Here is a 72,089-nt window from a genome sequence, read left to right as displayed (position 1 = left end):
AAAGCCTCCATGAAATGTTTATCTTTGGGTCCTTATATGCCCAGGCAAGGCAATCTTGAAAGGTATAGATATATTTGGGACAATTCATTGGGGAGACTAGCATGTTAACAACCTCCCAAAATATCAGAGAGAGCAGTGAATGAATTTAATAAATTTGTATACTTCTTCCCATTTAGAAAGGTAACTTTTGAAACTCCTTTTAGGTCTCACCTTGTTACAAGGGAATCACTTTAAAAGACTGATATATATTAATTTAAGGTCGCCAAGGAATCAGCTATGTAATTCCTAAATGAAAAACTCAAGTCAGCCGTCAGCCTTTTTTGGAGTTTAATTACAATAGGAGCAAGAAAGGAATTAGAGATATATATAGAGAGAGAAAGGGGAGAGAAGGGAATAGGGCTTAAATACCCCTTCTGTTTAGGCTGGGCCAAAAGGCCCAAGCCCTTAGATAGCTGGGGCAAAGAAAAGAGATCAGTCCCTTTCACTCACGTGTCCAAAATGGAGAAACAGTCTCAGAGGCCCCCACCTTCAGCTTCCTTCAGAGCAAGCTTCCTCAGAGACCAGCAACCACACCGACCCAAAAACTCAACAACCACCTCCTCGAGTCTCCAGACCCTCCTATCTTTAAGGACACCATCCAAGTTGCCTCCCCTCAGTCCTCACATCTACCAATCACTCTTCATCAATTTCCCTGTCAATGGAGGCTCTCGCTTAACCCAGGACCGCCCAGAGGTTTCTGGCTTTTGCACATGTCTGTTGAAGGTCATATTTTTCAAATGATTAAATCTTTACTCCTTTGTTACAGCCCTTTCTAAATCCTGTTAACTTGAGTATGGTAGAGATTGGAATAATTAAATTTTGATCTAGGCTGCAGCCCTTACTCAATCCTATTAGGACTGAATAGGGTGGAGATTTATTCCTAGTATCTCCATTGTATCAATTCTAAAATCAATCAAGACTCAAAGAAATTCCTGTTCTATGCTTAAGCATAGGTCAAAGTCCTTTCCATTGTTCAGCAAAGGGTTTCTGTCCTAAAGTAATCTTAAGAAGGGAAGAGAAAGAACCTCCCATGCCAATGGGGTTCCCATTCCAATAGACTGTCAGTAAGAAATTTTCCAAGTATGAAATATCCCAATGGTGAAATTTCCAACATTTATAAGTCTAAGGAATTTTGAGGTTTACAATCCCCCCTGATGATCATTGGGAGACTAGTCTCCCCATTGATCATTTAACATAATCATTTTGTAGTTCTAAATTCACTTCTAACTAAAGATATACACAATATTCAATTTCTAAGAGAAATTAGAATAGTGAGAGAGGAAATAGAAAAGAAAAGAAAGCAAAACCAATGTTTGCTAGGCGCATTGACAGAAAGCCAAATTAGGGGCAGTCCCTTTTGGCATAAATGTTACAATAAATGTTCAATCAAAAGTTCAGTCCAATCAATCACATCCAAAGTTCATTCTTGATCTTCTTGATGAAGTGTAGGTTTTTGGCATCTTTCTGCAAAAGTTCATTCTCTGGATATAAAAGTTTCAAGCTTCTTTCTTGAAGATCTTTTCTTGAACAAAATCAAAATCTTTGAATTTTTTATAAAAGTAAAATCTTAAACAAAAGTCTTGGATTTTTATAAAAATAAAATCTCAAACAAAAAAAAATTCAAAAATTCTTAGATTTTAAATTAAAATACAATCCCCCCTGAAGTAAGTATTAAAAAAAAAATATCAAGTTTAGCTCAGAATGCAATGTTCAGTTATGGGGTTGTATGTGTCAATTATCAAAAGAATAGAAAAAATAATCAAAAACATGAGAAAAACTCAAAATAGACCTTGTATAGGTCCAGTTTAAAGTAATTTCTATCCCACAAGTATGTAGGACAGAATGCAGTAATATTTCACTTAGCCATTTGTAGCCAAGACTACAGGAAGTTGCCATAATATAAGAAGGAAAGAATTAGAATTCTATTTTGATGGGGAAATGTCATTCCCTTGTCTGATTTTTTTTCCTTCAGAGATATAGGGAGCCAGCATGATAGTCAAGCTTTGTACTTGTTTGAGTACTTCGAAAGGAGTGTAGATACAAGGAAGTCCTACGACTTAAACATAAGTTAAGCGTCGCAACCTTGAGTCTCACTTTAATATTTCATGTGTGCTCTATTGGCACTATTGAGGTTTAGTCTGTGCTCCTTGTTTTTATCCCTTTTCCTGGAATCAGACACAAACATTAATCACAGTCCTATAATATTTTATCAATAAATGGCAGGTTCCCATAGTTTAAAGCTTTTAGGCATATATTGATATTATAGCAAGAGTATATATATTAACTTGTATTACTGCAGGGAAAAAAATAATATTAATATTAATTATGTGTACCTTCAGTACAAAAAAATGAGAAAAAAAAATCAAATATTCTGATCAAAAAATAAAAAGAAATAAGAAAAAATAAGGGAAAAAAATCAGTAATTCAATATATTCTTGAAAAAAAAACATCCATTTGTCTATGGATTATTATCTCCAATTCATATGATAAGATAGAGTCACAATTCATATGATAGGATAGAGTCAATCAGTCTCAGCAGAAGATGCTTTCTTCACATGTGAGCAGTGAATCCAAGAGTCTCTTTCTCCAATCTTTATAGATGTTGGAGTAGTTAATAATATTTGGAATGGTCCTTCCCAGGAAGGTTCAGTTGCTCCAGTTCGCTTGAAATTCTTGATATAAACTTTATCTCCTGGGTTCAGGTCATGCAGAGAAAAGTCTAATGGTCCAGCTTGTACTGCAGCTCCAGATTCATGAAGTTCACGTAGTTTGTGCTGTAACTCCTGTATATAGGAAGCAATAGTAATATCTCCCCCTAATAGCGATGTATAAGCCGGGGAGAAAGGCTTAGCCTGTATAGGCGGATGTCCAAAAAGCATCTCAAATGGTGAAATATGTAAGTCTCCTCTAGGCCTGCTTCTAAGATAAAATAGGGCCAGAGGGAGAATTTCAGGCCATTTTAAATGGGTCTCAGTGCATAATTTGCCAATCATAGTCTTAAGTTCTTTATTCATCCTCTCCACTTGGCCTGAGCTCTGGGGGTGATATGGAACATGGAATTTTGGAGTTATCCCCAAGCAAGAATATATTTGATTTAAGACAGAATCGGTAAAATGACTCCCTCTATCGGAGTCAATACGTGCTGGTAGGCCAAAACGAGGAATAATTTCTTTTAAAAGTATCTTTGCAACAAAATCTGCTGTGGCTCGGGTCGTAGGAAATGCTTCCGGCCATCTGGTTAGTTGATCTACAATTACTAGACAAAATTTATAACGTCCAGCTTTTGGCATTGTAATGAAATCTATCTGTAGATGTTCAAAAGGTGTGTAAGCCAGAGGACGTCCCCCAAAGGCTTTTCCACGATATGCATGTTGGTTATATGCCTGGCAAATAGGGCAGGCTGAACATACTTTAGAGGCTACAGTAGTTATACCAGGGGCTATCCATACTCTCTTGACAGAGTCCACGATGCCCTGGGTGCCAAAATGACCATTTTTATGAATAGATTGGCAAATTTGGTTATAGAAACTTCTAGGGAGCAGGGGTTTTCCTTCAGATGACACCCATACTCCATTAATTTGTTTTGCTTTAAATTTTTGTTTCCATTTTTCCACTTCCTTTTCATTATAGGAGAGTGATAAATTTAAATTATCAGTGGTTGTTAATGTTAAAATTAATCCAGGTCCTTCTATGGCTGCTAGTTTTGCAGCGGCATCTGCTCGGTCATTTCCTCTAGAGACAGGGTCAGAGCCACCTGTATGGGCAGAGCAATGAACTACAGCTAGGGCTTTAGGCAGTTTGAGAGCAGAAAGAACTTCATTAATAATTTCTGCATTAGCTATGGATTTTCCAGCTGAGGTTAAAAATCCTCTTTGGAGCCATAGCATCCCGACTGAGTGACAAATGCCGAAAGCATATCTAGAATCTGTATAAATAGTTGCCTTTTTATCCTTGGCAATTATACAAGCTTGTTTTAGAGCTATGAGTTCTGCTCCTTGAGCGCTAATGTTAGAAGGTAGTGAAGCTGACCATTCAGTGGCAAATTCTGAGACTACGGCAGCTCCAGTGTAACGTATGCCATCCCTCATAAAAGAGGAACCATCGGTAAATAAAATCAGATCTGCATTGTCTAAGGGAGTGTCCAAGAGATTATCTCGAGGCTTTTCTGCCATGGACACTAATGTTTCACAGTTATGTAGTGGTTCTCCTGAAGTGGGTAAATCTGGAAGCAAGGTGGCAGGGTTAAGAGTTGAACAGCGTTTCAAGGTAATATTTTCACTATTTAATAAGGTTATTTCATACCTTGTAATTCTCTGATCCGAGAATGCCTGTGTTCTATGTTTTACCAATAATGCTTCAATCTCATGTGGGCACATTATTGTTAATGGACATCCCAATACTAAATCAACGGTTTTTGTTACTAGTAAGGCTGTAGCAGCTACTCCTCTAAGGCATGGTGGTGCTCCTGCTGCTACTGGGTCTAGTTGGGCAGAATAATAAGCAATTGGGCGCTGAGAAGGTCCCAAAGTCTGAGTTAACACACCAGAGGCTACTCCTCTTCGCTCATGCACATATAAAGTAAATGGCTTGTTGTAATCTGGGATGCCTAGAGCAGGGGCAGACATGATAGCCTTTTTCAGATCTGTTAGAGCTGACAAGTGTTCAGGCTCTAATTTGAGGGGTTCAGGAACTGAATCCTTTGTTAATGCTATAAGGGGTTTAGTGATTTCCCCATAGCAAGGAGTCCATTGTCTACAAAACCCTGTTGCTCCTAAAATTGCTCTCAGCTGTTTCTTAGTGGTAGGAGCACTCAATTTTTGAATGTTCTCAATTCGTTTTGGAGAAATATAACGAGCACCCGCAGTCAAGATGAATCCCAAATATTCTACTTTTTGGAGACACCATTGAACTTTATCCTTAGAGATTTTATGTCCTCTTTTGTGCAATTCCAAAAGAAGGTGTTTGCTATCTTCTTGACATGTTTCTGCATCTGTTGAAGCCAAGAGTAGATCATCTACATATTTGATTAATTTGCTATTTTTAAATGTTATATTGTCTGTGTCTTGGCTCAAAATTTGCTCAAATAAGCTCGGACTTTCGACATAACCCTGTGGCAGCCGACACCAGGTATATTGTGAGCCCTTCCAGGTGAAAGCAAAAATATGCCTGGAGTTTTCATGTATTGGTATGGAAAAGAAAGCTGAACACAAGTCTACTACTCTAAAGTATGTAGCTGTGCTAGGAATAGATGAAATAATAGTATGTATGTTAGAAACTACGGAGTGTCTCTTTATAACATGATTATTCACTGCCCTTAGATCCTGTACGAATCTATAGATGTGCTTGCCATCGGGTCCTTTTTTTGGTTTTTTAATTGGCAGGATGGGCGTGTTGTATTCAGATTTGCAAGGGATTATTATTCCCTGTTCTATTAATGAGTTAATAACTGGTGTAATACCCTCAATTGCCTCCTTTGAGAGGGGATACTGAGGGATAGAAGGAGGTGGGCTAGATTTAGTTTTTATCTGCACAGGAACAGCAGATTTAAGTAAGCCTACATCAGAAGAAGATGTGGCCCAAAGGGACTCCGGTATATCTTTAGGTATTTCAAAAATGGAAGGTTCTTTTGCCTCCTGGTTTTCAGAGAGAAGTACAGGGAGTAAATTTAAAGATTCCTCTGGTACTTCTAATGATAATGAGCCATCTGGGGAGCAGGTTATTGTGGCTCTGAGTTTGCATAGAAGGTCCCTCCCCAGCAAATTTAAAGGGGAGTCAGGCATCAAAAGGAAGGAGTGTTGTACCTCCAGGGGTCCTACAGACACCATTCTAGGAGGAAGTCTTTTAACTCTTTGGGTTATTCCTGATACTCCCATTACATTCTCTGAGCCAATAGAATAACATTGTAAATCAGGTGTTCTCTTTAATACAGACCAGGAAGCTCCGGTGTCTAATAGACAATCATAATAGGTGTTACCCACTTTTAAGGTAACATGGGGTTCATTAGTATGGGGAGGGCAGTGGATAGGGACAACGGGTAGTAGGACATCAGGGTCTGGGAAATCAAAGGTTGTATCCTCTGATTCCTGTGCCCCAGCCCCCCCCGGGCACCATCATTGTGTTTGGGATATTCCTTGGGCACCCCCCTGAAGGGCACCTCTCTGAGGGTCATTAGTACCTCGAGTAATTTTTGGACGAGCGCCATTTCTCATATATTGTTGAGTATAATCATTAAAATTTTCTTCAATTTGAGCATTGTCATTAAATTCCCAATTCCTATTTCTATAATTCTGGTTTCTAAAGCTCTTATTTCTATATTCATTATAGTTATTTCCATAGTCATTATTATAATTTCTAGAATTTTGGTTTCTATAACCATTATCATAATTTCTATAGTTATTATTTCTAAAACCATTATTAAAGTGTGTATTCCTTCCAAACATCTTAAGAAAGGTTCTACATTCCATCATTTTGTGGCCCTTCTTCTCACAGAAGTGGCAAGTAATGGATTGATAATTGGATTTCTGGAGAGGGGCAATTGTCGTTGGTTCATTATCATGCCCACTTTCTAATTTAGTTATCCTATCTATTACACATCTCATTTTTTTCTTCATTTCCTCCATGTCATCATTATTCTCTTTCTCCTTTTCTTCGTTTCCCTTAAAAACATATATAGCTGTTTTTCGCAATTCTTCAAGATCCATATCTGACCATCTTGGGCATTGTGTTTTAAAATAATTTTTAATTACTTTGCATGAATTATTTACAAAGATTCTTCTAACTTGTCTTAAACTATTCTCTTTATTTAAGTCCCAATCTAAGTATCTGTCCCCAAACTCGATAATTCTGTCCATAAATCTGGAGGGTGTTTCGTTTTCCTTTTGCTTAATTTTTTCCAGTTCCATCCACTTATCTGTACTGTCCGCACATTCCTTCATGGCTGTGAGGATGGCCTCTCTACAACGGTATAGTTGTAGATAGTCCTCAGGATTATTATAGTCCCATTCGGGATCCTGAGATGGCCAATGTGCTGCATTACGCCCCCGGGTTTTGTTGACATGAGCAATTATTTTATTTTTTTCACGTTCACTTAAAAAAGCCTGTAGTAAGCTCTCAACGTCCTTGTAAGACGGATTATATTGAAAAAATATGTCTCCCATCTTTTTTGTTACTAGAAAAGGATCTTGTTCATATGTGGGGATATTTCGTGTAAATTCATTTATTTCTTGGGGAGTAAACGGTATCCTATGTCTTAAAGTCACCACATCCCCATTTCGTCCTATTTCAGGTACTTCTCTTAGAGGAAACAGGCCTCTAGTTGAATTTTGCACCTGTGGGTCAGTTTGACAAGGACAGGTTTCTCTAGGAGGACAAGATCTCCCTTGCATTGGAATTTGGTTTTCTGTAGGAGAAGGAACATGAGAAGCTGGGATTGCAGGGGAAGGGTTTTGGGGATTAAATTCAGACAAGATTTGCACTGCACGAGAGAAGCAGTCTGTTAACTGGGCTATAGGGAAGGTGTTTTCCATCTCTATTTCAGGGAAGGAAATTTCCTCATTCAAAGGTTCAGAAACAGGTCTGTTTCTGGTAGAGTGGGTGTTTGCCCATTGATCCTGTAAGAAACATTTTAGATCTTCTAATTGGGCTTGCATTTTATCCTCAATTTTTCCTATTTTATCTTCCATATCTCCCATTTTATCCTCAATATTTCCTATTTTATTCTCAATATTTCCTATTTTATCCTCAATTTTTTCTATTGTATCCTCAATTTTTTCTATTGTATCCTCAATTTTTTCTATTTTATCCTCAATATTTTCTATTTTTTCCTCATTTTTTTCTATTTTATCCTCAACATTTTCTATTTTATCCTCAATATTTTCTATTTTATCCTCATTTTGTTTTATTTTATCCTCATTTTGTTTTATTTTATCCTCATTTTGTTTTATTTTATCCTCAATATTTTTTATTTTTTCATCTCTAAATATAGTATTGAGGAGTACAAAAATGACAGTACCTATTAATATAAAAATTTGGAGGTATCCTTCATTCCTCAATGCCCCTACTTCTTCAGCTGCCATATAATTGTCAAAGAATGTAGTACTCATTTTTATATGTATATTTTGTAATTTCACAAAACACGTGGGGAGCAGGGCAAAGCAACAAACTTTCCACAGGGTTTTTTTTTTTTTCTAATCCAGGAAGTTGTTCCTTAAGGGAAAGGATATTTAGAAACAGTTCTTCCAGCCAGGACTTTAGAGTCCTGTTGCTGAGATTTAAAAACAGCTGTTTTCTGTCTATCAGAGTCACACAGCTGGGAAGTATCTGAGGTCCGATTTGAACCCAGGACCTTCTGCCTCTAGGGCTGGCTCTCAATCCGCTGAGCTACCCAGCTGTCCCTTAAGATTAAAGGGAAGAAAAAGAAAAAACTGCTGATTCCAATTTAACTTAAGGAGAAAAGAGAAAAAGTTTTTTATACTCACGTGTTCTAGCAGCTGTGTCTTTAAGCCAAGTTTTTTTTTTTTTTTTTAAAAAAGGACTAAGTGGTGAAACAGTATAGTAAAAAGGCAAGGAAAAAGTTTTATTGAGAGGATTCTTTAGACTCCCGTGTGGTCAGCCACAATGTTACAAGGGAATCACTTTAAAAGACTGATATATATTAATTTAAGGTCGCCAAGGAATCAGCTATGTAATTCCTAAATGAAAAACTCAAGTCAGCCGTCAGCCTTTTTTGGAGTTTAATTACAATAGGAGCAAGAAAGGAATTAGAGATATATATAGAGAGAGAAAGGGGAGAGAAGGGAATAGGGCTTAAATACCCCTTCTGTTTAGGCTGGGCCAAAAGGCCCAAGCCCTTAGATAGCTGGGGCAAAGAAAAGAGATCAGTCCCTTTCACTCACGTGTCCAAAATGGAGAAACAGTCTCAGAGGCCCCCACCTTCAGCTTCCTTCAGAGCAAGCTTCCTCAGAGACCAGCAACCACACCGACCCAAAAACTCAACAACCACCTCCTCGAGTCTCCAGACCCTCCTATCTTTAAGGACACCATCCAAGTTGCCTCCCCTCAGTCCTCACATCTACCAATCACTCTTCATCAATTTCCCTGTCAATGGAGGCTCTCGCTTAACCCAGGACCGCCCAGAGGTTTCTGGCTTTTGCACATGTCTGTTGAAGGTCATATTTTTCAAATGATTAAATCTTTACTCCTTTGTTACAGCCCTTTCTAAATCCTGTTAACTTGAGTATGGTAGAGATTGGAATAATTAAATTTTGATCTAGGCTGCAGCCCTTACTCAATCCTATTAGGACTGAATAGGGTGGAGATTTATTCCTAGTATCTCCATTGTATCAATTCTAAAATCAATCAAGACTCAAAGAAATTCCTGTTCTATGCTTAAGCATAGGTCAAAGTCCTTTCCATTGTTCAGCAAAGGGTTTCTGTCCTAAAGTAATCTTAAGAAGGGAAGAGAAAGAACCTCCCATGCCAATGGGGTTCCCATTCCAATAGACTGTCAGTAAGAAATTTTCCAAGTATGAAATATCCCAATGGTGAAATTTCCAACATTTATAAGTCTAAGGAATTTTGAGGTTTACAACCTCCACTCTTTGGCCAGGAATGCTGAAGCCGCATGACTCCCTGGCATCTTGGAAGACACTTGCCTCTTGTCCCATGTGGCTCCTGGAATTAGGAAAACTGACTTCTAAACCTGATTCAGGTCAAGTCTGTTCCAGGTAGGGAGACTGAGAAAAAGTGATGTCACCAGAGTTATAAAGATCAAGAAGTTTGTGGTCTCTTAGCTAGGAAGTAACAGGAGTGGAGATGGGAGAAGCAGTGAACTCAGATTAGCTAGGCCATGTGATTATGAGCCTTTACTCTTTCCAAACTGCTTTCAATATCTAATAAGTAATCATAATATAGTTTCCAGCGAATTTTAATCCTAACAGGACTAACAGCACTGAATCTATTTTTATATTGTGATTTCTGACTGATAAACTGTCTCATTGCTAGTACTATTATCTTCAAAATTGGCTGTATGTTGTATCGATGGATCTTGGGATTTGAAAGCTAAAATGTTCTGTGTGCATGTGAATTTATAATCCCAGGGTAAACATACAAATAGTTAATTAGGATAGAGTATTTTTCTACCTTGTATAATACTTTGGATTTATAGAATTTTTATATTGTACATAAAGTATTTTGAATATTCGTTTATCACAGTGACCTTTTGAAGGTACTGTTAACTTTGTTTTATACTATCAGGGGTATGCATGCTTAAGACCTGCATGAATATCATTTAACAAAATCTTTGAATGATGACATGTGTTTTAAAAATTAGTCTGGCTATTTGTAGCAATATCCACTTTTTATGATAGTTATTAGTTTTGTTTTCAACAATCTGAAATACAGAGAAATAGTATTTTTTTTTTAACCCTTACTACCTTCCATCTTGGAATCAATACTGTGTAGTGGTTCCAAGGCAGAAGAGTGGTAAGGACTAGGCAATGGGGGTCAAGTGACTTGCCCAGGGTCACACAGCTGGGAAGTGTCTGAGGTGAGATTTGAATCTAGGACCTTCCATCTCTAGACCTAGCTCTAAATCCACTGTGCTACTCAGTTGCCCCCAAAACAGCACTTTTCCTCTTTGTTGGTATTGGTATTTGAGCCTTTTTCAGTAGTTGCAGCATTGTAAAGAAAAAGACTCCTGTTTCCAGGTCAAAGTAAAACCACTCTTCTGCTCTGTGTCACTTCATTTGTTATAATATGTTAATTACAATGAAAAGGTTGAAAACCTCCATAAAATCAAATTCCCATAATGCCATTGATGCCGTTTCCAGGTTCTGAGCACACTGTTGTTCCTGTTCCATTAGAAGAACGACTTTTTGTAGTACATCTGTGATAAGTCATACAGAAGGAGGGTTGCTTTTTGTTATTGTTTCTATTACCTTTTTCAGTAATTAATAAAACTGTATTAGAAAATTTTTTTTTCTTTTAAGTCACATTTTTAGCTTAGTACTTTATACTTCAGTGCCTCTAAGGTCATAAAATTCATGGCCCTTGGGCTCTGGCCATATTCTTTATAATAGCAGCATCAACTAACTTTAAACAAGGAATTATTGTGGTAGGTACAAGATTAGAAAAATAAATTGAGCTATTGTTCGTATACCATTTCATTATTAGTTCATGTCTGAGACTATAAAATTACTTAACATCATTGTTCTGTATTATTATCTTAATGATATTTGACCTGCTTTAAAAAAAAAAAAAACATGTTCCACATAAGTCTAAGGCCCCCAAACTGCGCCCCACCCCCCCACCCCGGCCATTTATTCGACCCCCATCACACTTCCAGAAAGGGCGCCTCTTTCATTGGTGGTCGGTGAGAGGAGCACAGGATGCAGGTTCCTGGAGTACTGTATGTGGCAGCGCCACAAAGCGCAACATCACTCACGTACAGTACTACTTCTGGTGACATAATCCTTTGTGTGGCACCTTGTTCTGAGAGTAATTGAACTAGAAGGAAACACCACACAAAGGATTATGTGGCTGCACAATGGAAGACGGTGATTCCGCACTGTGTATACTGCTGCCCAGTATAGTGGTGACATTGATGGGCCTGTGCAAGGCCCATCACAGCTAGCACTGCAGCCTCCACTATCCCAGGCAGTCGTACACAGATTTGTTCGTAGTCTTTTTAATAGTCCAGCCCTCCAACAATCTGAGGGACAGTGAACTGGCCCCCTGTGTAAAAAGTTTGGGGACCCCTGATCTAGGAGATATATGTAACTTGCAAATTTGAGATGACTTTTAAATTTTTTCAATATTGTTTTAGAAAGAGCAGCCTCTCAAGAAGGATATCGATTCAAATGAGTTCAATTTTTTGTCAATATGATTCTTGCTCTTTGGTATGATAATGTGTTATTATATGCCATTATCTCTCCCTCGAATTATTAGTATGGTGCATATTATATGATGAAAGCAACTTCAAAGTTTTTCTTCCTCAACCATCTATTGTGAATAAATTTAGAAGGCTTTTTAGAACTGAACCTCTTCCCACTTCAACACTGCCCCCTGCACACCCCTCAAAAAAAAAAAATCCTGCAAATACCACTTCTGATTTAATGGAATTGTAGAAGAGAAGGACAGAAGGGAGACACAAGTCAAACTATATCATATTAACTTCATTTTTCAAAGCTCCTGTAATGAAAATACCACAGGAAGATCTTCTACAATGACAGTTTCTATGAGGAGGAATTATATCTGTAGTTTATAAGTATATTCTGAGGGCTAATTTTCACCATGAAAAACTGCACCTGGGACTAAGCTGGGCCCAGAACCTGAGCCTTATTTTGAATAATATAGATAAATAAATACGTTAATAGAGGCCATTCCTGTCAAAAGCTCATTCTCTATCCTGTATAGGAAGAAGACATAGGCTTGACTGTTTTGCCTCTTGTCATTAAGTTACTAAAGAAAACCGGAAAGGTGAGGCTGGCCTTTGGAGAGAAAAATATGTACACTATCTTTCTATCTGAGATTACACCAGGAAAGACCAGTTGTTGAGATTTTTGTTTTTGAGAAAAATTCTCACTATTATAATGTGCCCTGATAACTTTTGATAAAATTATTTTCATATTTGTATTTCCAAAGATAGTTTGTGAGGCATCTACTTTGTTTACCACTACTTTAGAACAGTGTAATCCAAAGACTATATACTGATACATGCCAAGGTCTAGTCTCTATTCTCTAACCTTTGTGTTTACATTGAAAAAGTCAAGTTTTGTTTTTGACTCAATATAATAGTTTGCTTATGATATCATTAATTGCTTTATTAACAATAGCTGAATTCATCTAACTAATTCTAGCAAAGTACTGACATCAAAAAGATCAAAGAATACTCCAGAGTTGGACCTGAAAATTAGAGAAAGAGTGATAACTCTTTCAAGCCCCCTTATTTAGTGGTAAAAGACTATAGCCCACCAAGTCTCCTCTATATTCACTAAAATAATAACTTAAAAAAAAAGAATATATTAACAGGAGAGAGATTTGCACTCAGAGAAAAGTTTTGTAATACCAGTAAAGTCTATATCTCAGCCAGATAAATCATTCCCATCTATCATGGGCTATTTTTAATTTCAAAATTGTGATCCTCCAGGCTCAATTTACTGATAGTTAGAGTGACACAATTCAATTCAATTCCCACTAGAGACATAGTACGTGATATCAACTCAAAAGAAGAAATCCAAAATGGCCAAGCAATCTAAGTTTTAGTATCCTGAGCTGTTATTTACATATGATCCTTGCTATTCATATAACCATTGGATGGGAGAAAGAAGCTAAGAATTTCAGGGGCCATATGTAAACTAATAAAATTCAGAGTCTGTGAAAGTTCACTATTCCAATTAACTTTTAATCAATTCAAATATGTATCTGTTCAAGTCACCAATAACTGTTTCCCCTAATCCAATATCAAAACTGTAATATGCATTCACATCATCTTGAAAATGACCCTCTGTCTCTTTTCTGTTATTAACTACACTTTATTTACTTCTACCATTAGTTTTCTTGAGTTACAAAATGGCATCTGCTGAATTTAGGAAGCCTGAGGATTCAGATGTCAAATATTTACAAGTAGAACCCCAATTGTGACTGTAAAACATTCCTTTCATCTAGCTAAGGGTTCATCTCTAGGATAACATGAAAATTTGCATGGCTTCTTATTTCAACCAAATTACAAAAATCATCCAACTACTAGTTGCAATTCACAGAAAGCAAATATTGGTATAGAGGCCAAAAGGAATTGCATTCTCTCCCAAAAAGGCACATTTCTCTCATAAGATCAGTAAAATATGAACTCGAGTAAATATAGTATTTTGAAACCCCAAATTAGTTTGCCTGGATCCTTTCTACTTATAAAGTGTCAATTTCATATACATCGTAAACACATTCAACAATTAAACTTCTTGGATCGCTTCTGAGCCTTTTGAACAGGTGTAGTAACAATTAAGCTTCTTAGGATAGAAAACAAAATAAATTGATTGAAAAATATCCTTTCCTTCTCCCAGTTATTCTTTTAACCTAAAAATTATAGCCACTCATGAAAAGTTCGGTTAATCGACACTGGGGTTAAAGTTCTAATCTTTCTCAAATATTATATTTGGGTGCTTAACTGCTTTTTACTTAGACAATGAATTAGATAAGATTAGGAAGAATTGCACAATTGTTAACAGTACAATTTGCATTCTCTGATGTATAAAACTCTTTAAAAAAAAAAAGAACTTTGAAAACCACTGAAAATTCACTTATACAGGGGCCACGAAATAGCTATTTACTTGTTGTAAAATACAAGTTTCTGAAAAAAGGCCTGACCTGAATCAATCTTGGGTATGAAATCAGGCTCTTAACATTAATGCCATCTATTAAAACTGTAAAGAGTGAAAAGGCATCTTAACATAGAGCAAGGGAAAAAAAAATCTTACAATTTGGGTTAAAGATAAAACACAAACTAGAAGAACAAAATGTTTTTGCAACTTAAGTAGGTGCTATCATTTATAAATTGAAGTGTTTGTGTTGACACAAAATGGAATAGCACACAAGCTAAAGATTAACAATTATATCCAAGTTGTTCGGGTGCTTTGTCAAAGGCTACACTAAAAATATTTACCCATAAAAGTGCAAAAGAAAAAGGTTACTCTTATCTAAATTACAATCCTTACAATGGTGGCTAAAGGCAACATAATCAAAATGGACCAAATCTGTAACCTGTCATCTAGCTATATACAAGTAGTGTTTATGACACAACTATAATATTGTCACATATTTGATACCACTTGTCTGTAATAATTTTTAAGTATTTAAAAATATACATTGAAGTCACATTATTGTGTAAGGCAAATATTTAAAGGCAATAAATGTAAATTTTATGGTGTTTCATCTATAAAAGTACAACTGATTTACTACTGATTACCTGAAAGCTAGAACAACAAATGGAATTTCTTTAACTAAAACACACATTTTACATTTTTTAAAAAGAAATACAACATGCCCTCTGAGATATATTTACACTCTAATGAGATCAAGATCTTTTTGTTTCCTTTAAAAATTGGTGTAACATTGAAATAAATGTTTTTTCTAGTTTAAGATAAATGCAAAATCAAATAACTAATTTTATATATATGCAAGTCAAAATACTTGCTCTGCTTCTTTCAGGTAATTTTTTGAGACTCCAACTACCATTTTTATAATATAACCATGAGTAAAAACAGGAATATCCTTTCATTACAAAATACAAATGTATTGGTCACAAGTAGGTAGAAAAAAATATGCTGTAATATCTGTTCTCCATTTCAGCTCACAGTATCCATACTGAAGGGTTCTCTAAAATTAAAATAAGGTCACTAATAGAGTAATTGAAGATATGACTTCAGCATTATGAAACAGAAGATATGGGATTAAGAGGGGACCCCATCTGAGTAAGTACTTTATCCAGCCACTGTAGAGGTCCATGAAGATGAATTTCAATCCAGCATGGGGTACTGGTAACATCTTGCCGGTGATATTCAGCTCCCCAGCCCTATAAAGTTTAAAAAATTTTATAATGAGTTCTTTAGACCACAGAGTATTGTTTTGTTGATAGGCAACTTTAACTTTCTGATCTAAGACCATTTCAACTTTGATATATAAAACATACTTTTAAAAAAACATTCTTTAAGAGTGATAAAAATAATCAATTTTGAATTTAAACTAGTGACATTTCATGAACACATAACTGATTTCTTAGGGGGTCAGACTTATGATGACTTCATTTGATGCACAGTACTCTTACTATATCAGCAACTTCTTTGCAACTTATAATCTTAAGAGCTTTACAAGGTATTGTTAAATTAAAGACTAGAATATTAGCCTTAAATAAATTAGTCCAGGTAAATGACTCATTAAAAGATGGCCACTGCCCTTTAAGGAAAATGTTTTCTTGCTAAGTCCCTATCCATTTTTCTTGTGCATACAGAAGTGATGATCCGGGTAAACTGCAAGTGAGTTAAGAGGGCATAAAAAATTAGTAAGCACAATAAAAGCATTTTCCTAGCTATCTATATAGTAAAAGAGTAATAATTCAATCAGCCCTCAGAAAAGGGAAGGCTAAAGAAGAAAGAGTATTTGGTAATGCTTTATCTAACTTTGTCCTCAACATAAATAAACAACCAAATTAATGTGCTTATGTAATTTTACCCATGAAATAACACTTATTGGTAAGGCTTACATATTCATTTTAAAACCTTTAGAATTCTGTCACCCTCAGGAAGCAGCACTTGAAAACACAAAACAATTTTTAAGGCAAAAGCTCATTTTGGAAACATATTAATATTAAAATTACTGACAGCAGGGTTACTTTTTTTCCCATAGAGTTCCCAACCATACATGGTTTCTTCAGTAGTTAAACTCAAGACATTTCTATTTATATTTTATAATCCAGAACATGGCAACAAATTTGGGAATGCTTTCTATTGACATTTCATATTAAGTCATATCAAAAATATATATCATATTTTATCATCATATTAATATATTATATATAAATATGTATTATATAAAATACTAAAAATAACAATGATCTCAATTGAATAATAGAATTTGTCATTTTTTTCCCACAAGGACTTGGAGAAAATCAAATATTGTGCACAATAGCACTAGGTGATCAATCAAATTAAGTCAAAACAGCATCTACTCACCTTTACAAAGCTCATTCGAATTGTACACATTTTGGTGAGTTCATAGACTGCCTCAAATCCATGGTTGACAGACTGTGCCAAAAGCTGAGCAAACTCTTGATTGTTAAAAATCTTTAGGCTGCAGCCACTAGGAATCTTACAGACAGTGGTAGGATGAAAGCCGTGATGAAAGTTGCAGTTTCTACTCTGTACAAATATGCTGCTGTCACTCAGGCATTCAGCATAAACTTCCCCTCCAACATAATAAAGGTGAACCCCTTGTAAAGAAATCCATTAAAAACAAATATTTTAATAAATTTCCATTATAAAGATGATCAATATAAAGTTTTGTTTAGCTTATGTAACATGAGTTGTAGGTAACCACTAGATGGCAATATTTTATTATTTAAATAGCCAGATGGGATCTGTAGTCACATTCAAAGGACAACCATGCCAAGTTTTTTCTACTCTGATATTTTTATTTCTGGTATTTCCTTCTTTTCATCCTCAACTGTCATTTGTCATCTTTTTGGAAAGATGTCAAAGAAGGCCATTAAAATGAGTCCTTAAATAGCAATGTTAGGTGCTATTTCAACTACTTCAAACAGAAATTTAAAGCATTTTGCTATTGCTTTCTTTTTGTCTAATGGAAAAAAATGGTATGCAAGTTCAAAAATTCAAAGAATGATCATATAATTTATTCAAACAAATGGCTTAATTTGTTTTGGGATAGATGTTTGTCAAAATTACTTCATTCCCCAAGGTACATAAGTGATCAAAGGGTATGCTGAATAGAGCAAAGCCGGCAAAACATATAAGAAAGTGCAACATAAAATCCACCAGAGCATTATATCAAGTGGATTCAAATTTTTGTATACCTTGACTACTCTATTTAGACAGGAGAAGAAAATGACAGTGTTTTTTTCCTAATGTCTCTGTGAATAATAGACAGAAATCAAAATCCTTCTCTTAGGAAATCAAATTTTTTTTCCGCAACTGTTCTAATAGTTTAGTGAATGTTCTCTAACATACTTATTGGGTACATAATCATAGTTAATATTTCAAATAAAAGAATTTATTCTCCTTGGTCAAAGAACCCAAATATATATACATATCTGTTTTATCACAACTGGTAAGAGGAAGTCTGCTCAAAATGTAAACAAAAAACTAAAAGGGGCACAGAAAGCCTCAAGGAAGCCTATTTTTGATATTAAATATATACCCCCAACTCTTCTCAGACAAAAGAAAGTTTAAAATCAGTTACCTCAATTCAAAAGCTCTAAATACAAACAAAAGCTTACTGGTAAGGTAAAAATGCAGTTCTTAAATCAGGAAAACTAGGATTAACATTCTACCTGATACTTAACAGCTTTGTGATCATGGGCACTTAACTATTCCAGTCCTCAGTTTCTTTCTTTAAAAAATTCAAGGGATTCAATCCTATTACTTCTACAGTCATTTCTAGCTACAAATGTACAAACTATAAACTATTAAGGAGGCAATTTAGATTTCACATTGAAAGATCTGGTACTGAATCTTGGCTCTGCTGTTTAACTACATGATTATGGGCAAGTTATTTCCACTCTGGATCTCAATTTCTTCCACTGTAAAAAAAAAAAGAAAGAAAGATTTTCACAAGAAAATCGCAAAGTCATAAGTCATGGTATTACCTTTTCCAATATGCCTCCTGGTGTTTTCAATTGTTGAGTTACGATTAACATTTGACAAAAGACCTAAGCAGAATCTACTTTTGTTGTTGGAAGGATCTGTAAATCCATCAACTAAAACACTTGTTGAAGACGCATGAAAAGCTTCTCCAACTCGATTATTTAATTCATAGTACACAATTGAACACCAGTGCTTGGGCTCTTCATAAGCAACAGGCTGGACATCTGTAAAATAAATCAACCATAAGGAAGTAATCAACCTCTCACAATAAAAATTCTGAATTTTTTACTGCAGCTTCAAGAAATAAAAAGGAAACTTAAAAAAACTTTTTTTTGGAAAGGAGACAAGAAAATAAAGAGGAAAGAAATGCTCCACTCTGCACTCTGAATCTATCAGTCCTTTCTCTAGAGGTGGAGAGAGATTTTTTCTCATCAGTCCTTTGGAATAGTTTTGGATCACTGATCAGAGTTGCTAAGTCTTTGCAATATTGCTTTTGATTGTATAAACTGTTCTCTGGATCTGTTCACTTCATATATCAGTTCATATAAATCTTCCTAGGTTTTTCTAACATCATCTCCATCATTTCTTACAGCACAACAGTATTCCATCACTCTAATTCTCTATATAACTTGTCAAGCCATCCCATGATTGATGGGCATCCCTTCAATTTCCAATTCCTTGCATTATAAAAAGAGCTGCAATAAATATTTTTGTTCATGTGTCCTTTTCCTCTTATCCTTTTGGGGTACATGCTTTGTAAGTATTGCTGGGTCAAAGGGTATGCACAGTTTTTATAACTCTCTGGGAATAGTTTCAAATTATTTTCCAGAATGGCTGGACAAGGTCACAATTCCACAAACAGTGCATTAGTGACCCTATTTTCCTACATTCCCTCTATCATTTGTCAATTTAATCAATTTGACAGATTTGAGGTGGTATCTCAGGCTTATTTTAATTTACATTTCTCTAATTATTAGTGACTTGGAGCATTTTTTTTCATATGGCTAGTGATAGCGTGGATTTCTTCCTCTGAAGCATCTGAAAATTCTGTGTTCATGTCCTTTGACCATTTATCAATTGAGGATGAGACTTTTTATTTGATCATATTACACTTCCACTTTTCCCAAGTTTTTGTGAAATGATGAGTTCTTGCCCCAGTAACTGAGATTTTTGGGTTTGTCAATCACTAGATTTGTTTCCTTATATTGTATATCTAATCTACTCCATTTGATTTCCTATCTAGTACCAAACTGTTTTGACAATTACAGTTCTATTATTATAGTTTGAGATTTGGTACTGCTAAGCAATCTTCTTTCACATTTTTCATTGATTCCTTTGATATTCTTGATCCTTTGTTCCTCCAGATGAATTTTGTTATTATTTTTCCTAGCTCTACAAAGTAATTCTTTGGCAGCTGAAAGGTAGGACAATCAGAAAATAAATTTAAGTAATATTGTCATTACACTAATTCCACAGCAATTAATATTTCTCCAATTATTTGGATGTGTCTTTGAGTGAAGAGTGATTTCTAATTATGTTCATATAATTTCTGTTTTTGTCTTGGGAGGTAGACTTCCAAGTATACTATCTGCAGTTAGTTTAAGTGGTATTTCTCTTTCTAGCTCTTTCTGTTGGACTTTGTGGGATATGTACAGAAATGCTAATGAATTTGGGAGTGAGGAGAAATATTTTATAGCTGACAACCTTGCTAAAACTCTTAACTATTTTGACTATTTTAGTTGATACTCTATAGAGTTCTCATTTGCAAAAAGTGATATTGTTTCCTTACTATCCATACTTTCCCCCTCCATTATCTTTCTTGCCATAATTCTATAGATAGCATTCAATGTATACTACTGAATAATAATGTCAATAATAATTATCTTTGCTTCACCCCTGATATTATGGAAAAGGCTTCCTTGTCTCCATTTCAAATAATGTTTGCTCTTCATTTTAGATAAATACTACTTAAAAAGCTCCATTTAATCCTATGCTCTGCTGATTTGTATTTCTTTTTTAAGAACAAGTTTTATATTTTGTCAGAAGAATTTTCTGCATCTCTTTATGTAATCATGATTTTTGTTCTTTTTCTTATTGAAATGGTCTATTATAGTTTTCCTAATAATGAACTAGCTGTGCATTTCTGGTATTTTTCTGCCACAGGTTATGATCTTCATGATATACTGCTGTTATCTCCAAGATTTTTAATTTTTTTACATCAACATCCATTAGGGAAATGGGTCTATAGTTCTCTATATATGCCTTTGCTATCCCTGGTTTAGGTTATCAAAACCATATTTATGACATAGAAGGAATTTGGTAGGACTTGTTGTTTTTTTCCCCAAGTAGTTTATATATAAACATTGGAATTAAATGGTCTTTAGATGTTTGGTAGAATTCGCTTGTAAATCTATCTGGTCGGTCCTGGCTATTTTTTTTTCTTTGAGCCCATTTAAAGTTTCTTTCATTTCCATTTCTAAAACAGTTAAGTACTCTATTCCCTCTTCTGTTAACCTGGACAATTTACATTTTTTTAATAAATATTCTCTATTTCAAAAAGAAAACTTTCAAACATTTTCCCTAATCTAAACATGTTGAAAATTAGCAAAATAAGAATATAATAAAAAGCACTGAATGGAAATGCATGCTAAAGTTCTATAAAATACATAAAACACTAGGAAGAAGCCTCTCATGCCTCTGGAATCCTATGCAAAGATTAAATATAAAAGAAACATATAGGAAACATATATAGTAGAAATGATTGTTTTCTAAATATACGGGCATACATTTTAATAAATGTAACTTCTGCAGAATTACCAACAATTGTATGTTGAGTATCAAACCTAAAGTGGATATTTTGTAAAAATGTCTGCCATTTCCATAATGCCTTTTGACTAAATGTAGTATTTTTCATTCTGACATTTTTCATATTTGAAAATGTTATTTGAGCTACAATTTTCCAGACCTGAGTATCATTAAAACTTTTTATCTTGATGTCAATTTATGCAAATAAATAAAAATTTAAAAGAGACAACTAAAGGCTCAGCAAACACTGGAACAAGCATCTAGGAATACATCGGTGCTAAATTCAGATTCCTCTCTTTGTTCGGCTGGCCCTTTTTCAGGACCCAAAATTTGTCCCACTTAGTTGATAATTCAGATGGTTCATCACAGATACTGTCAATGGGCAGAGACTGTAAGCACTAAGACAAATGGTGTGTCACCAGAGATAGTCCATGTAAGTATATAAATCAGGGCAAACACTGCATCCCAGAGTGTGACAGCCAGTGAGGTCCCTGTTATCCCAGGAGAAACTGGGAAAAGAGGGAATGTAGAAAGAATTCATGTATAACTGAAAAGACAGGAAATACTTTGGGTAGAATGAAGGAAAGCAAACCACTTGATCTTAAAGCCACCAAAGTATGAAGTCTGTAGACTACAAAGAAGAACTTAATCATTATACCAAGAGTAGTTTTCAATCTCTTCTCCTGGTAGGCTGAAAGTTAACATTTTCAAATTTACCATAGAAGAAATAAAATAGTATGAAACATACTAACTATACCCAGACATAACTCTTTAAAACAGTGATACATCACATATGCTAGAAATAACTTGTCTTCTCAGCCTATTTTTTTGAATACAACAAAACATTTAGGAATAACACAAATAAAATAAAGATAAGTTAAATTGAACACTTTTTATCCTCAGAGATGTAACAGACTATGGTTCAGAATAATCAATATTTCACCAAAAACACTTACCAACTTCTTGTTCTGTTTTGTTAAATTTGTCATGAAAGGGTTCTAAGAAGGGCACAGGTAAAAAGCATTATTAAAACATTACAAGATAAAATAAAATCAAGTGGGTTCTACCAGCTGTCAATTTAAAAGGAAAAATGCTAAAATATTCAATCTAATCAGTGTTGTTCCTGATAGGCAGAATAGTTAGAGAGCTGGCTTTAGTCAGGAAACCTGGGTGCATCTCTGATGTCTGACACTTATTAGCTCTCAGTGCCCCCTGGCAACTCTCTAAAACTAAGTTACAAAGCAGGATTTGCATTGGTAGAGGGAGTTTCCTCACCAGGAGTTCACATACAGGGTAAAAAGAACATTAAAGAACTACATGTTTACTTTTACCTCTGTTGGATATATTTGGCATAATTTGAGGAATCATATTATTGCTTGTATCCATAGACTGAGAATTATCTTGACCCATCTGGTCATCAGGAGGCATATAAGCAGGAGGGGGAGTATCAGCTATAAGCAAAGAAAATAAAATTAATGCAGTATTCATGAAGTTTGGGTTTTCCCAAGTGTCAAGAAAGCATATGAAAACTATCCTTAATGAAACATACCTACTCAGTTTATTTTTACAGGGAAATCTTACAAAATGTACAATTTTTAGGCAGAAATATCAGAATTTAAAGGCAATAAAAAAATCACAAATTTTCATGTCTATGGATTCTTAGCATACTTTGCAAGCTTTTCTCTTAATTATTTGTTAATTTATACTTTAGGATCTCAACTTTTAAAAATTAATTTGAAGAAATTGCCCATTGTGAATATAGTGTTGTTTTTTTGTTGTTGTTTTTTTAAACCTTATCTTCCATCTTAGAATCAACACTATGTATTGGTTCTAAGGCAGAAGAGTGATTAAGGGCTAGGCAATGGGGGTTAAGTGACTTGCCCAGGGTCACACAGCTAGGAAGTGTCTTGAGGCCAGATTTGAACTCCAGACCTTCTATCTATGGGCCTGGCTCTCAATCCAGAGCCACTCAGCTGCACTCCTGTGGATATAGTTCTGCACACTAAAATGTTAAAGATGACTATCAAAATTCATTCAACAACCTAATACTTACATTATTCAAATTTGTCTACTAATCTATATACTATTGGTACAATTCCTTCAAGGTTAGACATGTTCATTGCATGAAAGCTGAAGTTCATATATGTTCACTTCTTACCTATAGTAATATATGAATTGTCTTTAAGTAAAAGACCTGTTTTAAAGTTCATCAGTTTAAAGAAAATCAGAATAACGAATTTATTTAATGCCAATGGTATCTTAAACTAAAGCTCATCTGATAAAGAAACTATACAAAATGTTTTCAAACAACACAATCCATTTAGGAATTTACTAAAAATTTTATATTTATATGCAAAATAATTGTATTTTAAATTTAAAACCTGTACGTATCAAATATTTCTAAGACATATTCCTTATAAGCCCAAAAGTCACAGATAATTTGTGGGACAAGCCACTATCCTTTATACCCATCTTCAGTGACAAGATATCTACTTATACCAAACTTATACCTGAGCCACTGTGACCACAGGAGTCAGAGATGGTCATGTCTATAATTTTTTTTACTGATATAATAATGTCTATAATATTTTTTCTTTTTCCAAAATCTTTTTTATTTTTGGGAGGCTATTATGATTAGTATCCCTCTACTACCCTGTCCATAATTCAAATGTATTATTAATCTCCTTCAAGATCTTTATGACAAGAAGTTTCCTTTAAGTGTAGTGACTTGCAGACATACTAACAGCATTTGGTTATCTTAGGTATTCCCATTTGAATAGAGAGTTTATATTCATTTTTACAGTCTAATAATAACACTTCAAAGCAGTTTGAGGAAAAAATACAAGATTCAACCAAATGACACAGGTTGTTTTTTTTTTATTTACTATTTGTATGACTTGGATATGGTGACATTCCTTTTGGTCCTCCATTTCATCATTTAAAATATGAGCTGAAAATGTTTCGGCAAACATAGTTTCATTTTCCACTCTCCTCAGTTTCCCCCTGCCAACCTCTTAGGACAGGACAAGAACTGTGTGACTCTAAGGAACTTTAGGGTTATTACTTTTTCACAGTGGCAATTTTCAGAAAACCATATCCTCTCAATCCATGGACTGAATGTAAGTCAACAAAGAAAAAATTTGATGCAAAAATGAAACCTTTTATTCTCTCAAAATTAAAAATTTTAAAAACAAAAAAACTAAAAATAAAATAAAATAAAATATGAGCTGAGCCTAGGTCATGGATAATCTCTACCATCTTTCTTAATTCAAAATGTTACGTCCTACTTTCCTCTGTTTAATGTTCCTGGTCACATTTCCAATATATGGATCCAAATGATGCTTATTCTTAATTTTAAGGTCACAGTTCTGCCTGGAAATCTTTTCATGATCATATCTATACATTTCCATCACCCGCTTCACCTCAGACTATTAATACTTCTCCATGTCAATAAATAAACTGTATATACCTTAAATTCATTACTTTTTACTAATAGGTATTCAAACATTCAAGATGCTGCTGGCACTAAACATAATCTGATGTTATAGAAAAGAACATTGAGAACATCAAACACCAAACACCTCGGATTAAAACTACATAAAGAAAACAAAACACAAAGCATTAATTATTATTTGTTCTTACTTATCTTGTTGAATCTGTTTAAGTGAAAGTAAAGTAAGATATAAATTTATTACTGAAGAATTCTACTTCTATATTTCAAAATTTTAGCACAGGGGGCAGCTGGGTAACAGTGGATTGAGAGCCAGTCCCAGAGACAGAAGGTCCTGGGTTCAAATTTGACCTCAGACACTTCCTAGCTGTGTGACCCTGGGCAAATCACTTAACCCCCACTGCCTAGCCCTTAACTACTCTTCTGATTTGGAACACAGTGTTGATTCTAAGAAGGAAGGTAAGGTTTTAAAAACAAAAAATTTAGTACAAGTAGAAACCTTACTATAATTACCTGACATCCTAGATATGAGATGATAATATTCATATAGTATTTATCATGTGCCAGGCACTTTGCTAAGCACTTGAAAATAACTATTTCTTTTGATTCTCAATAACTCTGAGGGGTAGCTGCTATTTTTATGATCCTTATTTTACAAATGAAGATATCATGCTTAACTGAACTTTTGGTTTCAATCCTCGCTGCTGAAATCTTATAATACACATTCTTATTCTGCTTTGATAACTGGAGTACATACTAAATATCAGCTTTCTATCTCAATTATTTTGTTGCCCAAAGGCACATCCTTTTAAATATTATTTACCAGGTCAAAGTGTAGACAAGTACTATCCAGCCCTGACTCAAGCAGATGATCAGGGATTTATAGTAAAAAACAAATTGAGTGTATTCTTGTTTGTCATTTCACCTTCTCCTATGAATATACTCAATAATGAATAAACTCAACTATCTAGTATTTCCTAATAGAAATATTTTAGATCAAATATTTTTATGACCATTTTTTAAAGGCACAGTGATTATAATGTTGAATCTATTAAATATACTGATTTATTCCTTATATATTTAAAGAAAAAGCAAGTTGTAAGACATTCATTGTTCCACATTAAATTTTTTTCAATTCTACTTTATATATGGAAATATTCTCTCTCCCTAATATATCCCTACCCTCTGCCCATTCTGAAGTTTGTTAAATTCAGAATAATTTTTTTTAAAGGAAGAACCAAATTTATTTTCTCTGAAATGAAAATAAACCACCTCAGAAATTAAAATTAATTCAATTCCCCTTAGGTCATATAAATATGTACAATGGCAAGTAACTTGCCATTGTAAAGAAATTATTCTATTTGTATTTAGGATTTGAAAAGAACAAATAAAATTAATTCTTACCTGGAAGTTGAAATGGACTTCCTGGCCCAGAGCTGGCAGGAGAGTTGGGGTATGTGCTGTTAGCTGGAGAAGGAGGATAAGGGCTATTTGGTGATAAGGGGAAAGGTGTGTTGTTGGGCTGCTGGAAAGAATCTGGGAAAGTGGCATTCTGTGGCATATGTGGTTCATTGTGGCTTAGATTCCTGAACTGAACTAGAAGGCTGTGTTGTGGATTGAATTCACTATGTCGAGGCACTAATACTGGAGGTAAAACTGGAATAGAAAAACAGACAGCTGTCAAAATTACTATAACAAATACTCAAGCTATTACCACCATGCTAATCAATATTGAAGGTTAAGGATTTAGAAATACTACACATGAAAAAATTGTCTTTTAATTACGTATACCTTAGAGAGTTATTCAAGACTGTGACAGGAGAGGCCTGAGTTAAACCCAGCATCCAAAAATTACTTGCTAAGTGACCATAGCAAGTCCCTTCACCTCACTAAGTCTCAATTTCTCACTTGAAAAATGGGGATGATACTTACCTATAATATCTACCTAATCTAGTTGTCAAAGTCAAATGAGTTACAATAGGTACAGTTCTTTGCAAACTATGAAGGGATCTATATTTCAGCTATTAATAACTGATTCTTCCTAGCTGTCATTTTTAAACTTCTTTTCAAAAATTTGATTTTCTCATCTTATCACTAAAGGCCCTAAATTTAGGAATTTAACAGTATGCTAAATGAAAATGTTAGAAAACAACTAAACTCAATAGAGCAAGCACCAATTTGGAAACTAAAAATACAAGAATAATACTGGACTAATTAACCACTGTATCTCTAGCAAACCCAATGCATTAAATAAAATCAAATGCAATTCTGTCCTAATCCCCTCCCCCCCACACCCACCCCCAGGACTAAAAAGAAAAAGAGATCTAAAACATACCTGGACTTTCCACTCTCTTATAGTGATATGGATTGATACAAACTTCCTTTTGCTTAGAACCAAAGGGAAATTCACAAATATCTAATGGCTTCAGCTCATGATGACTCTGTAAATCAGGCCAACGCCAGACTCGGCAGTAAATAACATGGGGTAGACCTTTTCTGTGAGAAACCTGTAATCGTCCATCTAAAGATCGAGGAATAGTAACACACTTGCTGGGCTGTCCAGGGCTACTCAGTGCTTTTTCTAGTTCTTCCATAGCACCCTTTTTCTTTTTCAACTTTTTTACCAAAGCATCAACTGCTTTTTCTGCCCATTTTTCTTCTTCATCACCTTGTTTCCAGCCCAACAATCGCTTTACAGCTGGACTAGTAAAAGAGAACAAACTGGCCATTGACGTCATTTGATATAAATCTTCAAGAAACTCTTACTACTAAATATCAGTGTATAATTTGAAGCGATTATCACAGATGATAAATGATATACTATCTTTCTACAGAAGAACCAATTAACCAATAATGGGAAAACAATGATTTATATTCATGAAGATTCAGCATTTCCTGCATCAAGTGTATCCTAAAGAAAAAAAAAAAACAGGATAAGCATTGTAAGAACTGTTTTAAAAAAATCTATAAGTACATGTATATGCATTTTTGGTCTTAAAAGCCACACCAGATTCTACTCAAAAGTACATATAATGAGTGAAATATAAACCTTCCTTATAGGGCTACTATAATCTTAAACTGTCCTAAAACTTTTTAATTTCAACAGGACAAAATCCACTGTACATTTTTTAAAAGACAAAGGTGGTCTTTAGATTATATATTACAGCAGATAACATACATTCTAGCAACAATATTTTAATTTTTTAAAATTTGGTATTTTGTTTGGACACAACAGACTCCTTACACATCCAAACACCCTTAACAAAGTACACTATCTGAAAAAAAGAAAATCTAAACAGAAAAAGAGAGGTACTTTGACAGTATAGTAACACTAACCTTAGTATTTGATCAGCTTTGTGGCTTCTCCATGCATATCCCACATTTTAGTATTAGAAAACAGAACTGCTTAACTTTCGTCTCTTCCAAAAAACTGAGAGCACTTTACTATCTGACATAGGCAAAGCTCCAGAAATTCAGTTTTTAAACTATCTATAAATTTAAAACCTCCTATTTTATTCTTTAGCACAATGAAAAAATGTTAAACTACTACAGGGCACTCTGGGAAATATTTAGTGTACAGATTTTTAGATAATGGAACCTTTTAAGCTTGGCTTATGATGCCATTCTGTCCTAATTAAAATGATTCACAATATGCCATTTTCTGTTTAATAACCATCTAGTAAATCATTGACTAGAAACATAAGATTTTTAAAAATCTAAGCACACAAATGCACTATAAAATCCAAGTTTAGAACAGGGACACCAACAGAGAATAAAGGAAAGTCCTGTTTTGTGACAATTATTTATAGTTTAATAATATGTGAATGTCACCCTGTAACTCCTTTGTAAAGGATCTACCACTAACAGACTAGAAATCTTCCTTTATATTGGGATTTCTTATTTTTTTTTTTGTATGTTTCATGGACCCCTTTGTCAACCTGGTGAAATTTATACACTGTCTTCTCAAGAGTGATGCCTTTAGATGAGTAAACTAAAATATATATGGTTACAAAGGTAACTATATTGCAATATCATTAAAAAAATATATTGGTTTAAGAACTCATGCTGTAACAATTTGTAGGTAATACTGAAGTATTCAAGCAGTCTGCTCCTCTCATTCTTGATACATGATTATTAACCCATCTGCTTTTCTGCTGACATCTGAAAGACACTTAACTTTTGAGTTCAAGGACTCCTCCCACATCATAAAAGTGTTACTGCTAGTATACAATAGATGAGAAAAATACAGTGATCAAACACTATTAAGCATTCATTAATTCTGTATGAATCTGTATTTTATAAATTATAAAAAACCAGACTCCATCTACCACAATGAGAATCTGAAGACATAAGGAATTTGGACAATGACAGATATTTTTTCAACTGAACCTAAGACAACTCAATTGGAACAGGACACAGGCAAAAGTCTAATGGCCCAACAGGAGCTTTATTCAACACACTGCACACCTATAGGATCTGGGCCTTAGATAAAAGGCTGGACACAGAAAAAAAAAAAAACAAATATGTGCCTCATTCCCAAGAACAGCGTTGGCAAACGGCTTCAAGATCACGAAGGAAGTGCTTGCATTTCTGGACTGGACAGAGGGATAGGGTATGCAAAAAACTTCCTACCCCCATGCCATGGATTTGCCAACAGGACCCTAGAATCTTGGAATACAATTACTGAGCTGATGTCATATGTATGTGTGTTTGTATACATACATACATATATGTCCAATTCTTCAGGACTATATGTAAGACTTATCTGAAGCCCCAGGTTTTGGGTTTTCAAACTAGGTGCCTGAGTACAGTAGGACAAAGGGAAATGCTAGGACTAGAGCTTTAGATCAAGACAAATGCTTTGGAGTTTAATTATCTTACCTTTTAAAAATCACTGCTTAACCTTGCCATTCCCTCAAGCTGTCATCTTCTCCCATTAACCACCATTCTATACTCCTAGAAAGAATAGTGTATATAGGATTTTTGCCACCCAATTACTTCTCAACGCCCTACTCAGCTGAAATTGTTCTCTTAAGGAGGAATCATGGTATAGTAGAGTGATTGACTAACAGTCACATTGGTTTGAATTCTGGCTTTATTGCTAACCAATTATATGTATTAGTTCAATCTTCATTCAATCTGGGTTTCAGTGTCCTCATCTGTGAGAGAAAGGGGCTAGCCTGAATGGCATCTAAGGTCTCTATTAGCTTCATTCATAGCTGCTGAAATCTTATTACCTTTTCTGAGCATTCACCCTCTTTGAATTACCTCTGTTTTCCAAAAGGAAAGAATTCACTGTTGATTACACTTTTCCCTTGTTCTGGGCATCACTCCTTCTATTGCCTCCACTGTACTGTTTTCTCATGGTTTCCTCCTACTTCTCTGAGCAAACTCTTGGATATCTTCTATTGAATGTCCAAAATGAAGTTCATTTTCCCTGTCTCCAAATTTTTCTATTTATGTTGAAACTACAACCATCTTTCCAGGTTAGATTAGTAATGGGGTATTTTATCCATGAAGATCTAGTACTATCAGGTCATTCCAGCATTGCCAATAAACAAGTTTTATTTCTTTTACCTCAATATCTCTTGAATATTCTTTTTATTTCCACTCACCTAGCTAACTCATTACCCAGCACATACTTCATCAACTTTCATCTGAACTATACTAATAGTCTTCTAATCAGTTTCACAGAATCAAAGAATTGTTGGGACTTATACAGTTGATAGGGACCTCAGCATCCATGCAGTCTAAACTATGCATAACACCCATTATAACATACTCACCAACTTTTCTATCCAACCTTTTCTTAAAGACTATTCAGGAAGGGGAACCTACCACCTGTCAAAGTAGTCCACTTCATTTTGGGATAGGACACTTAGGGAAGCTTTCCTGACATCAAGCCTAAATTGAAACTGGCCTCTTTGCAACTTCTATTCAATTGTTCATGTTTCCTAAAGGAAAGACTTCACCATTATTATTCCCATGTTTAAAATCCTTAATATGACACCTTAGCCTGGCATTTAAAGCCATCCACAGCTTAGTGCCAACCAATGTAGGAAATGTATCCAGCTTTAATTCATAATCTATTTCTTCGTGAAAGCTATGTTCCAGCCTCACTAGATGGCTTTGCAAATTATGTATTTTACTCTCCCATTTCTGTACAACCCTACAAGTAATTCCCATTTTTGAAGTATATTTCTTTTACATCTCTCTCAGCCATTGTTTTCCTGTAGCAAAATACTAGAAACTGAAAAGATAGCCCATTAAGGATGGCTGAACAATTAAGGTATGTGAATGCAGTGGAAAATGATTGTACTAGAAGAAATTATCAAAACTAGGAAAGATTTGTATAGGACTGATACAGAGGGAAGTAAGCAGAAACAAGAGAACAATGAATACAACATCATAAAGGAAAACATCTTTGAAAGGCAACTCTAAAGAACCACTGATGAAACAAGCTTCTTATGTCTTGTCGAAGAGATGAAATAGAAATGTAAAATGATAAGTATTTTCAGGCACAATCTGTAGATCTGTTTTATATCATTAAGCTATCTTGTTACAAGGAAGATAAAAAAAATTGGTAGGGAAAAAGCAGCCAGATTGAAGAGCTAAAAAACACAGAAATGAAGCATGTTTAAATATAAACATGAGATTCTATCAAACTCCTTTTATGACACAAACATGGTACTAATTCCAAAGCCAGGCAGGCCGAAAACAGAGAAAGAAAATTATAGACCAATCTCCCTAATGAATATAGATGCAAAAATCTTAAATAGGATACTAGCAAAAAGATTCCAGCAAGTGATCAGAAGGGTCATCCACCATGATCAAGTAGGATTTATACCAGGGATGCAGGGCTGGTTCAATATTAGGAAAACTATCCACATAATTGACCACATCAACAAGCAAACCAACAAGAACCACATGATTATCTCAATAGATGCAGATAAAGCCTTTGATAAAATACAACACCCATTCCTAATAAAAACACTAGAAAGCATAGGAATAGAAGGGTCGTTCCTAAAAACAATAAACAGTATATATCTAAAGCCATCAACTAATATCATCTGCAATGGGGATAAACTAAATCCATTCCCATTAAGATCAGAAGTGAAACAAGGATGCCCATTATCACCTCTATTATTTGACATTGTATTAGAAACACTACCAGTAGCAATTAAAGAAGAAAAAGAAATTGAAGGCATCAAAATAGGCAATGAGGAGACCAAGTTATCGCTCTTTGCAGATGACATGATGGTCTACTTAAGGAATCCTAGAGATTCAACCAAAAAGGTAATCAAAATAAACAACAACTTTCGGAAAGTTGCAGGATACAAAATAAACCCGCATAAGTCATCAGCATTTCTATATATTTCCAACACAGCTCAGCAGCAAGAACTAGAAAGAGAAATCCCATTCAAAATTACCTTAGACAAAATAAAATACTTAGGAATCTATCTCCCGAGACAAACACAGGATCTATATGAACACAACTACAAAACACTTTCCACACAACTAAAAATAGACTTGAACAACTGAATGAACATTAACTGCTCATGGGTAGGATGAGCCAATATAATAAAAATGAACATCCTACCCAAACTCATCTATCTATTTAGTGCCATACCCATGGAACTTCCAAAAATTTTTTTTACTGATTTAGAAAAAACCATAACAAAGTTCATTTGGAAGAACAAAAAATCAAGGATATCCAGGGAAATAACGAAAAAAAAAAAATACAAAGGAAGGGGGCCTTGTAGTCCCAGATCTCAGACTATATTATAAAGCAGTGGTCATTAAAACAATTTGGTACTAGCTAAGAGACAGAAAGGAGGATCAGTGGAATAGACTGGGGGCAAGCGACCTCAGCAAGACAGTATATGACAAAGCCAAAGATCCCAGCTTTTGGGACAAAAATCCAGTATTTCATAAAAACTGCTGGGAAAATTGGAGGACAGTGTGGGAAAGATTAGGTTTAGATCAACACCTCACACCCTACACCAAGATAAATTCAAAATGGGTGAATGACTTGAACATAAAGAAGGAAACTATAAGAAAATCAGGCGAACACAGAATAGCATACATGTCAGACCTTTGGGAAGGGAAAGACTTCAAAACCAAGCAAGAATTAGAAAGAGTTACAAAATGCAAAATAAATAATCTGGAATACATCAAATTAAAAAGTTTTTGTACAAACAAAACCAATGTAACCAAAATCAGAAGGGTAGCAACAAATTGGGAAACAATCTTCATAAAAACCTCTGACAAAGGTTTAATTACTCAAATTTACAAAGAGCTACAGCAATTGTACAAAAAATCAAGCCATTCTCCAATTGACAAATGGGCAAGGGACATGAACAGGCAGTTCTCAGCCAAAGAAATCAAAACTACTAATAAGCACATGAAAAAGTGCTCTACATCCCTTATAATCAGAGAGATGCAAATCAAAACAACTCTGAGGTATCACCTCACACTTAGCAGATTGGCTAACATGACAGCAAAGGAAAGTAATGAATGCTGGAGGGGATGTGGCAAAGTCGGGACCCTAATTCATTGCTGGTGGAGTTGTGAATTGATTCAGCCATTCTGGAGGGCAATTTGGAACTATGCCCTGCCCTTTGATCCAGCTATAGCACTGCTGGGTTTGTACCCCAAAGAGATAATAAGGAAAAAGACGTACAAGAATATTCATAGCTGCGCTCTTTGTGGTGGCCAAAAATTGGAAAACGAGGGGATGCCCATCAATTGGGGAATGGCTGAACAAATTGTGGTATATGTTGGTGATGGAATACTATTGTGCTAAAAGGAATAATAAAGTAGAGGAATTCCATGGAGACTGGAACAACCTCCAGGAAGTGATGCAGAGTGAAAGGAGCAGAACCAGGAAAACATTGTAGACAGAGACTGATACATTGTCTAGAGATGGGAGAAATGCAAATCAAAACAACTCTGAGGTATCACCTCACACCTAGCAGATAGGTTAACATGACAGCAATGGAAAGTAATGAATGCTGGAGGGGATGTGGCAAAGTCAGGACATTAATTCATTGCGGTTGGAGTTGTGAATTGATCCAACCATTCTGGAGGGCAATTTGGAGCTATGCACTAAAAGACTGCCCTTTGATCCAGCCATAGCCCTGCTGGGTTTATACCCCAAAGAGATAATAAGGAAAAAGATATGTAGAAAAATATTCATAGTTGAGCTTTGTGGTGGCAAAAAATTAGAAAATGAAGGGATGCCCTGCAATTGGGGAATAGCTGAACAAATTGTGGTATATGTTGGTGATGGAATGCCCAAAGGAATAATAAAGTGGAAGAATTCCATGGGGACTGGAACAGCCTCCAGGAATTGATGCAGAACGAGAGCAGCAGAACCAGGAAACCATTGTACACAGCGACTGATACACTGTGGTACAATCGATTGTAATGGACCTCTCCATTAGTGGCAATGCAGTGATCCTGAACAACTCAAGAGGGATTTATGAGAAAGAACACTATCCACATTCAAAGGAAAAACTGCGGGAGTAGAAACACCGAAGAAAAACAACTGCTTGAATACATGGGTCCAGGGAATATGACTGGGGATGTAGACTCTAAATGAATATTCTAATGCAAACATCAATATGGAAATAGGTTCTGATCAAGGACACATGTAATAGCCAATGAAATTGCACATCAGCTGCAGGACTGGTTGGGGTAGGGAAGGGAGGGAAACAATGTGATTCTTGTAAACAAGGAATAATATTCTAACTTGACTAAACAAATTAATTCAAACAAATAATAATTTCAATTCCTTTTCATCCTATGCCTGCTTCTCTTTGGATAATGGGCATTGATTGCCTTCTTTAACTGTACCTCTGACAAGTAGGAAACATCTCAGCTCTCAGAAATTGCTATCTAAAAAATATAATAATAATTGAAAATGGAGATGTTAGAGATGACATAGAGAAGAAAGGGTAGAATGAGATCACATGCACACACACACAGAGGGGTATGCTTTGGCAAAGAGAACGGTCACCTCTTAATGTGAGATATGGGTGTAGAAGAAAGATAGAGACAGAAGGCATCAGGGCTGATCTGATGAGAAAGAAAGAGGGAGCTCTTGGTGAATAGCCTCAATTTTTTTCAATAAAATATAATGTAGGGGTCTCAGCTGAGAGAGTGGGAGAAAGGAAGCCATGAGAGATCTGAGGGAGAAAAAAGGTTTGAAAAAACCTATGTGGTGAGTAGGACTGTGAATTAATTCACCATATATGAGTGACAGGAATAGAATACTCTAAAAATATATATTCCCTATTTTCTCTATAAATAAATATTAGTTTGTATGCCTCTAAAAGTTCTGGAAATGGTAGGGACTTCTAGCTAAGATGGAGATGTTAGATCTCACAAAGAAACCCAATTCTCTCACAACTCCAGCAATGACATAGGGAGAACACCAGATTGAACAATGATCAAAAAGTTCAGATGAATCTGAGTAAACTACTTCATCTGAGTTACCCACCACTTTACACTAAATCAAAGGTCCTAGAGCTCCTCAAAAGTACTCTGCACTCAGAGAATCAGGAATTTATATAAACAAACAGCCTTTAACCTTCTATTCCTACCAAATCTCAAGGAGTTTCAATACTTTTAAGAAAGGGGGGAAAAAAAAGCCTAACTTGTAGGAAGAGAGCATTTGGAATGCTGCTCCTACTCCCCAATTCTATTTATTATTATTAGATGTACTTTATACAGATTTATTAAACTGGATTACAGTAGTTGTCTTTTGTACTTAAAGAACTCAAAAACTACGTCACTGGTGATGTTTTTTGACTTAACACATAAACTAGATTTAAGTAAGACAGAATTGCACAGAGTCATAATCCTCACTCTCCCTTCCAGATTCATCAAAGTTCTGTGTCAAGACAAAAGGATGCAGTGGAAGATTTTGGCTTCTAACTAAGCTCTAAGCACTCCACAGTGCCCACTTCTGACACCTACATGGACATTGAAACAAATTGTTCTCATCTATCTACAGTCCGCAGGCCTGGGGTAGATAACCTCCTACCTCACCAATGGGTTTGAGGCTTGTAGTTACCCTTGATCTAGTTTACCTCACCTACTAAGATAGTTTGCCAGGGTGTGGCCATTGCACTGAGCATACTACAGTAAACTGGATTGTAATATTCTGGTCATTCTTCACTGAATCATAAACTGTCAAAACAAAAGAACCTTGAAGACCTTCTAGTTTGAGCATCTCATATTAAAGACAAGGAAAGTGAGGCCCAAGAGATAGGAAGTGACAATGTCAGGAAATGAAAGGCAAAACTGGTACTCAAAACCACATCTTGATGCCATTCCAGCATTCTTTTCATTGGACAACAACAGTTTGAAAATACAATATTCTTTTTAACACTCAATTACTAAATCCTAATGTGGATTTCTTCTTAAGGCATAACCTAAAAAATGTTTACATATGAAACAAAGCGAATGCTATCTTTGGAGGGAAACAATAACAATCCATAGTTTTACATTATTATTTGCATCAAGGAAACTTTTTCTTAATAAATAAAAGCCAAGTGGCAACTGATAATAATCTTCAGAATTAGCCATATATGTACAAGCAGGACCACTAACATCTCAGAACAGATAAAAGAACCAATAATAACATACAACTGCAAAAGATCAATCTGACTTCTTGATCAGGCAAACATAATGACCTTGATTATCACCATTTTTTCAAAAGCCAATATATACCAATATAAATATATCAATATACCAATATAAAAGATGTTACAAGGAGGGCCAAAAAAGCAAGAAATTGCTCAGGTGGCATTAAGAGAAATACTGGTTTAGAATACAAACTCATTTGTAAAATACTCTTAATGATGGAAAATCATAAGCTATATTGATTTATAAAACGATAAAATGCAGTAGAAGGGAAAAAAACAAGTCTATGAAAAGTTTGCATTAGACCCAAATGAGCCATATCTTTCAAAGAGAATTAAAAGATAACATTGGTAAAAGGACAACAAATTTTTAAAATATTGACAAATTAATTACATTTTTGCATCAGTTGCAATCATTATCTATGATGTGGAAACTAATGTTTGAAATCTAATATTTCTGAACCCAGTGAGTTACAGTAAGCATACACCAAGGAAATCTGATGGGGATGAGAATTTTGAATGAATTTGACATTGCTTTGCAAGATGTTTAAAGAAAAGGTTACCCAAAACAATTGGAAGGAGGGAGAGCAATATATAGAACATGTATTATACAGAATATATAAAATATAGAGAATAATCTATAATTGAACTTACTTTCTCAATTTTATAAAAATCTAAGAACACTCTTCAAGTCAAACATTATATGCCAGGCACTGAGATTATAAAGAAAGGGCAAAAAAAAAGTCAAACTTAAGAGACTTCCTATATAAACTGTTGTGAATCAGGAGCACATGGCAACAGATCTTTCAAGTCAAATTTTTTCTAATAAGTGACAAGTGAGATCTTATATTCTCTAAACTTTTCAGTTAACGTTGTATATGTTACACTTCCATTAAAACTCTTATACACACCCACCAAACCCATGGAACAGTCCACACCTTGATGAGTCTATTTTGCTATACAGGTCTTTAACCACATGTTTAATGCAAAGTGGCTACTCAAAGCCTTTCTAGTGTAGTAAGAACTTCCAGAACTCATACTGTCCTGGTTTTGAGAACCCACAGACACCATTATGTGATAAGGTAGACACATTTTGTGATTATCACCAAAGGGATTTGCGTTGTTGGCAGACTCCACAGACAGTCTGCAGTCAGTGAGCCTCTCAGCTTCACACCCTGGAGCAACCAGGGTCATATAAATAAGTAAGTGACATGTTAGCCAAGCAAGAATGAGATAGGTGATTGCCTGAAGGAATTGTATTGTTTGAAGCATGGTAGCCAACACAATGGTAACATAGCCCATATTATATAGTGGTCCAGTGAAATAGAGGTCAGCAAATATGTGAAAAAAACTGCCGATATAGATCAATAGAGTCTGCTGTAATGGTTAAGGTTAGGTCCAGTAGATTTATTGGCAGTTTCTCTACCCTGAGCAGTTAATCTCAGGAAAGAATTATGTAACCAATAATTAGGCCTGAGAACACTGGAAGAGATCATTGATATGTTGAAACTTATATCCATAAGCTTATATCCATAAGCTAGAACAGTGCACAGGGTTCTAGGACTTTCAAATCAATATAGAGCTGTTCCGCTGCCAGTGGTAAGAAATTCAATTGTCCAAATTATACCAATCTCAATTGGTTCACCTGTCAGATCATTTTTGCCTCCAGAGTTACCAAGTCAATTTGGTACCTTATCATTGACTTCCCCATGTCAATTACTCATCTATTGTGTCTGCCAAGAAAGATTTACAACTCCCTGGGCTGAGATGTCCAATATATGCTCTAATCCCCTCAACTATATATTATGAAAAAATGCCAATATGAAAACTAGAACTGTCAAGAATAAGTGAACCAGTTTGTAGAATGGCAGTCCACTGTCTTTAATGTAATCGTCAATCATCAGACGCCAACTGAGGTACTGGAGTGACTGGGGATGGGGAGGAAGGAAGAGAAGGCGGAAAAAAAAAAGGAGAATCTAGCCAAAGTACAGCTGATATATGCATACATTTTTAAGACTGAGCTCACAGAGATCACAAATTTGATCTCATATGTGTTATTTGTATCCTGGTATGTGGATGAATGAGATTTTTGAGGGGGAAAGGAAAGTAAATGAAGGATAAACTACATCAGAATTATGAGGCAATAGGTTGAGTGAATGATAAAGCTAAAAGTAGGGAATTCTAAATAGGAACCCAGCAACTAGCTCATTTACTCTTAGAAGTTTATATATTTCTCTTTCCATCTCAATAAATATGTTTCTTCATCTGCAATTTTTTTAAAAGACCATCAACCAAACCATACTCACTTCTGTATTGTAACTAGAACCAAGGAAGATAAAATAAAATAGCAAAATGTATCTATAATTCATCTGAAGTACAATGGATATTTTTACTGTTACACTAGGAAATGAGCCACAAAACACAAAAATACACTTAAACTCTTTTACTTAACTTTTAGAAAAACAATTATATATTCTGGATTTTTTTCTAATCATAATTTTTTATAATCTCAGTTTTCTCTTACTTTTAGAATTCACAAAACAAAAAAAAGGTTTTTTTCCAAGTTTCAAACCAGTTCTTTATTATAAAAAATTGGCTTAATAGAGAGCATTAATGCTGAAAGACAGTATTACTGTTAAAAGCTTTATCTCCATTGAATAATATTAGCTGACAGATTCTTTAAGATCTACAAGGCACTTTATTAATAATGTACATTATTAATCAACAAGCATTTTATTAAGAATCTACTATGTGTAAGGCATTAAGTTGGAGCCAGGGATAAAAATAACACAAATATTTCTACTCCAAATGAGATATACAATTATTAATTTCATTACACAGATCAGCAGTTAACTTATATTCATACAGCTAGTTAAGTATCAGAGGCAGGATTCAAATTGAGGTCTTCCTGACTTCAAGTTTACATGTACATTCATTATGGTTACACTGACAGGTGTTTAAATGACTCACTCCTGCACTAGTATTGTATATTTTTTAAGTCTCAGAATGTATTAAAACATATTGTTGGCCAGTCAAGTCAGAAAGCAGAGTATTATCATTCATTAAATAACTCTTATTTATGAATTTCATGCATAAGGTTATACCAGTTATCAAGTACAAATAAATTAAAACAAAATACACCAACACCATAATATAACTGAGTCACTGTTTAAGTAGGCCTATAGGACTCTGAAATCATAAACAGAAATAAGCAAAGCACCAATGAAATAATTTTCTAAATGATCTAACATTAGATAAATCTGATCCCTTCTCTTTTTCCCTCTAGGAAGGACTAGATTCTCATACTAATGATATGCAGATTAGTGATTTACATTATTATGAAATATTGAGAAAACAAGTAATAAACAAACTACAAGAAAATTATGTGGTTGAATATATGTTCTCTTCTGATCTAAGAAGACACATTGTGTCAGGTTAACAATATAATGAAAATCATAAATATACATACTTTGATAACATAACTCATCTGCATAACACAATGAAAGGAAAATATTAGGTAAGGGTATATAGATTTGATATGTAATACAAAAATGACAAAATCTAACATCAAAATGAAAAGCAACAGAGCAACATGTTATATTGATAATGTCTAAATAAAAAGTATATACCTATGCAACTGTCAATGAATAAATCAAGTTCAAAAGAAACATAAAGGAACTCCTGATTAATAAAAATAGCAGTTGGCAACTATATTTTAAGTTTACAAAGTTTCACATTTTTTTTGGACTAGGTCATTACTTTGAACCCCTATCTTCCTAACTCTGAAGCTGTTACTCTCTCTAGTACAGATTCTTATTACCTGATGCCAGGACTTATACAAGTCTGTAAGGTAGGTATTATAATGCCCATTTTACAGATATAGAAATAAATGATCAGAGAAATGAAGTAAAATGTTATGGTCCTTGAAGACAGGAACCTAATAATTTGTCTGGTTTTATATTTCTAAGAACCTAGTATAATTCTTTATTCTTTTAATTTTTTTTATTTTCTTAATCCTCACTTTCTATCTTAAAATCAATACTTGTTCTAAGGCAGAAGAGCAATAACATTTACACAATGGGAGTTAAGTGACTTGCCCTGGATCACAAAACTAAGAAGTGTTTGAGAAAAGATTTGAGCTCAGGGCCTCCCATCTACAGGCCTGGCTAAGCCATCTAGCTGGTGCCTATTGTCTTACTTTTTTTTTTTAATTTCTTAAAAACCTTTACTTTGTCTTAGAATCAATTCTGTGGAATAGTTCCAAGGCAGAAGAGTGCTAAGGGCTAAGTAAGCAATGTTAGCTAAGGGCATGCCTTGCTCTTAATAAATATTTGCTGAATTAAATGCCTATAGTCACACAGGATAGTGTGATAGCATAGCAGATTAGTCACAATTTGAACATGGATATGCCCTGCCTCTACTGATTAATCAATAAGTTATTAACATTAAAGAAAAAATTTTTAAATATAAAAATTGACCCAAAATCACAACAAAAAAGAAAATTGCATAAAATAAAGTTTGGAGGGATTAACATCTACATACCTTGGGAAAAGATATAATCACAAAGCCACCAAAACACACACTTTTCCAGAAGCACATGATTTTTCTGAATTAAACAGCACTTACTCTAATTTGTACCTAAAAAAGAATAACCTCAACAACATTTCAGTAATCCAGCCTGTGGCAGACCATTCTAATTTTGTGTAGTTTGGTAAATCTTTCCTTATCAGTTTATAAATGTAAGCTTGACTCTTAGCAATTTTCAATTAGTTCTGCCCTCTGGAATCAAATACAAGCCTAATTTCTCTTCAATATAACACTCCTTCCAGTACTTAAGGCAGATAAACAAGTCTAGTCTCCCATTCAGTTTTTCTCTAATCCAAAATGCATTTGTTAAGCACCCACTTCAACTGATATGTCAAAAAACTGAAACTTTTAGAGTTGTCACACAGACCCAGGACAACTTGGTTGCTAATGTGGAGAGAAGGGAAGACCACATAAAACCAAACATTACCTAAATCTATACAGTTAAGTCAACCAATAAACAAACATATATATATGTGTGTGTGTGTGTGTGTGTGTGTGTGTGTGTGTGTGTGTCCCCCAGGCACTGTGCTAAGCACTGGAGATACAAAAAGAGGCAAAAGACAGTCCCTGTCCTCAAGGAGCTTTCAATTTAATGGGGCAGACAACAAATATATACAAACTATATGCAGGATAAATAGGAATTAACAAAAGAAAGGCACTAGAATTCAAAGGGTTAAGAAAGGATTCCTGTAAAAGATGGAATTTAATTGGAATTTCAAAAGAAATCCTGGGTAAGGAGGCAGAAATCATAAAGAATGCATTCCAGGCATGAAGAAGAGCCAGAGAAAATTCATTAAACTAAAAAGATGTTATATTGATAAGGAACAGCAAGCAAAGAGGCCAACGTCACTGCATTGACTTTTATGGGCAATAAGGTGTAAGAAGACTGGAAAGGTAGGAGGGGACTAGGCTAACAGAGAATTTTCTATTTGAACCTGGAGATAATGGGAAGTCACTGCAGTTTAGTAGGGGTAGGGTATCCTGTGCTTGAGGAAAATGTTAGTGGTTGAATAGAGAATGCATTGGAATGGGGAGAGATTTGAGGCAGGATGACCCAGTAAGACCAGAATGGTGGCAGTGACAAGAGGAGAGAAGAGAGTGTATTTCAAAGACATGTTGCAAAAGTGAAATTGACAAGCCTTGTTGGCATGGTTACAGTAGAAAGATCCAATGAGATAACAGAGGTCTTGTCAAGATTTCTAGAGCCAAGAATATCAGGATGAAGAACTTGGATTTTCATTTGTTTTCACTAGGAAGTGCCTGAAAGATTAAGAAGATGGAGAAAAGGTCTAAAGGATTATTAGGAAAATATTCATCTGGCAGAGGTATCTATGGCTACAAAGCAGAGAAATTAGAAACAATTAGAATTGTCCAAATGTATCTTTGGAGTAATTAAGACTTTAAAGTAGGGCAGAGTCAAGATGGCGAGGTAGAGGCAGCAAAAGTTCAGACCTCTGAATACCCTTCCTTACTAATTACAAACTAAATGCTTCTAGGGGACTGAAAATCAAGCCTAACAACAAGAAAGAGCTAAGGAACCCTCCTGCTGGACTCAATTCAAAAGGTAAGCCCCCCAAAAGTTTGAATTCAAGAACACTTGGCTTTAAGGGAAAGAAAGAAGGCCCCAAGATCTCACACACACATAGAGCGCTAAGCCACCAGCGGCAGTGGGAACCTCAGGGCAGGCAAAAGTGCTGGTCTGGAGGGTATACCTTGCAGGCAGGGCTGTCCCAGGCTAAGAACATAAAATATGGGTGGTGGGGAAGGAACAGGAGAGGGAGCTCGGAGCAGGAAGCTTGCTAACAGTGGCGGAGGCCCTCCATATTGCTCCAGCCTTCCAGGAGGTTTTGGCCGCAGAGCACATCCATCCCAACCCGGATAAACTTAATCCCATCAAAAGTCTTAAGAGGTCAGGGAAGCTCAAGCTCCAACACCCTTCCCCAACAGACTGCACCAATACATCTCCTGACAAAGCTCCAAGAGGGGAGATTGACAGAAAACCCCAAAACAAAAAAAATGAGAGGATCAAGAGCACAGACAACTGCGGGGAGCAAAGAAGGGGTAAATATGGGGAAACAACAAAAAAAGAAATAAGAAATTACAATTGACAGCTTTTATACAGGCAATGAACAAAGAGCAAACAGAACAGAGGAGGAGGGATCATCAAGCATTAAAAGAGAAATCCCAGTGAATTGGACACAGGCTTTGGAAGAACTCAAAATACAATTCAAAACACAATTAAGAGAGGCTGAAGACAACTAGGAAAAGAACTTGAAAACTAAGACAAGTCATCTGGAAACAGAATACAGTGTCTTGAAAGCCAAAATCCACCAGCTTGAAAACAAGGCAAAGGAGATGTAAGATAAGGCAAAGAAGATGAAAGACGAGGAAAAGGAGATGAGAGATGAGGTAAAGAGAATGAAAGATGACCTCCAAAGAAAATCAGACAAGAAGGAGAAGGATAACCAAAATGCCAGAGATGAAATCCAGTCTTTAAGTACCAGAATACAATAACTAGAATTAAGTGACCTCACAAGGCAGCAGGACACTACAAAACAAAACAAAAAGAATGAAAAAATTGAGGAAAATATGAAACATCTCATTCACAAAACAAAAGATTTAGAAAATCATTACAGGAGAGACAACTCATTGGTCTACTGGAAGACCATGACAAAATAAAAAGCCTTGACACCATACTACAGGAAATTATCCAACAAAACTGTCCCAATATTCTAGAAGAAGAAAGAAAAGGGGAGATTGATAGAATCCATAGATCACCTCCTGTACTTAATCCCCAACTGACAACACACAGGAATGTTATAGCCAAATTCAAGAACTATCAGACCAAAGAAAAAATATTACAAGCTGCCAAGAAGAAGTCATTCAGATACCATGGAAGCACAGTGTGGATAAAACAGGATCTGGCTGCATCTACACTAAAGGACCGAAAGGAAAGGCATGTGATATTCTGGAAATCAAGGAAACTAGGTCTACAACCAAGAATCAACTACCCAGCAAAACTGACAATATTCTTATAGGGGAAAGTATGGTCATTCAACAAAAAAGAAGAATTCCAAGTATTTGTGAAGAAAAGACCAGACCTGAACAGAAAATTTAATGTCCAAGCACAGAACTCAAGTGAATCATCAAAAGGTAATTAAAAAAGAGAGAAAAAAGAAAAAAAGAAAACAAACAAAAAAAACTTTTTTTAAGTGATCCAATAAGTTAAAATATGCATCCCTATAAAAAAAAAAAGAGGTCATTGGTAACTCTTAAAAATTGTAATTATCACCAGTGCAACCTACAATAATTACACTTAGAGGGAACAGTGACAAACTATATAGGATGAAATGACAAGACATAAATATGTATATATAGGTATGTATAAATACATATACATGTGTGTATATATGTGTATATGTGTGTATATATATATATATATATACACACACACAACTAAAGCTAAAAAAAGAGGTTAATACTAAAAGAAATGGGAAAAGAAACAAAAGGAGGTAAATTTATATGTCACAAAGAAGCTCATGGTGGGAGGGGGGAGAACATCAATACACTGGAAAGGTAAAGAGGTTGGATATAGGAAATACTCAACTCTTAAATGCATTAAAAATGACCCAAAGACGGAAGAACAATCCAATCCATTGGGGCAGAGAATGGATTTGCACCCTATAGGGAAATAGAAGGGTAACAAATGGACTGGTGGGGAGGGAAGCAGTACAAGGGAGAGAGAGGGTGGGGGATAGTTTTAAAAAGACTGCAAAGAAAATAAGGGGGGAAGAATGGAGGGAGGTAGAAAGGGAAGCAAAATAAGGGTGGGAACTAGGGGGATGGATTAAAAACAAACATTGGTGTAGAAGGAAATAATGAAAGTGGAAAAGACTGGATTAGGAGCAGAAATCAAAATGCTAGGAAATACACAACTGGTAATCATAACTCTGAATGTGAATGGAATGAACTCACCCATAACGTGCGAGTAGCCAAGTGAATTAGAATCCCAAACCCTACCATATGCTGTCTACAAGAAACACACATGACGAAGGTAGATACACATAGGGTGAAAGAGGATGGAGCCAAATCTATTGGGCATCAACTGATAAAAAGAAGGCAGGAGTTCCAATCATGATATCTGACTAAGCCAAAGTAAAAATAAATCTAGTTAAAAGAGATAGATAAGGTAATTACATCCTGATAAAAGGCAGTATAGACAATGAGGAAATATCCATATCCAAATTTCTAAAGGAGAAACTAGTGGAGCTCAAGGATGAAGTAGATAAAAAAAACTATACTAGTGGGAGATCTGAACCTCTACCTGAACTACACAAATCAAACCAAAAAATAAATAAGAGTTAAGAGAACTGAATGAAATCTTGGAAAAATTAAGTTAGTAGATATGTGGAGAAAAATAAATAGGGACAAAAAGGAATACACCTTCATTTCAGCAGCACATGGTACATTAAAAAAAAATGACCGTGTATTAGGGCATAAAAACATTGCAAACAAGTGCAAAAGAGCAGAAATAATAAATTCAACCTTCTCAGATCACAATGCAAAGAAAAAAAATTAGGAAGGGTACATGGAGAGGTAAATCAAAAATTATTTGGAAATTAAACAATATGATGCTCCAAAACTGGTTCAAGAACAAATTATAGAAACAAATAATAATTTCATTGAAGAAAATGACAATGATGAGACATCCTTTCAAAACCTATGGGATGCAGCCAAAGCAGTACTCAGGGGGAAATTTATATCCTTGAGTTCATATACTAACAAATTAGGGAGGGCAGAGGTCAATGAATTCGGCATGCAAATTAAAAAACTAGAAAGTGAACAAATTAAAAATCCTCAGATGAAAACTAAATTAGAGATCCTAAAATTCAAAGGAGAAATCAATACAATTGAAAGTCAAAGAACTATTGATTCAATAAATAAGACTAGAATATGGTACTTTGAAAAAACAAATAAAATAGACAAAGTACTAGTCAGTCTAATTTTAAAAAGGAAAGAAGAAAACCAAATTGACAGCATCCAAAATGAAAAGGGAAACCTTACCTCTAATGAAGAGGAAATTAAGACAATCATTAAAAACTACTATGCCCAATTATATGGCAACAAATATGGCAATCTAGGTGATATGGATGAATAATTACAAAAATATAAATTCCCTAGACTAACAGAGGAAGAAATAGATTGCCTAAACAACCCCATATCAGAAAAAGAAATTGAACAAGCCATCAAAGAACTCCCCTAAGAAAAAATCCTCAGGTCCATGTGGATTCAAAATTAATTCTATCAAACATTCAAAGAACAACTAATCCCAGTATTATACAAAGTATTTGACAGAATAAGCAAAGAAAGAATTCTACCAAATTCATTTTACGACACAAATATGATAGTGACCCCACAGCTAGGCAGGTCAAAAACAGAGAAAGAAAACTATAGACCAATCTCCTTAATGAATATAAATGTAAAAATCTTAAATAGGATACAAGCAAAAAGACTCTAGCAAATGATTATTCACAATGACCAGGTAGGATTCATGCCAGGAATGCAAGGATAGTTCAATATTAGGAAAACCATTCACATAATTGACTGTATTAACAAGTAAACTGACAAAAATCACATGATTATCTCAATAGATGCAGAAAAAGGTGTTGACAAAATACAACACTCATTCCTATTAAAAACACTAGAAAGTATACGAATACAAGGGTTTTTCCTAAAAATAATAAACAGTATATGTCTAAAACCATCAGCCAACATCATCTGCAATGGGGATAAACTAGATGCATTCACAATTAGATAAGGAGTGAAACAAGGATGCCCATTATCACCACTATTATTTAACATTGTACTAGAAACAATAGCTGTAGCAATTAAAGAAGAAAAAGAAATTGAAAGTATTAACATAGGCAATGAGGAGACCAAGCTATCACTCTTTGCAGATGATATGATGGTCTACATAAATAGTCTGTAATAATTAAAATAGTGGAAGATATAAACTGTCGCAGATAAAAGAGTGGTTGGCTTAAATTGTGACCGCAGAAAATATGTTTTCAAGACAAGGTCTTGTTTTAAATCAAATAATATAAAGTGGTCACCAGGGAAAAATTCCCAAATATGAAATATACCCACGTCAACTGGGTTTTATAGAGATTTCAATTAATACAGATGAGGAATTAAAGAAAGGGAGAGAGAGAGAAAAGGAAAAATAGAGAAAAAGAATAGGCCGGCCCAGGCCAGCCCAGACCCAAGCCCTAAGAGAGAGATCAGTCAGTCTTTTATCCACTCACCACAAGATTTTTCCAAGCAAGGATTCTAGTGTTCAGAGAGACACTAGCTCAGCTTTGCCCAGCTGCCATCTCCAGAGAGAGTTCCCCTGAGACTTCTCTCAAGGCAGCCTTTCTTCTCCTTTTAAAGGGAATTTTCTCCTATGTCACCTCCCATAAGTTCTCATATCTACCCATCACAGTAGACATTTTCCAAAGGACAGACCATTCTTAATTCACACCTAAGAAGGCTAAAATTTTGAGTAATTCACACTTGAGCAAGTTCTCACGTCTTTGCCTTTTGCAAGTTCACAACTTGCCTGACCTTTATAGGTACTTAACACCCTTTTTTATTAGATCTAAAAATAGGCACAGCTTAAGAACTTTTGGCTTACTGTTTAAATGGGGAATGGTCTTAACCAAACCCTATGAAGTAGGGTCTGAGAATTTTTAAGGTTCACAAGTCCTAGAGAATCAACCAAAAAGCTAGTTGAAATAATCAACAACTTTAGCAGCATTGCAGGATACAAAATAAACTAACATAAGTCATCAGCATTTCTATATATTTCCAACACATCTAAGCAGCAAGAATTAGAAAGAGAAATTCCATTTAAAATCACCCTAGACAATATGAAATACTTCGGAATCTATCTGCCAAGACAAATACAGGAGCTATAAGAACACAACTACAAAACACTCTCCACACAATTAAAACTAGATCTAAACAATTGGAAAAACATTGATTGCTCACGGGTATGACAAGCTAACAATAAAAATGACCATTCTACCCAAATTAATTTATTTATTTAGTGCCATACCCATTGAACTTCCAAAGACCTTTTTAACTGAATTAGAAAAAAACATAACAAAGTTCATTTGCAAGAACAAAAGATCAAGGATATCCAGGGAAATCATGAAAAAAAAAAATGTAAAGGAAGATGGCCTTGCAGTCCCAGATCTCAAACTGTACTATAAAGCAGTGGTCATCAAAACAATTTGGTACTGGCTAAAAGACAGAAAGGAGGATCAGTGGAATAGACTAGGGGTAAATGACCTCAGTAAGACCCTCTATGATAAGCCCAAAGATCCCAGTTTTTGCAACCAAAACCCACTTTTTGATAAAAACTGCTGGGAAAATTGGAAGACAGTATGGGAGAGATTAGGTTTGGATCAACATCTCACACCCTACACCAAGATAAACTCAGAATGGGTGAATGACCTGAATATAAAGAAAGAAACTATAAGCAGATTAGGCAAACACAGAATAGTATACTTGTCAAATCTTCGGGAAAGATTTTAAAACCAAGCAAGAGCCAGAAAAAAAATCACAAAATGTAAAATCAGTAATTTTGATTATATCAAATTGAAAAGGTTTTGTACAAACAAAACTAATGCATCCAAAATTAGAAGTGAAGCAACAAATTGGGAAACAATCTTCATAACAAAAACCTTTGACAAAGGTCTAATTACTCAAATTTATAAAGAGCTAAACCAATTTTACAAAAACTCAAGCCATTTTCCAATTGAAAAATGGGCAAGGAACATGAATAGGCAATTTTCAGTTAAAGAAATCAAAACTATTAATAAGCACACAAAAAAAGTGTTCTAAATCTCTTATAATCAGAGAAAAGCAAATCAAAAACTACTTTGAGGTAGTTTTTTTTTAGTTTTATGAGTGCCTCACACCTAGCAGATTGGCTAACATGACAGCAAAGGAAAGTAATAAATATTAGGGGGCATGTGGCAAAGTTGGGACATTAATGCATTGCTGGTGGAGTTGTGAATTGATCCGACTATTCTGGAGGGTAACTTGGAACTATGCCCAAAGGGAGCTAAAAGACTGTCTGCCCTTTGATCCAGCCATAGCACTGCTGGGTTTGTACCCCAAAGAGATAAGGAAAAAGACATGTAGAAGAATATTCATAGCTGCACTCTTTGTGGTGGCAAAAAATTGGAAAATGAGGGGATGCCCTTCGATTGGGGAAAGGCCGAACAAATTGTAGTATATAGTGGTGATAGAATACTACTGCAATCAAAGGAATAATAAAGAGGAGGAATTCCATGGGAACTGGAACAACCTCCAGGAATTGATGCAGAGTGAGAGGAGCAGAACCAGGAAAACACTGTACACAGTGACTGAAACACTATGGTACAATCGAATGTAATAGACTTCTCCATTAGTGGGAATGCAGTGATCCTGAACAACTTGGAGGAATCTACGAGAAAAACCACTATCCACATTCAGAGGAAACACTGTGAGAGTAAAAACACCGAAGAAAAACAACTGTTTGAATACATGGGTCGAGGGGATATGGTTACGGATGTAGACTCTAAAAGAACATCCTAGTACAAACATCAACAGCATGGAAATAGGTTCTGATCAAGGACACAAGTAATACCAAATGAAATTGCAGGTCAGCTGTGGGAAGGGTGGGTGGAGGGGAGGGAAATAATGTGATTATTGTAACCAAAGAATAATGTTCTAAATTATTTAATTAATTAATATTTAATTATATGTAATATATAATTAATTAATAACAATTAATTAATAAAAATAAATAAATGATAAATAAATAAAAAATAATTAATTAATTAAACATAAAAAGAGTTTAAAGTATAGTTTTATAGCCAGTTAGGCATGGTTCCAAATTGTTCTCCAGAATTGTTAAATCAATTCACAACTCTGTACCAAAGGGGTTACACTACATTTTGACTGTGACTTTGAGACTCATGTGCCAAACAAGTCAAACTAATACTACCAATACTTTAATCACTATCTCCTCTCAGAGGGAGATGGAGACAGTCTAGAACCCTTGGCCCAAAAGCCTTAGGAACAGCAATGTTCCTCTACAGGTATCCCCAAACTTTTTACACAGGGGGCCAGTTCACTGTCCCTCAGAGCATTGGAGGGCCAGACTATTTAAAAAAAAAACAAAACTATCAACAAATCTGTATACCACTGTCTGGAATATCAAGAGGCTGCAGGGCTGGCTGTGATGGCCCCTCACCACCACCACTATACCGGGCAGCAGTATACACAGTGCAGAATCCCCTCTCCCAGATCACAGCTCACCATGCTGATATCTTCCATTGTGCAGCCACATAATCATTTGTGCAGCACCTCGTTCTCGTTCAGTTATCTCAGAACAAGGTGCCACGCAAAGGATTATGTCACCGGAAGTAGTACTGTACATGAGCAATGCCGTGCTTTGAGGCACCGCCACATACCGTGCTCCTCTCACTGACCACCAAAGAAAGAAGTGCCCCTTCCGGAAGTACGGTGGGGGTTGGATAAATGGCCTCAGGGGGCCGCATGTGGCCCACAGGCCACAGTTTAGGGACCTCTGCTCTAAAACACGGAACCTGACCTATCCCCACAGCCATTAATTAGGGGAGAAATCATTGTAGAGAGGGGGCCTACTTTTATCATCACTATAATAAGTAGCTATGGATCAACAACCATCAGCTGGCAGATAAGCACAAAAGCCCTGGGGGAGTGCCTGCACTCCAGCCTAGTTCTCATTGCCATTCAGGGAGGCTATTCCTGTGGAGTTAAGGCTGGTCATTTCCACAACTGCCACCCACAACTAGTCAGGCAAGCTAACCTAGTTGAGACAGTGAGGGAACAGGGAGAAATCTTGGCAAAGTGAAACCACCACCACTACTTATACCAATCTACACTCAGAGCCCATAGGAAACTGCCTAGGCCCTTGAACCTAATTGTTAGAAAAAGCAATGCTTCCATCACAGTGCCTACCATCACCACACTGGGATGATTAGAGCAATCCCTGTGGAGACACATCCTGACTAATGCTTCTAACAGGTAGAAATGACATTAAAGAGACACCTTATACATCCTTGGACCTTTCCATCTGACTTGAATCTGAAAGCTTCTCTATATATTTCATCTCCTGAACAGGGGCTACTTTACTTTTCTATTGGTATCTCCCAAACCTTTGTACATAGTAAGCACTTAATACATGCTTTTTAAATTCATTTATTTTTCTTTCGTTACTTCCACGTTTTCGTTACTTCCATCGTTACTTCCACAATTAAGGTTCAAGTTTTATTCATCAGTAAGTAATGAATACATTATACTTTTGGAATCATACCTGTTAAGTTTATTTAGGCTTTAATTTAAAATATCTCATTTTTATTTTCTCATTTCTATTTCCAGTCTAAAAAACTAGCCAATATAAGTATTTTAATATCATACTGTATTCATGGAATATAGCTGATAAGCCTCATGTATTTAAAAGGATGGTGAGGGAAGTATTACTGAAAGAAAAAAGGTCTATGGAATAAATCAAATCATCTTTCAAGAGAGCTGGAACAGAAAATAAACTTCATTAAGAAGCTTAGGAAAAAGAGATATGTGATGTCATAGAGACCAGTTAGGGGAATTCCCTTTATCTGTGGTTTGCATCTGAGAAAGCCAAGAACAAGAAGACTGGGCTCTTATTATAATAAAAATCATAGAAAGAATCTTACTTAATACTGCAATGTCAATAAGAATTTTATCATAAAACTTAGTTTGCAGTATCTATTTTTTTAATCTCTAAAGAACCTTCTTATTCCCAAAATTCTAATTCTCATATTCATTACTGTTGAATCAATACTGTTCTCACATTTCATTTTTGCATTTACATTTTTTCCACAAGTATTAAGCAACAACAACAAAAAAAAAACAAAACCCACCTCCACAAAAAAAGAAAGGAATAAAGAAGTAACCTATCTTCTTTGCCTAAAGGCCTCCAGTAAGTGAAAATCCACCACCCTCTTGAGGCAACCCATTCTACTTCTGGAATTCTCTAATGCAGGGGCATTCAACCTGGAATCCATGAATTTTTAAAAAACATATATTTTGATAACTGCATTTTAATAGAATTGGTTTCCTCTGTGAATCTATGTATTTTAATTCACTTAACATTCTGACGAGTTCATAGGCTTTATATGCCAAAAATGTTCATGACACAAAAAAGTTTAAGAACTCCCACTCTAATACAAGTGTGTTTGTTTCTTTGCACCTTTCGCCCAATGCTCCTACCTTTGCATTTTGGAGTAAAAAAAAAAAATCTAATCTAATTCCTCCTCCCAAGTAATAGCTCTATAAATACCTAGACAGTTATTCATCTTTTCTTTTTCAGGGTAAGCATCACAATATTTGCTTCAGTTGAGCCTGATACATTTTGCTTTTAATGAATCCTCAAAAATAGTTTTAAAAAATAGATATTTATATAGTTCTTTAAGGGATGCAAAGCCTTTCCTATACATTAGAGCAGATGTCAAGCCTTTTAGAGATGGAGTTCCAGGGCCTACCCCCAGACCAAGCTGTGCTCCATGCTCCTATGAACCACATGTGTTCACAGACACACACACACACACACACACACACACACACACACAGAGGAGGAAGCAATTGGGCTGCTGGGCAGAGGGGGGCTGATGAAGTGAGGAATGTCTTCAGAGTGTGGAGAGGGGGAGGGGAGCAGCTCCATCAGAGTTCCTCTGCCTTTCTAGTACTGAACTCTGGGAGGGACAGCAGCCGCTGGGTGCCCACAGAGAGCACTTTTCATGCCATCTTTGGCATCTTGCCACAGGTTCACCATCAATGCATTAGCAGCTAACAGGCAGATTTACAAACTGGACGAGGTACATTCTGAAATGATAATGAAATATGAAAATTATAAACCCTCCTCCATTACCCAAGCCACAGTATCAAGTGAAATGAAATGTAAAAGTAACATTAGTTTATCCCTTTAAAACATATAATAGAACATAATATAAAGGGATCACAAGCAAAAGAAAAGGAAATCTTCCAAAACACCCTTTTCCAAATTCAAGCTGTCTGTGGGCCCCCACATCACCAGAGAGAGTAGAGGAAGTGTTTGCTTTGGGCGGTTGGACAGAGGAGTGGGGCATGCAAAAAATGTCCTCAGACATTGAGAAATGGGAGAACCAAGCAGGTCCCCGAGTGCTGGCTTGGCATGTGTGCCACATCTTTGCCAACACTGGCATAGGGCCTACCTAAAATAAGCAAAGGTGTAGAAACAGGAAAAGATAGGGTCCAAGTAGAAGTCTTTGAGAGCAAATTATTTCCAACTTTAGTTCTTCCATAATATTTCTTAAACATATACCTGACCCTATCATTTTTCTACTTAAAACAAAAAATGTCAGCAGCTACCTACTGAAAATCTAATATAACGATAAACTACCATAGAGAATGGGCAAAGGCAATGAGTAGCATAAGTGTTGTGTGATTAGAATCTGTTACCCTAAAAACTACGATCCCCAGAAAAACTACAATTCCCAGAACCCCACTCACTTCCTGTCATTACTGTGCTGACATAGACATAGACTTGTTGTTGCTTAATACTTGTGGAAAAAATGTAAATGCAAAAATGATATGTGTGAACAGTATCGATTCAACAGTAATGAATAAGAGAATTAGGATTTGGGGAATAACGAGGTTCTTTAGATATTAAAAAAATAGATACTGCAAACTAAGTTTTATGATAAAATTCCTGGGTGGAAGTGCATCTGTCTCACTGTCTCTTTCCTTCCTGTAGAAGCTTTGGTGGAGCAGGCTTTTTGAGCAGGTAGAAAAAAACTTGGTCACATTTTTTTGTCTATTTTGTCAGATAATAAAATTTTAAAAAATAATACTTGTAAGTATTGCACATTGATTTAACTCCTACAGTGTTAAGCATTAGCCTAGAAGTCAAGAGACCTAGGTTTGCAATTTTAGCTCTAACATTAGCCAGGAGATCTTAGGCAAGCAATTTTACCCAGAGGAATCACAATTTTGTGTATATCAGTTTATACACAATTTTGTGTATAATCAGTTATGCAAATACAATATAAAATGTACCCAAATCTTAGGAACTTTAAGCCAAGGAAAGTTCTAATGAATCATGATTTTCTTCTAATGGGGAAATATTCACTTTCAGAAAAATAAAAAATTATCTACATAAAACTTATGAAATGTTTTAAAATACTAGGTGAGTTCAAATTTCCTTGCAGTTCTAAATATTAAGATATGCAGCGGGCATATTCTAAATTTTAAAAATATATTTCCTATAATCTTGATTATGTATAATATATAATACTGATGAATGCTTTTAAAATTCAAGAAAATAGCCTGAACTACATTAAATCATAGAAAGCAACACTCTGTCCATTGCAAAGAACGAAAAATGACTACAGTGCATGAGGTTTGAGTTCATAATGAAAACAGGAAATAGGGCTCCCCAAGTTGAACTATGGTCCTCTTCTAATATAAGGTTCAACCAAAGATTAAATTTAGGATGACTAAAGCAGAATTTACTTGATTCTGCTTTACTACAGAATGAAGCTTTTAATAATTTTTCCAGAAACATGTTGCATAATTAAGGACAAAAAAAATCAGACTCCTCTCATTTGTAACAACATTATACCACTGTCTCCCACTCAAATTATAATAGCTAATTTTGCCAGATGGAAAAGAAAAAAACATGTATCTATCTTCCTTATCCAAAATTTTAAAAAAAAAATGCATATCTATGTTCTCATCATGCCTCCACTCTCCCCATTTATGAGCATATCATGTTAAGTGAAATTACCTAATTAAATAGGTCAGCTTTATAGGCTCATCTATCCGGCTTTATTACTTATCAACTGATACATATAGAATGAAGTGGGATACCCTTTGCAGTAAGAGGAAGAAGGAATTGTAATGTTGTGAAAAGAAAGACTTAGAAGGGATTTACTTTTCATACAATGTATTAAGTGCATAATGAGAAGACATGAAGATAGGGTGAAAATGGAGAAGAAATGATTATAAGCATAAGTGATAGTGACAGCAAGCCAAATCTAAATATAATCATTTTAATAGATTACTTTATGCACTGATGTCAAATAAAATTAACCAGCAGTCTTATACTTTGAAATCTCATACATATTGAGATGTTGTGGGGAAAAATTAACTGGCATTTGTGGATTTGTAAACAGCTCAAGTTCATGAACTTGAAACAGACAACTACCTCACTAAATTTTATAAGCATGTTTGGTTAACTGTATGTGGGGGAAAATTAGGTCTTTCTATTCCCAAAGGATAACCTTCCTCCCCACCCAAACCCCGCCCCCCCCCCAGGGATAGAATGAAAAACTAACACTTAAATCACTACAAGTTATAGTCCAGGTACTCTTGAGTGGCAGAATATTGTCTGCCTCACTGTAATAAGAGTGTGATAGTGCTAGCTGCTAGATAACACTCCTAAGTGCTGGGGTCAGGCAAGAAGTGACACCCCAAAGAGACTTCAAAACTGTTTTCCAAAGAAAGATAAAAGTAAACAAGTTATAGTTAGCACCACACCCAATTATATGCACAAGCAGTCAAGAATGCTTTTTTTCAGATCCCCAGCTGGTCTCTACAATCAAGATAGAGATCTGGCCCAGAATTAATCAGGCATTCTCACCCCCTGGACAGACTGTAGCAATATTCTCTTTCCATCAAAACCAGAATTGAAACATTGTTCAATTGAAGTGATTTGTTTCCTCCAACTCCACTCAAATTATCTCCTATATAATGATTTAAAAGAGGTGTATTCACAATAATAAAACTTTATTTCCGTGTCCATTTGTGTTCTTGTATGGTGAAATTCAACATTGTATTGGAAGTTACATTGATGGCTCTTAATCAACTCTATATTTTGTGATGTCCAAATACCTGGCTATACTTACTCCAGCTCTCTGCAGTCAAAAACCTCTTCTGGCTTTAGAGCATATTCAATTCCAAAACTAAACCCACAAAGGAGTTTCAAAGTTTACACTCCAAAAAGTCCAATGAATCAGAACCAGCAGGGAGGGGAAGAGTATGCCATAGGTTTAAAGGCTAAGATGGAAATAAAAAGTCTCTGATGGACCTGAAATTAGTCAGAGAAAAATGTCAGTAGAACCAGAAGGAAAATTACCTCAGCCTTTTTGAGTGTCAGTCCCAAATTGGTAAGTGAAATTATTAAGTATGGATGTCTATTTTTGAGAAATTAAATGGACTGAATCTGTTAGTCAAACTTCCTTACAGAAAGAATAACCCATGAGAATTCTGTTTTATTTACTTATTTAAATAACCCTTATCTTCCATCTTGAAATTAATACTGTATATTGGTTTCAAAGCAGAATAGGGGCAATTAGGCAATAGGGGTTAAGTGACTAACTCAGGATCCTACAGCTACAAAGTGTCTATGGTCATAATTGAAACCAAGACCTCCTGTCTCTAGGTCTGGCTCTCAATCCACTAAACCACCTAGCTGACCCCCTCCCCCACAAAAGTATTCTTTTGAATGGACAGAATACCCCAAGGAAAATATATAACTCAATTAATTTGGGAGAAAGGAGGAAAATGAAAATGAGACATATTACTAGCTACGACTTGGACAAGTCATTTTAGCACTGTCTCGATAACGCAAACTTTAAAATAAAGGCAAACTAAGTAAGTGATCTTCGTAAAGTATAGCATTTTTCCACCTTTTGATTCTCATGGGGGAAGGGGCATGACAACCAATTTTAAACTCTGTACCTCAGCTTTGCATCCAGAAGCAGCAAGATTTTCATAGGTCTAACCATTCACACCGGAAAACGCTATAAGTCTGGCCTCCCTGTCCCCAGCAACATTCCCAACACCAGGGACTTCCCCCTCCTTCCAGGCCCTAGAGTAGATCTCCAAGCGGGCCGAAGAAGTCTATGGGCCTCGTAGGCCGCTCCAAGACCTCTCAGGTCGAACCCATACTGGTCACCCCAAGTTTATTTAACCACAGGGCGCTCATTTCCTCCTCTTGAAGATGAGGATACTACTACTGCTTGCCCTGCCTCCGTCCCAGCTGGTAGTGAAGCAAGAACCCCTCAGGACAGGAGCCGTTATTATCTTTGGTCACTCAGACGAGCCTGACCAGACACCCCATCCAGGCCCCACGCCGCCTGACCCTTAAGACCTCCATCTATTCCCCCTTTCTCCTTTCGGAAAGGGACCAGTCGTCCCATTTCCCCGACTCCTACGTTGTTCCGAGCTAGGGCCCCAACTGCCGGTGCTGAAGAGTCAGGCTAGCAGGCTCCCTTGCACATAGTAGGCACTTACTACACTGTAGCAGTTAGGAAAAAAAGCTCTTCGGGGGTTCGCTGTGGAGCTGAGGCCGGCACGCACAAGGGTCCGGCCCGCGTGCTTTACCGCCGTAGCGCCCGTGAATGGCCTGACCCCCGGAGGTCCCGGAAGTCGACGCGACAGAACCAGGGGGAGGTGGGCAGGGCAGCTGCGGCCTGAGAAGGAGCCGCCCGCCACCTACCCCTCACAGACTTCTGGGGTCTTCCCTCACGCCCCCACCCCCACCCCAGCCCGCATTAGTATGATACACTTACAAGCCGAGTAAGGCAAGAGGGGATGGGGAAAAGGGGAGGGAGTCCCCGCCGGTACTTCGTGCGCTCCTACCGGGCGCGGGCCGGTTTCCGCTCAATGCAACTTTATTAAGATCCTAGCTGTGGGAGACATTCACTGCAACCCGCTCCCAGCCTGGCGGAAGGGGAGGACCCGGATGGGGGGGGGATCACAGTTGGAAAGGTTGTTGCCGCGGCAGCGCATGCGCACTGGGCCCGATTTGCTGCGGTTGTGGGAGTCCGAGCAGGCTTTGGGGGGTTGGGGGGATGGGAGTAGGTGACTCCTTCAAAACTGGCTATAAACTGCAGTTCCTGAAGCCCCATAATCCATTTCGGCCTCTACGAATGGAAATGACGGTACTACTCCCAGTACTGCCCAGTTTAAGTCAGAGCATCAAACATTGCTTGAGAACTAACTGAAACCACAAAACCTCACAGAAAGCCCCATGAAAAGCTCTTGGACTTTCCCCGGCAGATTCAGGAAATACACATTGGGAAGCGGGGGAGGGGAGCCTCCAGAGGGGCGAAATCTATAGTTATAAAAATGAGTTTTATGTACTGGAGCCCCTTGCTGCTCTGCAACAACTTCATTGTAGCCTTCGAAATTATCTAGTCAGCAACCTTTAATTTTACAGATGAGAAAACCTGAGGTTAACCAAGGTCAAGTGATTTAGCCCAGGAGTCGTTCTAGAATTAGAACCCAGGTCTTTTAACTCCCATCTGTATCACCTCTTCCCCCAAATATATACCACAAAGTTAATACGTTAATTTACAATCTACTTATCTGGCCGTTTTGATTAGGAATGATTTCGGTATTTCAAAAATCCAGAATGTCGTTGATTTGTGCATTCCTTTTCTTTGCAAATCAAAATCCTTCACATCTTAGTTTATTTCTTTCAGTTGCTGTGACTACAGGGAAAAATAATTAGAGCCTTGTGGTAATGAACTTTTCCCCTCAGCTCACAGTCCAGAAAGCTAGTTGTCCCTATACAAACATGAAATCCTTTGCAGAGCCCCCTAAAATCCTTTTGAGCTCGGAGACTCTGATGACCATATTTGTCAAATTCTAGTCATGAGCCATAGCTAAATTTTATTTTGAAGATTTCCTCAGAATAGAACTCCATAGTATATGTTTGAGGAGCCAGAGGACAAATCAAAATGAGAAAAAGACCCACTGTGTTAGGCTCCAGGTGATAAAGGATTACAATTTTACCTGCATCCTTAAACCTCTCTTAGGTATAAATTTTAATATATTAATTTTTACATGGCAGTAACAAAACTGTCCCATTTTTCTATGGTTTCATTGGTATTGTGGCTGTATTTACTTTCACAGTTATAATTATTTATATAGGAAGCGATTTTCTTAGCCTTTTTTAGAGTTCATTATTATACTCTACCTTATTTAGTCTGCTCATTATCCTTTTTGTTTAAAAACCCTTACCTTCCATCTCAGAATCAATACAGGGTAGTGGTTCCAAGGCAGAAGAGTGGTAAGGGCCAGGCAAGGGGGACTGCTTGCCGAGGGTCACAGAGCTAGGAAGTGCCTGAGGCCACATTTGAATCCAGAACCTCTTGTCTCTAGAGCTTGCTCTCAATGGACTATCTTTATATCCTTTAAATATCCTCAAAACCTTAGCTTAGCCCAGTGGTGTCCAATTCACTTTCCAAGGACCTCCTGAGACATACAAAACTCTTGAGTATAGATGGGACCAAATTAAAATATAATTAGGAAATGTTTAACAAAATAAATAAAAATGCAGTACAACCTAAATAATGCTAATTTGTGATTTTCTAAGTCAATATGCTGCTGGCAGAGGTTCTTTTCTACTTGAGTTTCATACCACTGGTTTAGACTACTTCCCTATTATTAGAGCCTTTCCTCTGACTGCATGCATATCTAATGCATGCATATCTAATCTATCTAATAGAGATCCACTTCAAATTCTGCTTTTTCCAAGGTTCCTTCTTCCTCCATACTAGGATATTTATTCATTGTCCATCTCATACACTTGAATTTTTTTGTGTAAATCCTTTATGACAGGGCCCCTAGAGAACCTTTTCCATTTCTTTGAAAAGCAAATAGTAAAGTGGTTTGCCTATAACATCAACAAATAAGCATTTATTAAGTATCTAGTTCAGGCCAGGCACATTTCAAAGAAAGACCAAAAAATGAAAAAGTTCCTGCTTCCAAGGAACTTGCTTTCTATTGGGGAAGATAAATATAATATGTGTGTATATGCATATAATATCTGCAAACAAAACTCTTACAAAATAAATATGAGTTAATTTAGGGAGGAAGATTCCTGAAAGTTGGGAAAGGCCTTTTTTGCAGAAAGTAGTGCTTAAGTTCAGTTTTGAAGGAAATAAGGAAATCTTTGAGGCAGAGTTGAGAAGGGAGTACATTCCTGGCATGGTGTTATTATCAGGATAAGGTCATAGAGATAGGAGATGGAGTGCTCTATGAAGAATGACAAGAAGACCAATGTAATGAGACCATAGAGATCAAAGAAACTGAGAAGGAAAGAAAGTCCATAATAAGGCTAGAAATATAAGCTGGGGCCTGGTTGTAAAGGGCTTTAAAAGTAAAACAAGGAAAATTATAACTTTTTCTAGAGGCAATAGCAAGCAACTGAAGTTTGAACAGGGAAGCAACATAATCAGATCTTCATTTCAGGGAAATCACTTTCACAATATAGAGAAATGGACTGGAATAAGGAAGAGGCTTTAAAGAGACCAGCTACAAGAACATTACAAGAGTCAGAGTAACAAGTCTAGTCAGAGCTAAGGTGGTATCTGTGTGAAAAGGGAGCTTAAAATATAGTGCAAGAGATGTAGAAATAGGAAAGGGAAAATTTGGCAACTGATTGAAAATGTGGGGTGAGGGAAAGCATAGAATCAGGAATAATATTGAGTTCAAAGGCAAGTAGACTAGAAGGTCAGTGGTATATTCATAAATAAGGAAATGGGATGCCAATTACCATTGCTACTATTCAATATTGTATGAGAAATGCTAAAGAAATAAGAAGAAATTGAAGGAATTCCCATGTTGGCAAAGATGTGGCACACATGCCCCATATACAGGAAGGGGCTGCTCCATTTCCCCACTTGACCAAGTCTGAGGACATTTTTGGAATGTCCCACTCCTCTGTCCAGCAGACTAAATCCTCCCTGTGCTCTCTGGGGTCATGTGGAGGGCTCACAGACAGTTTGAAGGTGCAATTTGGGCATGCAGTCTCTAAAAGGTTTGCCAGTGCTAGAATAGCAATGAGGAAATGAAGCTATCACTCTACGGATGATATGATGGTATTTCTAGAGAATAAACCAAAAAACTAATCAAAATAATAACTTTAGCAAGGTTTCAAGATATAAAATAAATACACATAAATCATCATTTCTCTATATCATCAGTCAAGCCCAACAGCAAGAGATAGAAAGAGAAATCCCATTTAAAATAACTGTAGACAATATAAAATACCTGGAAGTCTACCATCCAAGACAAACCAGAAGCTATATGATCACAACTACAAAACACTTTTCACACCAATAAAGACAGATCTAAACTACTAGAAAAATACTAATTGCTTACAGGTATGCCGAGTCAATATAATAAAAATGACAAGTTCTCCTAAATTATTTATTCAATATCTTATCAAACTACCCAAAAATTATTTCATAGAGTTAGAAAAAAATAACAAAGTTCACGTAGAAGAATAAAAGATTTAAAATATCATTATAAAGCAGTAATCATCACAACAATGTGTTATTGGCTAAGAAATAGAATGGAAAACCAATGGAATAAATTGGGCAATCAATGCACATTGGTAAATGACCATACTAACCTACTATTTGAGAAACCCAAAGATCCAAGCCTTTGTAAGAACTCACTGACAAAAACTGCTGAGAAAACTGGAAAATAGTATGACAGAAATTAGGCATAGACCAACACTTCATGCCTTATGCCAGTGTAAAATCAAAATGGATATGTGATTTAGAAATAAAGGATAATAACATAAGCAAATTATTTTTGCACGATTGTTTATGTCAGACCAATGAATAAGGATAGAATTTAAGCTAAAAAGAAGACAGAGAACATTATGAGATATAACTTTGACTACATTAAATTTAAATTAATGAAACCAAAATTAAAAGGCAAACTACAAATGGAAAAAAAATCTTTATAACAAGTGTCTCTGACAAAGGTTTCATTTCTTATACATATAGAGAACAGAGTCAAATTTATAAGAGTATAAAACATTTCCCAAATGACAAATGGTCAAAGATATGAACTGGCAATTCTCAAATTAAGAAATTAAAACTACCATTAGTCATATAAAATTATTCCAAATCACTATTAATTAGAGAAATGCAAATTAAAATAACTCTGAGATACTTTCTCGCATGCACCAAACTGGCTAACATAAAACAAAAAAAAAAGAAAATAATAAATGTTAGTGGCAATATGGAAAAATTGGGACACAACTATGTAGTTGTGAAATCTCTGGACTAATACAACCATTCTGGAGAGCAATCTGGAATCATGCCTGAATCGATGCCATTAAATTAGGCATATGCTTTGACCCAGCAATACTCATACTAGGTCTATATCCCAAAGAGATCAAAGATAGAGGAAAAGAACCTGCCTATGTAAAAATATTTATAGTGTCTTTATAGGATCTTTTTATAGTGTCAAAGAACTGGAAATGGAAAGGCTGTGCATTAATTGCGGAGTAACTGAACAACTTGTGGTATATGCTTGTAATGAAATTGTATTGTGCCATAAGAAATGACAAGATGAGCATTAAAAAAAGTCTGGAAAGACTTATATGAAGTGATACAAAGTGAAGTGAGCAGAACAAGGAGAACATTGTACACAATAACAACAACAATATATGATGATTATCTGTGAATGACCTAACTACTATCAAAAAGTCAAGGATTAAGGACAACTCCAAAGGACTCATAAAGAAAAAAAAGATGTCCACCACCATAGATGGAGTCTGAATTCAGATTGAAACATAACATTCTTCAATTTATTTCCTTCAGGATTTTTTCTTTACTGTAAGCAATATGTATCTTGTTTCACAAAATGACAAACATGGACACATGTAATATATAATAATATGTATGCTACCTATATCATATTGCCTGCCTTTTCAGGGAGGAAAGAGGAATGGGAAGGAAGGAGAGAAAGTGAATTTCAAATTAAAAATTCAAAAATTCAAATTCAAATTCAAAAAATATCAAGAAAATATCTACATATAATCTGGAAGCATTTAGGAATGATGTAGCAGTCTCTTGGGCCCATGAAAATTGTAAGGATTGGAAGAGCTGTTTCAAGTAGGATTAGTCGTTCATCCAGGAAACACCTTCCACTCAGTAGACTTTAAAGGCAGAGAATTTCTGCTGTCACTCTTTTTCTTTCCCCTTTCTATAAATATGAAATGGAACTCTCTCTGGGACTTCCCAGAAATAGCATCAGATGCCCAAACAAGGCAGCAGCCAAATGGATTGCCTTGGCAAGGATGAGCCTGGACCTTGGGCTTCTGGCTTCCTCTTTTTCTTTGTATTTCTTTCCCTGGATAAAGATAATGAATGATTCTGAAATATAGGTTTTTGGCCTAGGAGATAACCTCACGAATGTAAGAAATCATTTAGTCAAAGTGAATTATTAAGTGTTACTGTAAGCTAGTACTAGGGATACAAATATAAGCATAAATAAAAATAGTCCTTGTCCTCAAGGAACTTACATTCTAATAAGAGCATATGACACATAAAAGAGGGCTGAAAAATGAGATGGGGAGGAGAGGACATAGTGGTGAAATCCAGAGAAGGAAATATAGGGTCTGGACCCTTCACTGAAATAGAAATTCTAGGAGGAAGTCATCAATTCTAAGAGGAATTCAAAAGTCAGGAGTTCCTAGATCCCTCAGTTGGTAACAGCTGTACTGTGAGAACAGGGGTGGTGGTGGGGAGGAGCAATTCCTGTACAATGAAATCACAGGGCAGGTCCCTATGCCTATCTTTAAATACTAATTTTAAGTGTTCACTGTACCCCCTGACTGACACTGTGTTTAAACTTGAAACCTAAATACTCCATAGCAAAAAATATTAGCAAATAGCAAATAGCCCAACCTTCTAGAATTATAGAGTTAGGGAATAGTTCTATTTTGAGATTAGACCCTTACCTTACAACAAACATAATTTTGTGTGATTTTAACTGATATATCCAGGAAGTATATAAGTATAGCGACTAAAGTGAAAAGCAAAACTCATTTGCCAATTTATTTGATCTTTTTGTTCATTGTGAATGCTAAAGGTTGCTTCAATATTTAATTTGGCCTCTTTTGAAGAAATATAGAATTTTGAAAATATTTAATTTGGCCTCTTTTGAAGAAATATAGAATTTTGAAACTATTTAGCTATGAAACTATATAATATAGAAACTATCTATGCCAAAAATGCTTTTGGCACCTTAATGCCAATATCTTGGGCAAATGTGGGCTTATCTGAATTAGCCAAATAAGTCCTTCTTTTCACCACTTCATCCTCACATGTAATATCACAGTTTATTCAAGCATTTCTCCATCTTCCCATCCTTACCTCCGTAAATTGAGATCATTTTCAGGAACATTAAGGGTGTGTCTATATTACAAAGTAGAATATTAAGATAATTGTTCAAGTCATCCAAATTTATAAAAAACTTCATTTGAAACTTCTGGGCAAAATAGAGGTAAGAAGTATTTTAATCAACCCAATTATTCTAATTTGTTACTTTGTTTTGCCGATGTAAATTCTATTCAATAGAGTCCTCCATGTGAGGTATGCACACCCAGAGGAATCAGAAAGATGTTATAATTTAATTGTTATAATTAACTCAAGACCAAAGTCATCAGGAACAGCAATGACATTCTTTCAAAGGGCTGAAAATAGCTACTTGAGGTGCCTTAAAGTCTTCTTCCTTCCTCAGACTGTCATGGCACATTAACACAACAGACAAAATCAGCTTTGTTTCTTAAAACTTTGCCTTTTGAAAGACCAATGTTTATAATTCTCAAGATCTGAAAACCTAAGGAAATGTATTCAATTGGAAAAATTCCACATATTAAATACTTTTTAAAAATAATTAATTAATTTAGAATATTTTTCCATGGTTCATGATCCATGGTTTTTTCCCCCTCCTCTCTTCCCTCCTCCCTGAGCTGACGAGCAATTCCAGTGGGTTCTGCATGTATAGGTGTTCAAAGCCTATTTCCATAGTATTAATATTTGCAATAGAGTGATCGTTTAAAGCCAAAATCCCCAATCATATCCCCATTGAACCATGTGATCAATCATGTGTTTTTCTTCTGTGTTTATACTCCCACAGTTCTTTCTCTGAATGTGGATTGCATTCTTTCTCTTAGGTCCCTCAGGATTGTCCTGGATCATTGCATTGCTAATAGTAAAGAAGTCCATTACATTTGATTGTGCCACAATGTTTCACAATGTTCTCCTGGTACTGCTCATTTTGTTCTGCATCAAACGCTGGAGGTAGTTCCAGTTCATATGGAAATCCTCCAGTTCATCATTCCTTTCAGCATAATGGTATTCCATAACCATCATATATTTCAATTTGTTCAGCCATTCCCTAATAGAGGGATACCACCTCATTTTCCAATTTTTTGTCACTATAAAAAGTGTAGCTATAAACATTTTTGTACAAGTATTTTTCCTTATTTCTTTGGGGTACCAACCCAATGATTGTATTGCTGGTTCAAAGGGCAGGTAGTCTTTTAAAGCCCTTTGGGCATAGTTCCAAATTGCCTTCCAGAATGGTTGGATCAGTTAATAATTCCAACAGCAGTATATTAGTGTCCCAATTTTGCCACAACCCCTCCAACATATATTATTTTCCTTTACTGTCAGATTGACCAATCTGCTAGGTAGAGTTGTTTTGATTTGCATTTCTCTAATTATAAGAGATTTAGAACTTTTTTTCATGTGCTTATTGATAGTTTTGATTTCTTTATCTGAAAATAGCCTGTTCATGTCCCTTGCCCATTTATCAACGGGGGAATGGCTTGTTTTTTGGTACAATTAAGATTTAGTTCCTTATAAATTTGAGTAATTAGACCTTTGTCAGAGGTTTTTGTTATGAAGATTGTTTCCCAGTGTGTTGCTTCCCTTCTAATTATAATTATAAATTAATTATAAATAATTATAAATAAATTAAATAATTATAATTATAAATTAAATGAGAATACTAGAGGAAAAAAGTAGAATATAAATGAGAGCTATGAAAGAAAAAGCTGGAAAGAGAATTAACAACTTGGCATAATAGATATAAAAAAATCTTGCCTAACCAACTAAATCTAAAAATTAAAATGAACCCAAAAAAGCCATTCCATGAGACAATAAGAAATATTACAATAAAAATTTTTAAACTGAAAAAAAGCAGAAGACAATATAGGATGTCTAATAAAAAACAAGTGAGTTAGAAAACAGAGGAGAAAAATAAAAGAATAATTGTACTACCTGAAAACCATAACCAAAAAATGAGCCTATACATCATATTTCAAGGAATTTCAGAAGAAAACATCAGATCTCTTAGAACCAGAGAATCCATGGGTTCCCTCATGAAAAAGAAAAGAAAACTCCAAGGATAAAATTCAGAGATTCTGGATGAAAGAAAAAATACTGTAAAAGTCAGAAAGAAATAATTCAAGAAGGTCACATTCAAGATCAAAAATGATTTACCAGTTACCACAATGAAGGAGTAGAGAGTCTGGAATACAACATTATAGAAGGAAAGACTATAGGCTTATAAACAAGAATAACATAATTTTTAAACCTGAGCATAATCCTGGGGTGAAAAATGGATCTTTAATGAAATAGAGAACTTCCAAACATTTCTGATGAAAAGAACAATACTTTATAAAAAAACCAAACTTTTAAATTCAAGCATAGCAGTTAAGATAAACATTAGTGAACAAACATAAGGAACTAAATAAAGATACACTGCTGACATTCAAATGTGGGAAGATATATCATCATATATATATATATATATATTTTCATATATATATATATCCTTTCTAAATGTTATCATCAGGGATCATAAGAAAATCTAAGTAGAGAAAATTAGAACAGAATTATGTCATAATAATCTTAAAAGAAGAATGAAAGCCAAAAGAAAAGGAATATACCAGGTGGGGTGGGGAAGGGAAAGCAGTAGAGAAAGTTCACTCACAATTAGGGGTAAACAAGTAGAAATCTATAAAAACAAGAAAGGTTAGGAATTGCTAATATCTGAACCTCATTCTCATCTGAAAAGGAAAAGTGATAAATTATAACTAGTGATAATCATCCAAGTTATTAGTTGATTATATAACTGTGTGTGAGAATCATAAATCAATAATCATAATCATAGTGTGAGAAAAATATATTTTTTAAAATCCCTATAGTTATCCTTGTCATGAGGAGTTTGTGCATGACTTCAGAATCCTGGAATATATCCAGAGGTTCTTGAGTCTGTGGGTTCATGATATCTCATTTAGCTTAGATAAAGCCACAGAGTGACCTTGAACATCTTCACATCATCACATATAGCACAGGTGGCTGTCTTATAGAAAGAAGGACAGAATGCCTGAACTCTAGGAGAAAGAAGATATAGCTGCCCAATTTCCAGAAGAAAGAAGATGTACTTATTCAACCCCTTTTGAAGTAAACTTTAGTAATACAGCTCTTTTGCATAAAGCATAAACACCTGTCAGCTTAAAAGCTTAGAGTCTCAGACCATACTGAGTGTGTCTGTAGACCTCTGACTTGTGAGATCTGCTCTCTTACAATAAAGTCAGATTTGCTTAGAAGATCTTGTCTAGTATTTTAGTTTTTTACAGGGAAGAATAAAAGCACACACAGTTGGACATATAAACATGTTTCAATTAATGAGGCAAGAAAGAAATGGAAGTGTTGTAATTAAAATTCTCTGGAGATTGTACAATATTTTATAATCATTTATTACATAGTAAAGATTGCAGTAAAAGAGAAAGGTATGGTTATATAATCATCTGGTCATGCTTAATCTGAATTTGCCATACTTGTTTCCTTTTACTAGCCAAAAACCTCCACACCAGGAAAAGCTTCCAGCACCAAGAGTTTAAAAAGCACCAAAAGATCTTTTCATTTTCTCTGTCTCTTCTCTTATAAACCCATTGACATTACTCCTTTTCGGATATCTGGTTTGGACAGGCTTGACTTCAGTTGAGGCAAGTCTCCAGAAGTCAGAGAGACCAGAGGCAAGCCTTTTACCAGTTGCTTAAGAACCATGAGACCTCTGGCATCTTCCCATAGTGCACATACATGCCCAGTCAAAGGGTGGGTTTGATACCCACCAAAATAGGTTTCAAAAGAAAGAGGGCCATAATTAAGTTTACATCAGAGAAAGAGAGAATTCTATGGAGGATATATTAAGGGAGATATTAGTCTGAAGTAAAACAAATTCTAAGGTTGTACAAAACTATAATCCTTTTTGAGGTGGCAAAAGAATGTTAATCTCTTTGTATCTATCAAATGAGAAATCACTAAAAATTTAAAATGTGTTAATTAAAAAGTAAAATAAAATGAAAAAATTTAAAAGAACATTTTTAGCAATGTAGCATTTGGTACTGGCAACTCATATACTTACAAAACTTACAATATACATATATCTGCCTGAAATTTATAAATTGGAGGGACAAGGGAGCACTCTTGTACTGGTTTATTGCTAGAAGGAATCCCCAGACACCATTACTTTAATCCCTTTATTTTTCAAGTGAATAGATTAAGGAAGACCCAAGGTCAAAACCTATTTTGGTCATTTATTAATTCTAAGCCCAATGCTTTCTCTACTACACTCTGATGCCACCATTGAATAGGTTGAGCCTATACTGATGGCTTTATTTCCTGACCCAATGGTTGTAGTTACAGACAGTTGCTTTTCTAGGTGCTAAATGAATGATGGATGAAGATCTTCTCTTTTCCCAAAGCCAAGTTATTTTAAATACCCTTCTGGTATACTGTTAGACTCCACACTACCAACTTTAGCCTTGGCATATACTAATGCTTCTTTGCTTGGTATTTGAAGTTCATGGAACAGACTGTAACACTGTGTGTGGGTACATGTAAGTGAACAGACTATGTGGTCAGAGCCTTTTTCATATCATATGTGTGAAAACTGTGGTTTGTAGTTATAGGTTTCTTGGAATGTATGTAGGTCATATGAATCTTCTAACATGAGCCAGGATCTGGGAATAATTCAGAATATATACTCCTTCAGCTGCCAGATGCTTTGCTCCCTCCAATATCAAATCAACCAGTAGAATTCTATTAGCTTCGAAAAGGTGAGTATTCACTAAAAAGATACCAAAAAAACAATGGTTACAGAAAAATGGGGATGAGAGCCACTCTTTCTTTGTACACAGATACAATCCCTGGAAAAAGTGGGCTCAAATTTTAAGTGCAAAGTTTTTCAAGCACATGAATATTAAAAATATGGGGCAGAGGTGGACTCAAGATGGCAGCCTAGAAGGAGCAGAAGTTCAGACCTCTGTATATCATTCCTTACCAATCACAAACCGAATGCTCCAAGGGGACTGAAAATCAAACTTAACAAGACAGAGCCAAGGAACCCTCCTGATGGACTTAATTCAAAAGGTACACCACCCTAAAAGCCGGAATCCGAGAACATTTGGGTTTGAGGGGAAGTCAGAAGGAAGGTCCCAGAACCCATCCCCTCCTCCCACCTAGAGAGCTGAGACTCCAGCAGCAAAGGGAACTTCTGGGAGGGCAAAGTTGCTGGTCTGGAGGGTGTACCTTGCCAGAAGGGCTGTGCCAACTTCAGAGCATCCAACACAGACGGCAGGGAAGGAGGTAGAGAGAGAGCATAGACCTGGCAGCCTGGCCAGATCTGTGGAGATCATCCATATTTGCTTGAGCCTTCCAAGAGATTTTGGACTCAGAGCACACCCAGCCCAACTAAGCTGAACTTAATCCCATCAAAAGTCTCTGGAATTCAGAGAAGCCCAGACCCAACACCCATCCTCATTGACTGCTGGACTTTAATCCAATTAAAAGCCTCCAGACGACAGGGAAGCTCAAACACAAAACAACCCTCCACAAGAGAATACACAGAGAGATCTTCTGTTAAAGCTCCAAGAGGGGAGACTGACAGAAGCCCCCAAAACCAAAAAAAAATGAGAGGAGCAGGAGCACAGACAAATATGGGGAGCAAAGAAGAGTTGAATATGAGCAAACAAAAGAAAAAGAAGAAAAAAAATACATAGACAGCTTCAATTCAGCAAACGGGAGAGGGAGAGAGATCACCAAAAGATAAATCAGAAATCCCAGCTATTTGGATACAGGATGTGGAAGAACTCAAAACACAATTAAGAGAGGCTGAAGACAATTGGGAAAAGAACTTAAAAACTAAGATAAGTCATCTGCAAACAGAGGCACTTGAACTAAAATGAGAAAATAGCATCTTGAAAGCCAAAATCAACCAGCTGGAAAATGAGGAAAAGGAGATGAAGTAAGAGGCAAAGAAGATGAAATATGAGACAAAGGAGATGAAAGACAAGGTAAAGAGGATGAAAGATGACCTTCAAAGAAAATCAGACCAGAAGGAAAAGGAATACCAAAAAGCCAGGGAAGAAATCCAGTCATTAAGAACCAGAATACAACAACTGGAATTAAGTGACCTCACAAGGCAGCAGGACACTATAAAACAAAACCAAAAGAATGAAAAAAAATTGAGGAAAATATGAAGCATCTCATTCACAAAACAGACAATTTAGAAAATCTTTTGAGAAGACACAATTTAAGAATCATTGGTCTACCAGAAGACCATGACAAAAGAAAAAGCCTGGACATAATACTACAGGAAATTATTCAGGAAAACTGCCCTGATGTCCTAGAACAAGAGGGAAAAGTGGAGATTGAAAGAATCCACAGATCACCACCTGTACTTAATACCCATCTGACAACACAGGAATGTTATAGCCCATTCAAGAACTATCAAACCAAAGAAAAGATATTACAAGCTGCCAAGAAGAAGTCATTCAGATACCCTGGAACCACAGTGAGGATAATGCAGGATCTGGCTGCATCCACACAGAAGGACCGAAATGCATGGGATATGATATTCCGGAAATCAAGGGAACTAGATCTACAACCAAGAATCAACTACCCAGCAAAACTGACTACATTCTTACAGGGGAAAGTATGGTCATTCAACAAAATAAAAGAATTCCAAGCATTCGTAAAGAAAAGACCAGACCTGAACAGAAAATTTGATGTCCAAGCACAGAACTCAAGAGAATCACCAAAAGGTAATTTAAAAAGTGGGGGAAAAGAAAAACAAAACAAAACAAAAACAACAAAAAACTATTTTTAAGAGACTCAATAAGTTAAAATGATATATATCCCTCTAAGAAAAGAGGTCATTGGTAACTCTTAAAAACTGTTGCTATCACCTGGGCAGCTAGAAGAATTACACTTAGAGGGAACAGTGACAAACTGTATAGGATGAAAGAACAAGACATAAATAGGTATATAGATATCTGCATGCCTAAATACATATACCTGTGTATATTTATATATATACAATTAGAGCTAAAAAAAGAGGTTAATACTAAAAGAAATGGGAAAAGAAACAAAAGGGGGTAAATTTATATGTCACAAAGAAACTCATGGTGGGAAGGGGGGGAACATCAATACACTGGAAGGGTGAAGAGGTTGGAGATAAGAAATACTCAACTCTTACATGATTTGAAACTGTCCCAAAGAGGGAAGAACAATCCAATCCATTGGGACAGAGCATAGGTTTGCACCCTATAGAGGAGTAGAAGGGTAAAAAATGGACTGGTGGGGAGGGAAGCAGTACAAGGGATGGATAGGGTAGGGGGGCAATTTTAGAAAGACTACAGGGAAAATAAAGGGGGAATAAGAAGGGAGGGGGTAGAAAGGGAAGTAAAATAAGGGTGAGAAATAGGGGGAGTGATTATAAACAAACATTGGTTTAGAATGAAATAGTGAAAGAAGAAAAGGCAGGACCAGGAGTAGAAATCAAAATGCTGGGAAATACACAGCTAGTAATCATAACTCTGAATGTGAATGGAATGAACTCACCCATAAAATGCAAGTGAATAGCAGAGTGGATTAGAATCCAAAACCCTACCATACGCTGTTTACAAGAAACACACATGAGGAAGATAGATAAGCGTAGGATGAAAGTAAGAGGATGGAGCCAAATCTACTGGGCATCAACTGATAAAAAAGAAGGTAAAAGTCACAATCATGATATTTGACAAAGCCAAAGTAAAAATAAATCTACTTAAAAGAGATAGGGAAGGTAATTACATCCTGATAAAAGGCAGTATAGACAATGAAGAAATATCTGTACTCAACATGTATGCACCAAATGGCATAGCATCCAAATTCCTAAAGGAGAAACTAGTGGAGCTCAAGGATGAAATAAATAGAACAA

General features: G+C 35.7%; 1 protein-coding gene across 5 annotated transcripts; it reads right to left on the bottom strand.

Annotated features, from left to right (window-relative positions):
- Positions 1-13,420: 13,420 nt before the first annotated feature.
- Positions 13,421-57,790, bottom strand: SMAD5 (SMAD family member 5). 5 transcript variants are annotated; one of them, XM_007473291.3, is made up of 8 exons: positions 57,572-57,742; positions 55,904-56,085; positions 26,999-27,574; positions 26,068-26,319; positions 22,544-22,663; positions 18,410-18,631; positions 16,761-17,017; positions 13,421-15,604 (listed from the first exon to the last, which is right to left on the bottom strand). In XM_007473291.3, the coding sequence occupies exons 3-8, from the start codon at positions 27,399-27,401 to the stop codon at positions 15,461-15,463; spliced, it is 1,398 nt and encodes a 465-aa protein (XP_007473353.1). In that variant the 5' UTR covers positions 27,402-27,574; positions 55,904-56,085; positions 57,572-57,742; the 3' UTR covers positions 13,421-15,460. The 5 variants fall into 5 exon arrangements, with proteins under 5 accessions (XP_007473353.1, XP_007473351.1, XP_007473352.1 ...); XM_007473289.3 differs by lacking the exon at positions 57,572-57,742 and adding an exon at positions 57,294-57,480; XM_007473290.3 differs by lacking the exon at positions 55,904-56,085 and having other exon boundaries at positions 57,572-57,790.
- Positions 57,791-72,089: the final 14,299 nt, after the last annotated feature.

This window comes from Monodelphis domestica, chromosome 1 (genome assembly GCF_027887165.1).
Source record: "Monodelphis domestica isolate mMonDom1 chromosome 1, mMonDom1.pri, whole genome shotgun sequence".
Lineage (NCBI taxonomy): Eukaryota > Metazoa > Chordata > Mammalia > Didelphimorphia > Didelphidae > Monodelphis > Monodelphis domestica.
Note: the sequence above shows the minus strand (reverse complement) of the source record. Positions and strands in the feature narration are given on the sequence as shown.

Coding starts and splice junctions, on each gene's coding strand:
- SMAD5 (XM_007473290.3), bottom strand. CDS start 27,401: ATGACGTCAATGGCCAGTTTGTTCTCTTTTACTAGTCCAGCTGTAAAG. Junction 26,320..26,998: donor TAAGAGAGTGGAAAGTCCAG/GTATGTTTTAGA, acceptor TTTCTATTCCAG/TTTTACCTCCAGTATTAGTG. Junction 17,018..18,409: donor CAGGAGGCATATTGGAAAAG/GTAATACCATGA, acceptor TTTCTTTACAAG/GGGTTCACCTTTATTATGTT.